General features: G+C 33.7%; 2 protein-coding genes across 6 annotated transcripts; one reads left to right on the forward strand and one right to left on the reverse strand.

Moving 5' to 3' along the window:
- Positions 1 to 1,874: 1,874 nt before the first annotated feature.
- On the forward strand, positions 1,875 to 7,009 carry LOC138934547 (acyl-CoA Delta-9 desaturase-like). 5 transcript variants are annotated; one of them, XM_070298416.1, is made up of 7 exons: positions 1,875 to 1,993; positions 4,126 to 4,293; positions 4,986 to 5,185; positions 5,892 to 6,022; positions 6,182 to 6,387; positions 6,491 to 6,670; positions 6,755 to 7,009. In XM_070298416.1, exons 3-7 carry the CDS (start codon positions 5,017 to 5,019, stop codon positions 6,993 to 6,995), a joined length of 927 nt encoding a protein of 308 aa, XP_070154517.1. In that variant the 5' UTR covers positions 1,875 to 1,993; positions 4,126 to 4,293; positions 4,986 to 5,016; the 3' UTR covers positions 6,996 to 7,009. The 5 variants fall into 5 exon arrangements, with proteins under 5 accessions (XP_070154517.1, XP_070154516.1, XP_070154518.1 ...); XM_070298415.1 differs by having other exon boundaries at positions 4,126 to 4,216; XM_070298417.1 differs by lacking the exon at positions 4,126 to 4,293.
- Positions 7,010 to 18,018: 11,009 nt separating this feature from the next.
- On the reverse strand, positions 18,019 to 49,724 carry LOC138934858 (histone-lysine N-methyltransferase PRDM16). The gene is made up of 2 exons (XM_070298989.1): positions 48,761 to 49,724; positions 18,019 to 20,210 (listed from the first exon to the last, which is right to left on the reverse strand). The coding sequence occupies exon 2, from the start codon at positions 20,158 to 20,160 to the stop codon at positions 18,805 to 18,807; it is 1,356 nt and encodes a 451-aa protein (XP_070155090.1). The 5' UTR covers positions 20,161 to 20,210; positions 48,761 to 49,724; the 3' UTR covers positions 18,019 to 18,804.
- Positions 49,725 to 72,089: the final 22,365 nt, after the last annotated feature.

The raw sequence follows: 72,089 nt of genomic DNA on the forward strand, positions 1-72,089 counted from the left end.
GACCATGTAAGAAAGTCCTATACTATTTTGCAATTTTTGCAATAAGTGAAGAGAAATTAATTTTAAAACAACTGCCAATTCGCGCCAATAAAAGCGTGTGGCGAGAAGAGACATTTTAGGTCCAGTTACACCAATGTTATTTTGTCTTTAAACGAGATTTAAAATTTATTTTGGCTTTTGGCAATAATCAGTAATATTGGTATTTAGATTTTAAACAATAATTTAATCATTAATTAAGTTATATTCCAAAACATTTTTCTCCATATCTATAATGCATACCAATTCACTAATCAACTTTTATCCTTTATTTTAACAATCGTGTACCATATGTGAGTAGCATGAGTACTGATGTTAAGAACCTTGATAATTAATTTTTCAAAATAGAAAATGCAGTATAAAATGGATTATTCGTTCAATTTAAATTAACATGTTACACGTGGTATCAAAGTTTATCGGATATGCACATTTTGAATATTTAAATAAATTAAAATAGATACGGTCCGAAATTGAAAATGCAATATAAAATGGATTATTTATTCAATTTGAATTAGCATGTTACACGTGGTATCAAAGTTTATCGGATATGCATATTTTAAATATTTAAATAAATTCACATAGATACGAAATAAAAAATGCAATATAAGATGGATTATTTATTCAATTTAAATTAGCATAGTATTACACGTGGTATCAAAGTTTATCGGATATGCACATTTTGAATATTTAAATAAGTCAAAGTAGATACGATGATGCTAGAGTATATTTCAATATTGCAACACGCATTTCTGTTGTGTTTCAAAGAAATATATTTAATAAATATAAGGAATGACAGGCAATAAGAACTAGCGCGGTATGGAAAGCACAAAGGAATATAATATTAGAATACGAACTAAAAACCGTGAACGTTTCGGTCTCTTTTTTGGACCTTCATCAGCGCGTTACTAAACATTAGATTGAAAAAAAAGAAAAAAAAATATATATATATATATAAATAAAATAAAAAAATTTGCTTTGGAAGGTTTGAAATAATATCTATTATTATATTATTATTATTACATATTTAGTATAATATAAAGTATAAGAAATCACACAAATAAGTTTATCTAAAGTATTATTTATTGTTAATTTGAATTTATTTTTATAACATGTTTATTTAATTATTAATTATTAATTATTATTTGAGTTTATTATTTGTTTGAATTTATTCTTATCACATGTTTTGTACTATATGATTTAAAAAGTAAAAAATTAAAATAACAACTGTTATATCTTTATTATATAATTGTTATATACCATCTGTCTATTATTGCTATATAATATATGTTAAAATAGTTGTATTCATGTAGTATAATATATATATATGATTTAAAATTGTTAATATTATATTATTTTATTGATACATTAAGAATATAACTGTAATAAAATTAATATATAACATAAAAATAGTTTTCTGCCGCTAATTCGTTTGTTTATCGCTATGCGACACATTATCTCGCATTTGAGTTTTAGTCATGAGAATTATATAAAGCTTGCAAAGATAAATTGGCAGGAGATATAAAATGTAATTATTTCGATCAGTTCTATTTCTGATGTAATCCCAACATAGGGAATTCAGATATTGGACTGATTGTTTAGAAATCGGGCAGATAAATGTCCGAAAAAGTCAAGATCATTTGTTTATTGTTTATTTAAAATACAGTTTTAATATTCATATAAACAAAATTATTTATTTTGCAAATTACAAGTATACAGTGTATTTTAATTGAATGTATAATTGTATTGACTACTACCACCCATTTTTCTTAGAAGTAAAATTGTTATATATTGAGTAGATGTCACACAGTTCATCTATTTGATTTAATAGATAATATAGCATGTTTTGTTTTGTGGTATAGATTGTCATCATATTAGCCAGTTTTATAAAGTTCTGTTTTTAATAGAATCGTCTCGCTGCTGTTAGTTTCATAAAAAAATTATTTGAAAAGTGAACGTGGTAAGTATAAATTTTTCTTGCTTCTTTCACATATTTTTGCTTCCTTATAGAGAAAGTTTTATTTTCGTGACATAATTTTTTTTCCAATTTTTTATCCCAATGTGTTTAGAAGTTTCAAAACGACGAAAAAAATCATATTTTCAAAAAATATCTGTATGTATACAGTATACATGTATCTATTGTATATACATATATGTATGGAGTGTACATTGTACAATCTCTAACTTCCACAATTTTTGAGACATCGGGCTAAATTTTCTAAAATCAATAGAGTATTATTAAAAAAAAGATGGTTGGTATTGAATTTGGTGAGGATCGGTGAAACGATTTATTTTTTATAAAATTTTAAAAAATTTTTGAAAAATGACCGTAACTTTCGCAAATTTTGAGATATCTTCTTCTATGAGAAAGCTAAAATTCAAAAACCCGCTTGTTTAAGCTTCGTGAGCAAAATAAAATGATGAGGAAACAATGTGCAAGTTTCTATGTCATTTTTAAATTTTTTAATAAATTATCTTAAAGATTATTTCTGTTTAATTGAATCATGTGCATAATATAATGCGCACAATTAAAGCATATGTGAAATAAAGTTTATATTTTTATCGGTCTCCTTTTTAAAATATTCTAAACATTTGTGCTGCACACATTTTTATTCTGTTAAATTTTTTATAAATGCATTTCTATATGGAATTCAACTCATCGGAAATCATTTTTGTCTCTTAATAATAATTCTATACTTTATGTCTTTTAATAATTATTGTTATGTAATAATGATACATTTGCATAGTCATTTGTTGTTTTAGAGAAAGAATTATTTTTTCTTCAGCAATTTTCTAAATAATGATGTTGAACTTTTGAATAACACAGATCTGCATACTTTTATATTTTTTTTGCGGTCTGAAAAAATTGTAATAGTTTTTTGTGCGCTGAATCCAAATCCGCAAGGCAAAACGGCTTATTAACGCCAGTTCTTCGAGAAAAATGGAATTAAAATCCCTCAAAAATGCGTTTTATACCATTTTTGAAAATTCGTAGCGGACGAACCCGATGTGCAAGAGGTAAGGCTCAAATGAAAGCATGAACATTGTACTTTAATATAAAAATATCTTTTATCGCAATTATCATCGAACCTCAGGCACGCTTTGTTTCTAGGTGTAGTTGCACTGTGTTAAGTAGAACAATTGCCCCATTCAGTCCGATTGCAAAACCATTACAAACAGTAAAAATTTTAATCATAGATTCAATACATGAGAATAAAAGTGCTTAATTGCATTAAAAACGTTTTCTTTTCATTTGTTAAAAAAATTATTGTTTAGAAAAGGATTCCACACCAAATATGTACACGCAAATAAAAACATACATACACACGCACGCATGCACATACACATACAAATATATTCATATGCAATAGTTAGTATGCATGTATATGCATATGTGTACGGTCAGTTGTCATTAGGATTTATGGCCTTCCAGTAGCTATAGGACCCAATAGAGGACTTTAATCCCATTTGTACTTCTGTTCAGGAAGTCAATATCTATCAAATCCCAGAATTTCGAACGATTTCACCAAAGCTAAAATCCTATTATGGTATGGGGTTCTTTCCTAAATAATAATTTTTATAACAAATGAAAAAAAAACGCTTTTAGTGCTATTAAGCACTTTTAATCTCGTGTATTGAGTCTATGATTAAAGTTTGTAACAGTTTTGTTAAATGGGCTTGCATGAGGCAATCGTTCTACTCGACACAGTGCGACTACATCTAGAAATAAAACGCGCCTGAGGTTCGATGGTACCTGCAGTAAAAGATTCTATATTTTTATGTTAAAATACAATGTTTAAGTTTTCATTTGAGTTTTGTCTAAAATCTTTTGTACATCGGGTTCGTCTGTTACGAATTTTCGAAAACGGTAAGAAATGCGTTTTTTTATGGATTTCAATCCCGTTTTTCTCGAAAATCTGTGATACGCCATTTTGCCTTGCGAATTTGGTTTCAACGCACAAAAAACTGTTGGAAACTACTCGTTTTCTTCAGATCGCAGAAAAAATCTAAAATTATGCAGACTTGTATAATCGATCGATGCACAACGGCTCGTCATGAAAAACAAAGAAACGAAAAAACGTCGATTTCTAGGAAAGTTGAGATCATCCAGAAAAGCATTGTTATAAAGTCTTCCTCGACGGACTGTCGTTCGCACTCGATCCCGAGTCTCGCAGATGACAGTGTATGTTCGCAAACGATTCATCGTAAAATCATCGCTAAACCAACGCATCGCACTCTAAGAGATTTTCGTCGCTTGCGGTAAATCTTATCTTAAGAACAAGGAATCGCGCCTCCGACAGCGATTCCTTGTTCTCGCCAACGGAGTCTCTCTCTGACGCTTGCGGAATCGCACTCTTTATTCTGTCGTTCGCTGGCTGGTGCCCATCTAATTAATTGTGAATTAGAGACTTGTAAATAGATTTTGACTGTGATTCTTTAACCAGACTTAAGTTTTTGTGTATATTCCTCGCGACTCCTCAACTTTCGTCCACGTTGTGCATGATTGCTGCAATTTATATTTATATTTTTATATAATTAATTAATCATAATATTAATAATTAAATATCTTTTTTCATTTAATATGTGTTACAAATTGTATCGCGATATATTGAGAAATTGATAATTTGAATATCTTAAATTAAAAATCTCTTGCAAGATTCTGTAAGTGGATAGCTTATATAGAGTGAATCATACAATCATAGAAATAACTTCTTTCTTGTATTTTTTTTATCTCGTGTGTTGTATGTACGTACATACGTGCTTCTCAAGATAGGAAAAAATTCTGATACATATATATTTTAATATAAAATATAAAATTTCTCAAAGATATTTATTTTTGCGAAGGACAGGCATTACATAATCTTAAAACAGAAATAGATAAAGTAATGGCTGCACAATAATTAATGACAATAAAATTACTATTATATATATTAAATACAAATTTTTTACAGTGTGACATCTAATATATTGGAAAATTTTGCAATGAAATTTGAAAAGATTATAAATGACGGAGTACCGGCGAAAGCGCCACATAAGGTCAATTATGAATGGAAAATTGTTTGGAGATCTGTCATTTTTTTATCTTATATTCATCTTGCCTCTCTTTACGGATTAGCTTTTTGTTACATTAGTCTTTGGAGCTTTATCTGGTGTACGTATTTTATTTATTTATGCCGTTCTATATACATATAAGTTCTTAAATTACACTAGTTATATCAATACAATAATAAAGTATATCAAATTAACTAATAAAGGCTCTTATGAATATATCATACGAAGGAAATAAAAGGCAATCAAGAGCCAGTGCGGTAATTTGTGCGCATATGTTTTATTACAATCAAATTACATCGATATTTTTTTTTTTTTTACTACGTGATAACTTCAAGACAGAAAGGGACTGTCCGATAAAATATACTGTTTTGTTTCTGTTTCAAACATCCGTGTGTAACATTTGTCTTCTGTACAATATGGGTGACTCACCCAAGTTCGGTATAATTATATTGCCAGTTACTTTTTAATGTAGTATATTGTATCGGAGACAGTCTTTTTCTGTTTCGAAATTATATTATATAACATTTACCATCTGACAGCATAAGTGACTCATTCTCGTTCTGCGTATTATTACTGTCATATTTTTGATATAATATATTCCATATACTTTGTAATTGCGCTGAGGATGATCCAAAAAAAGGGACCAAAACGTACGCTTTTTATGATTTTGTCTATCACATAATCAAAATATCAATGTAATTTAATTGTAATAAAACATATGCGCATAAATTACCGCGCTCTTGATTGCTTTTTATTTCCTTCGTAGAATAAAGTATGTATTATCAAAAATCATTTGCAATTTACAGATTTCAGCTTTCTTACGATTTCGGGTATAGGCATCACTGCTGGCGCTCATAGATTATGGAGTCATCGAACTTATAAAGCAAAATCTCCAATGAGACTTATTCTTATTATTTTTCATACTACTGCTTTACAAGTAAGCTTGATTTTAATTTTTTTCCTTCTTATTTAAGTATCGTATGGAACTCACACTTTTATGAACTATTGATTAGAGCTTTACATTTTCTTTTTCGTAACGAGAATTGTTAATTGTTAACGTTAATTGTTTATTAATATAATAAGTTATATTTTTCAGGATAGCATGTACCAATGGGTCAGAGATCATAGAATGCATCATAAATTTACCGATACTGACGCAGACCCGTATAACGCGCGTAGAGGTTTTTTTTATTCGCATGTCGGCTGGCTTATGCTCCGCAAACATCCGGACGTCATCAGGAAAGGTGCCACGATTGACATGAGCGATCTCGAGCGAGATCCTCTCGTGGTCTTTCAAAAAAAGTATGATAGGCACAGTCTGTTCTTACGGGAGCAAATTGGATACATATTATTTTGTTCGCTTGATTTTATTGATATCGTCTCTTTTATTCACATCCTTTTTTAGGTGGTACCCATATTTGGCGGTTTTATCTTTTATCGTGCTAATCATAGTACCTTGGTGGGGATGGGGTGAGAATTTGTGGTATGCATGGCATTATGCTCTTATCAAATATTGCGTACACTTAAATATTACTTGGTCGGTGAATTCTGCGGCTCATATATGGGGTGTAAAACCATTTGATAAGTACGTACTTGCACTGTATGCAACTTATTATATGCAAACGTGTACTTTGTGTCCTTGCTTAGAAATGTTTATTTTATCGTATAGATCAATCACCCCCACCGACAATGCTGGTGTCTCTTTCATAACGTTAGGCGAAGGCTGGCACAACTATCATCACGTCTTTCCTTGGGATTATAAAGCAGCAGAGTTTGGAAATTATAGGCTCAATGTTACCACAGCTTTTATCGACCTCTGCGCTTATCTAGGTTTAGCTTATGATTTAAAAACTGCATCTGCCGATATAGTGAAAAAACGTGTTTTTCAAAACAGCGAAATGAGTTACTAACTAATCTAATTTATACAAACTGTATAATCAATAATAGATATGTAGATATTCACTAGATATCTATTCGATATCTTGTTCGTTGATACGTGTCGTCGCTCGCTTCTCGGGTTTTCGAATAAACGTTCTTTAAAACTTACGCTCACGTGAGTAATTTCTTTAACTCATATTCCTCCAGCGAGTCCACGAATTCGCGCTACACATTGCTTATCGCTCAAGTCTGAGCGTCTCTATCAGTTTCGGGCGATATGGTCGAGGTCGATTCCTGAACACTAGCCAAGTACATAGAAGCAGTTCAGTTTGTGAGAATTTGTAATTTGAAATAGTATTTGTCATAAAGTCAATGTATTGGTCAATGATAAAATTATAGTCTAAAACCTAAAACCAATAATATTGATTATTGCCAAAAGTCAAAAAGTTTTAAGTCTCCCTTAAAGCCAAAATAACATCGACAACTGGGTGTAAAATGTCTTTTCTCGCCACGCGCATATACTCGCGCGAACTTGGCAGATGTTTCGAATTTAATTTCTCTTTAATTATTGCAAAAATCGCAGAATAGTAAAGATTTTTCCTATACTTAGATATTATTCTTTAAAAGTTTATAATAAAAATTGAAAGTGTGTTGTCCAATACATACATACATTTTGGATAAATTATTATTAAACTCAAGACTTATTAAATTCAGTCGATTGATTGGAAAAGAACAACACTCTGATTAGAATCGGGTGACAAACCAAAAAATCAATCATTGTCAGATTCCTTGAGTATGATTTTGATCTAGACAATACAAATGAGCACATACACACATATACACACACATACACACACAATCTGCAGGTTACTTGGCACTGTTTACTGATATCTGGGTCAAAGTCACGTCCTCGACATGACTAAGAAGGCACTGAGCCCGAAGGCGCACTAATTTGCCCGTGCCTTCGGATCTGATCGCCTCCAGGCCAAGTTTGGTCCGGAGACCGCAGATGAGTGAGGTTTTATTTATGGATAATGCACGTCGTCTTCGAAACAAATGATTCTTTCGTCAACAAAGATAATCAAATTATCACAGGATATTATAAATATAAATCAACGATCCACATTTCTTACATAATATGTACAAAAACTTTGAATTATAAAAAATAATATTTATATATGTGTATATGATTAAAATTCTAATATATTACTTGTCATAGTTTATTTAATATTATATAATATGCAAGCAGCTAATGTCTGATATTATTTATCTGTTTGGAATACTTCAAGTCAGTTATGTTTAAACGCAAGTTGGTATCAAAATTGTAATTCTCTTATTCTATCTAATTGATATTTAATTGATCATTATGAATTAAAACTGCGATCTAATAACAGATGGAAAATAGCTAATTATGATTTACTTAATGAAAGGGCTATTAATTCCAGAATCCTGGATGTCTCTAGCTCAATTTACTATCATGAAAAATTAAATGTCTTAAATTTATCTCGTCATTTTCGAAATTTGTCTTCAAGTCACGTCGCCAACAAGTCCACCGGTAGTCCAGGTATTCCGGTTCTCATATACCTATGACCCTGATCAGCCCACCGTTTCCCACATTAATTGCGATTCTTCTTTTTGTGGACGTGGCGAAAAAAGTACTTAATCTTCTGGAAACAGGATTGTTTTTGGTTGAATCCATCATTGACCATCTCGACATACATGTAGTCTCGCATGCAGAAACAAAAAGATGATTTGTGTAAAGCAGTTGGACGCTTGATGAGGGAAAACACTTTACATCGTTATGCTAAATTCTGATTTCCTTGGCTTTTGCTGGGTAATCGAGTATAATATGCGTCAAGTATAACGTTGAAAAAATGTCGTAATTAATAAAAATTAAAAGAGCAAATATACTGTTGGAAAATTTGGCTTAAATTTAATATATATCGCATGTTCCAAACGACCCGCACAAATTTTTGTGTTAATTTAACATAATATAAATATATTAAATAATAACATTAATACTATGTTAATATTTTAACACAAAATAAATACAAACTTCATTGTAATTCAGTTTGAAATAAATTTTGTGCAGAATTAACATACTTTTAATGATAAAATGAACTTAGAAAAATGTTATTGGCGGTCTGTAGTCACTCTCACAGCTATTATAGAATAAAATCAACATTTTTTTTTGAAAATTTTAATAGATAAATCCTATCACTAATAATACCTAATATATCTATAATGTAAAATTAAAAATATATACGCATTGTGTTATTTTTATATTTTTTTCCAGTTGTTTTAATAATTTAATATTTGAGTTCAATTAACACAACAGCAATATATTAAATTAGTACATATGCGTGTTAAATATTTAACACAAAAATTTTAACAGGCATATTAAAAAAAACACACACACACAAATCTTGCAACAGTTTATTGTTGAAGAAAAAAATTGTGTGCAGATTCTTATGTTAAGATCCAATAAATAATGCATTATTGATTCTTTTAGGAGAAAGAAATACGTATGTAAAAAAATGTATCCAGAAATATATTGTAAAAAATAAATTTATTATACAACATTTATTAGCTGTGATATCCATTCTCTTCATATCCAAATTTATCTTCAAATTGTTCTCTACTTAATGACGCGACTATCTGAGATTCGAGCATCGAAAGCTTTAATTGCGGTTAAGATTTGATAGAGTAAATTCAACAAAAGGAGTCACACATGTTATGAAATCATTACATATATACGTATATTTTTTGCATCAAATATTACATATTGACATTATATACAGTCATCATCGTGCTACAAAGGCGTGACTACGTAGCTATAAATGTCATATGGAGAATAGGAGTGACGAACAATTATAGGATTGTTCACGGACATCATCTTTACTCAATCATCCCGTTCGATGAGCCAACCGATGTTCTCGCATGGGAAGGATCAAACAATTCAATGGATTATTTCGAAAAGCGATCAGCAATACGGATATAGCTCGAATTGTGCACATAATTTGAACTTCTTTGTCAAAATAAGGAGATTTGATCAATTATTATTCAGATATAATATCATATTTTTTCCCTCCCTATAAGGACATTATATTGAACTCTTAAGACGTTAATTAAAATGCAAATAATTGAAATGTTTATAATTGAGTTCATTTTTACGGACTTCGAAACTAAATCGAGTTTTTCACAAAACGAGGAATCTTTTTTAGACATATTGAAAGATGTATTTATTAAAAAAATAACGCGTTCCTTTTCTTTTCTTTGTAACAATACTACAATCATTCATTCATTCATTCAAATTTTTGAAATGCTTAACGCTTTTCCTCTATTCGATTTTTAATACTTAATTATAAACATAAGAAGAATGTCTGGGATCGAACTGAGCTCGTGAAAATCGGTATGTAACGTTATGCATGTATGTATGTATATGTATATGTATGTGTATAGAAAATTGTATGTATTCCTTAAGCACTAGTTGTTCTAAAGCTAACGAGCACTTTACAGCATCCTCGGCATCGTTTTTCCTTGGGCTAATTAGTAAATACGTATAACACGGTAACCTCGGTCAAATCACAAAATCGTGGTATTACGATTTATATATATTTGTATATATTATTATATTTGTATATATATAATTTGTATATATATATAATATATATATATATATATATGCGCTTTTGTATTTATATCTGATATAAAATTATAAGAATTTATCCTAATACGCATATCGCGTGTACGCGCGTTGACTATATATAATTACAGGAGAGAATGGGGGTACGAACACTTGAAGTTGGATCGACAGTTCCATTAGAATTCGACATAGCGACGAGAATCGAGATCGCTGTGTAAGGTTTAAAGTGTGATTATGACATACACAGATCAGACTCTCGAATCACACGCAACTAAAGTAAAAATCTAAATCGGGTAAACTTAGGATAAACGATATAAGATGTTACAGCTCTCCGAGATGGCATGCAATTATGAGATTAGCTGACTTTGGTCCACGTGAAATTTGCTCTTTCACTCTCTCTCTCTCTCTCTTTATTTTACATACACTGTCGGAAAATTTAGCTTAAATTTAACATATAGCATATATTTCAAACAATTCATACAAATTTTGGTGTTAACTTAACATACTATAAATATATTAAATGGTGACACTAATATTGTGTTAATATTTCAACACAAAATAAATGCAATCTTTCTAATAATTTGACATAAATTTTGTGTAAAATCAACATATTTTTAATAAAATTAACTTGAAAAAAAAAACAATTTTCCAAGTTCAACAAACCAATAACGGTATGTAACCGCTCTCACTCCTATTGTAGAATAAAATTAACATTTTTTTTTCTAAATTTTAACAGATAAATCCTGTCATTAATTATACAAAACATCTATTGTGTAAAATTAGAAATATGTGCATATTTGTGTAAAATTGTGTTATTTTTACATTTTTTTTCAGTTGTTTTAATAATTTAACATTTGAGTTCAATTAACGTAACAGCAATATGTTAAATTAATACATGAAATAATACATGAATGTGTTAAATATTTATCACAAAAACTTTAATCGACATATTTTTTAATAAGAAGATACAAAATTTTCCAACAATGTAAAATTTGCTTAAAGATGTGATTTTTCAAATAACTATTTCGCTGTCGAAATAATATATGGAAACATTCGAACAGAAAAGAATGATTTTCTAATGAAACTCTGTGACTCTGCAAGTAATGTCGACGGTACAAGAAATTTCAAAGCACTCGAAAACACTTGGGTTACTCCTGCTCGACTTTTTTCGCCTAACTGAAATTGAGCCTCGCACGAATTTTAACAACTGTACGTTCATTCATGTATACGAGAAACGTTATAGGCACATATCCTATATCCTTGTTCGTCTATCGTCTCGTTGTTAAAAAATATACGCATTAATATATGATCCGCGATCGAAAGGTAACATAAGATAATCGCGTGCGCTGAGCAGAGCATTGTGGGAAAGATTTTATGCGAATGATTTTTTACGAGAATTTATTTGTAAAACGTTCGAAATCGAAAAGTAATCAGGACTTTGTTATTGAAGTATACATCCTGATATCTAAATGTCAGAGTAATTCATTTAATAAATCAACAATGATATTTTCCAAACATAAATGTATAGATATATTTTCAATAAATGTGTACTATGATTAATTGTCAAAAAATGAGGGAGTTAATCGAGTTTCGAAAATTAAATCTTCATTAAGACGATGACGATGTATTCGCATCATCGTCAATTAGACGCGCGTGTATAATTTAAAAGGAAATTGGGATTGGAAGAGCGTATCTCTCTGCGCGTGATGCTGCGAGGAAAATGACTTTCAGGCCTCGAGATTCTGATCGATAGGATCTTACATTTCTCTCTCTTTCTTTCTCCTTTTCCTCTCCGTCTCTTTCTTTCTCCCAAGTTAAGCCTATCGATGTACCTCCTTCCCTCTCTTCCGTCTTCGCGCTCGATTGTCAAGACTCTCGCTCGGGCTCTCATGGCTCCTTTATTGCGTTTCACTTTCGCGATGAGTTTACCCGTTCGATCGGGGCGTGGCAAAAGTGTAACGCAAGAGAGGTCTGAGGCCATCCGGGGCTGTGAACGCGCGCGCGCGTGTGAAAGAGAAAAACAGAATCCGCCAAGGCTTCATCCGCGAGATCTGCATCGTGCGAGCTTAGTCATCGCGCAAGGTCGTGTTACGAAACGCCAATAATGAGAGTAAAATGAGAAATTCGACGATGAGGCTCGAGCGGAGAAAATTTTTGAGAGAGACAGCATATATACGTATAATGGAAAAATTTGTTTCCTTGTTAAAAAATATGCCGGTTAAAATTTTTGTGTTAAATATTTAATAACTATTCGTATGTTAATTTAACATATTGCTCATATGTTAATTGAACTCAAACGTTAAATTATTAAAACAATTGAAAAATGTGTAAATATAACATGTAGGTATCTTTAACTTTACACAACAGATACGTTCCGTATTATTAGTGACAGGATTTATCTGTTAAAATATACAGAAAAAAAATGTTGATTTTATTCTACAATAGGAGTAAGAGTGACTGTAGATCGTCAATAATATTTTATCATTAAAAATATGTTAATTTTACACAAAATTTATTTCAAATTACTACAAAGTTGAAATATTAACACAATATTAATGTCACCGTTTAACATATTTATATTATTTTAAATTAACACAAAAATTTGTGTGTGGACTGTTTGGGATATGTTAAATTTAAGCCAAATTTTCCAACTATGCAGAGAAATACAAGACGCGAAGCTAATTATTATTTTATTTTTAGAAAAATGTGAAAAAATTAAATACGTGAAATTTCTCTATGTAACCGTGTGTTTCTTTCGTTATAAAAAAAATATAGTAATCACTAACATATTACAAATTATCGCAGCGATTTTCTTTTTTAAGTTTCTCAACCTCTACCAACAGTGAGGCAAGATAATTCGTTTGTGCTCTTATCTCGAAGGCATTTGCGTTGCATGTACGCATTATCACTTAGAGCAATAATTTTGATTCACCGTTTAAATTTTTTTCTGCGCGATGATTCAGGTAACTATCCGAGGTATCTATTAGATTTTGCTTCGGGGAAGTGCTCCGTTAAAATGTTTCGAATTTACGAGTCATTGTCAGCTCTATCGCAAGGCAGGGATCTATCTTTCCGTGCGGTTTGCATTCTGGATATTGTGTGTGGAAAACGTCAAACTTTCCACCAAAAATATTCTTTACCCAATTCTTCACTCAATTTCTTTGTTTTTGAATCGTGTTTTGATTTGTATATTTGCCTGTCAAGTTACTTCTTTGTTAATCGAGTCTTTCATAAGTTCAGTAAACCCAATATCTTTTAAGGAAACATAAACTTCATGTTTGTGTTTATGCTTGTTACATTATAATTGAAAAAAATACAATATTCGTAGAGTGAAAAGTCTAATACTGCAGTCGTAACTACAATCATTTAAACCAACTGTTACAAGCGTATCAAATTAGGAATAAGCATATTTACATTGTCTTTTCCGTATTATGTGAAGAAAATATATGAAAGAAAAATTATATTGTCAATAGATTGAACTATGTAAATCAAATCAAAAAGAGGTGAAATTGCGGATGTTAACACACGAGAATTAATAAGAAACATCACGCAACGTTAACCCTAAGGCGTCGGAATATCCATCCTACACAAGCCACGAGTCTTCTAATTTAATACTATAATTTAGCGGAACTTGTTCATATGCCTGTATCAATTTTTTACAATAAGATTCACGCATACGCGATGACTTATATGTATATATATGGTAGGGTGTCCCAGTCTAACAAGGGAACCTCGCAAACCCCAAAACCCAAAAAAGATTTTGGTGAAACTTGACACACATATGGGGGGTAAATAGACGAATTTAGAAATTTCCAGTTGCAGCCCAAAAACGAATCTAAGGGTTGAAATCACCCCTCATATGTAGAACGGTTTCTTGCTTTTCTCGAGGTATAATCTCGAAAATTATTCGAGATATTAGAAAATGTTTTATACAAAAGTTTAATGGTAAAAACACCTCTATTTAATCACATTAATAAAATTTTGAAAAATAATTCTTTTCAAAGATTTTTGCCCTTGTTAGTCTTTGATTTTCTACTGCGAAAACGGCTCATTTGCGGATACGGATTTATTGACAAGATTGACTTATTTTGGTGTCTTTTATAAACACCTGAAGTTTATCAATCTAATTATGGGACACCTTGTATATAAAGTCCTGAAGAGAATATAAAATATCTGCATACACGAGACATCTTGCCTACATACTACTCTCTCTACGATACTATGGACATGTAAGAATATATTCTCAAACATATGAGATCCTAACGTACGTGAGATCCCGGGATTTGCACTCGCACGAGACCCTTGCACATGCAAAGCTCTCGCGCACGCGAGATAGATAATCATTCCCTTACTCTTCTTAACACTTTTTAACTCTTCTTACGTGCCCTTGACCCTTGCGTTACGCTCTCGCTACTACGAGTCGAGTTGTTCGGGTTAATCTTAGGGGTCAATAGATCCCTTCAAGGGAATTTGCACCTGCGATGCCAGAAAGGTATATTTTGTTAGAAAGTGCCGATAAATTTGCGCCTGACTTACGGAGCGGAAGACGATTGCATCGTTTCGCGTTAAGGTACGGTCTTCAACAATCGTCCGCAGGAAACGAGTAGGGTGAGGGGGTAGGGGGGATATATCATCATCATCCGCGGACGGGAATTGCCCGTTCACCAGGCACTCCGCTCGTTTATATTCGCCTTTTCTTCTTGCCGATCATTGCCGACAGGAAGCACGCGGCTTTTCCACGCTGCAGATTCCGTGTTGGGTTTCAATCGAGAGACACCTTTCTTCGCCTCGCGAACGGGGTTCGATGGGAACCACGGTGAGATTTCGCACCGTTCGTCGGAGTGATATTACCTATTCGTTGTACTTTTTGCTCAGATATCATTTCCGGACACGTTGCCTAGAAACAGAGCTTCGAGAACGTCCATCAAACAGAGCAGATCTTTATATACTGTATATATTCCGCTAAATAAACGCGGGCAAAAAAGAATGCGATTCACAAGAGAACTGCCATCGGATATTACGAGCCCGATATATATATATATATATATATATATATATTCTCTCCCGTGACTTTCTTCCAGGAGTAATATGCAATGAGAAAAATCACGTTGTATATACAAATAAGGCGAAAACTAATATCGATAAATCTCACATTTTTATTTTAACTTCCGCGCGACCGGATTAATTCCAAAGACCGCGTGATCCCGCGATACGACATACTGATTACGATCTCAAGTATCATAAAGTTTGTTAAGCCTGCGATTTAGATTACGTGGACAATTTTACGCGCGCGCGCATCATTATTTAACAATAATTAATTCCCTTCCCTCTCTAGGTATGCCTTGGCGGGATAATTACATATCGTGAGAAATGTAATTATCGCGACTTCTTGTTTTGTTGCGATTTTATTTCGAGAGATAGAGAGAAGCAGCTCTCTTTCGTTTTTCCAGAACAATGACTTTTTGCGAAAAATTTCAATCAAAAAATATATACATATCGCTGTGATCATATCGCATTTTTGTATTTAACAAATTTTAACTATATTAAATAAATGTAAGCGTTTATCTGGATATTTTATTTTGTGATTCTTTTTTTTTATAAAACCTTATTATTCTCGAAAAAAGTTGCTCATCTGGGTTTCATTTCGCGACGATACATCTGCGATACATCATCCCTTTCTCGATGGGAAACTTAATGTTCCGACATGCGCAAAATGCGACCAACTTTTCGTGCTCTTTCATACGATTTCGTTCTCCTATCTCGCGACCGATCGATCGGCAAGATCCCTGCCCATTTGATTTTTAAAGATTATTTTATTGTCCATCTTTTCGGCAAAATTATCAAACTTGACGATTCGTGATCCGTGAATTACATTTCGAATTGCTCGAGTGAAATCTATTTACTTTCAGGATTATAAAATTAAATATTCCTTTACAGTCTGAACTTTTAGCATTAATTTCTATTATCAATATTAAACCGTATTGGCATTCTACAATATACTTATATAAAAAATCTGTTTTCCCAAATTATTTTTATCGTTATTGTAAAACCTTTTATACCTATTGTATATCTATTAACTTGAAAAAGCCATTAACATCATTTATTGTATTCACTGTCGTAAGATTTGACTTAAATTTGACATATATCGCATGTCCCAAACGATCCACACAAATTTTTGTGTTAACTTAATATAATGTGAATATATTAATTGGTAATGCCAATAGTATGTTAATATTTCAACACAAAATGAATGCAAGCTTCATAGTAATTTGAAATAAATTTTGTGTAACAACAATATATTTTTAATAATAAAATTAACATAGAAAAATATTATTTACAGTAGTCACTATCACTCCTATTGTAAAATAGAATCAACATTCTTTTCCGTAAATTTTAACAGATAATTCCTGTCATTAATAACACGGAACATTATCTATTATGTAAAATTAAAAATATGTGCACATTGTAGTATTTTTATATTTTTTTCAGTTGTTTTAATAATTTAACATTTGAGTTCAATTAACCCAACAACAATATATTAAATTAACACCTGAATGTGTTATATAGCTAATACAAAAGTATTTACCGGTATATTTTTTAACAAGAAAATATCAATTTTCCAACAATGTATAGATCTGCACGCGTTAACTTATTCACTCGAAAATGGACTTGCAAAGCTACAGAATTTCGTCGCGCGAGAGGAATGCATCGTGAAAGGTGAGAAAGGATATCGAAAGGATTGCAAGCGGCCTTAATTACAACGCCGGCGCTTTTTTTCCCGCGCTATCCTTTCTTCTTTGCAAATTAGTCATACATTATGCCGTCGTAATTGAACGGGCGTGGTTTGACGTGGATTAAGAACAATGTTGTTTTTTTCCCTTCGGGATTCTCTTACCATTTGCGAATAATACTGACCGTAAGCTGATGTAATTTACATTTTTGCCCGATATTAATGCAAGAAAGATAATATCATGGCGATTTGTATAAAATAGTAATTAGTTCGTGATTCTCAATAAATAAATAGAGAAAGAGAAAGAGAGAGAGAGAAAGAAATTGCGACCTGCAAATGTAAACAAATTGTATCTTAGACATGTCATTCCGTTGGAGCGATTCTATAATTGGGCAGAGGAAAATAAAATGCTCCTTATAATTAATATTGAGCTTGAGAAGTGTAAGGAAAAAAATATGAATATGTAAAGTAAAAATTCGAGCGAGATGCTAATTTATAATAATTCCTAATATCGAGCGTAATTTCTTGCTTGAAAAACATATATAAAATTTTATGCAACATACAAGCATTCATATCGCTAGAATGCATATAACGAATTCAAGACGTAAACGTAATAGACGTAATTTGTACAATCAAAACAAAAAATTTTATAAATTTATAAATCTATAAAAATATATTCATACTTTTCCTTCTAATTGAAAGTCTATTAGATATTTCCTTTATCTTTTTCATTTTTACAAACTGCTCTGCTAAAGATTACCGTCAACTTCATCTACCTCTCTATGACATTCTGGCTCGCTCAAGCACGCGTTTATGTCTAAAATTACTTATAGTACGATATTATTTAGCGTAATTTTAATTATTCATTTAACTAACTTTATTATTAAAATTCTTTATATCGATCCAGTTGGACTGCATTTTTTAGGATCGAGGACTATATGTCCTATAAGTTAGGCACATGTTTCTTTAAGGCACCACAATTCTTCTAATTCTTCTCTTAGCAAACTCTAAATTTACATTTAAATCGTTTAGTTGTGATATTCGGCGAAGAAAGTGCACATTTATATTTTAAAATTTATTATCAAAATTTGCTATAAAAAACTGATTCGGCTAATGACATTCACCATTTTGAACAAAAGATTCATCGCCGATTTTTCAAATAGGATTTACCTTCATTCTTGTTTGTCTTCAAATTTCATCTTCATATTTTTCGGTTCGTGAGAATGTTTATGAAAATTTATTTCGTGTACTGTAGTTTTGGATTAATCTAGAGTCACCGTAAGGGCGTAGCGGTTCTTAGTAGAATCGAATCTCGCGCGATTGAAAGTGAAATTGCAACCTCTCCAAGACTTTCGCTCTTATTCCGACGGCTCGAATTCACTCTTGTTCTTGAGTTGCAACTGCGAATCGATGAGAGACATTTTTTAAGTGAACTAGTCGCATTTGATAATCGGATTATCAAGACTCAGGTGTTGTTGCCGGGCGAGAGTGGCGGCGAGTTCGCGTCCCTTTGTTCCTCCTGGACGCTCTCTGGCCTGCTGGCCGTGCTGCTGGACCTCGAGCTGAGATTGTCCCGATCGCTAAAGTACGATGAGTCGCCTCGCTTTTCCTCCAGTTGGAGTTGCTGCTTGTCGTTCCTGAAGTCGTCAGTAGCGTGGCCCAACAGACCGGGGAAGTACGGTATGGCCTGTCGTTGCGAGGTGATCTTCCCCATGAAACTGCGGATCTCCTCGAAATAGGAATCGTCAGTCCTGGGAAGCTGACCGTGGTACCTCGATCTGACCTCATCCAGTATCGTAGGGCCATCCGCGTCATGCTTCTTCAAATGCCGGTCCAGATTGGTCTGCTGACCGAAGCATCTCTCGCAGAGCGGACACTTGAAGGGTTTCTCCTTGTTGTGGATGTTCCTGACGTGACGTTGGAGGTTACTCGAGATGCTGAAACTCCTCTCGCAGTACTTGCACTTGTACGGCTGTTCGCCGGTGTGCGTTCTCAGGTGTCTCGTTAAATTCGCCGATCTCGGAAAGACTTTGCCGCAGAATTTGCACGAGTATCTGTCCTTAGGCTTGAGACCGGCTTGCATGCTGATCGAGTAGGGTGACAAACTGGAGCTCTGTTGTTGTGGCTGCTGCTGTTGCTGTTGGTGCTGTTGTTGCTGCTGTGTGGTATGATTTTGCTGTTGATGCTGTTGCTGATGTTGACCGCCTGCTGGACTGATGGCTCTTGCCGTCAATTGCGAGGAGGAAGGTGAGGAGGTGGACGACGAGAATCTGTTGGGCGGCAGAGGTACCATCGTAGGTAACGCTCTGACCTGGATCTTTGGCAGATCGGGCACTGACGAGCCATGATGATGCGATCTGTACATTGCTTCCAGGACCAACGGGTGTACCGCATGATGCTGGGGAAAGAGCACCGTGTGATAGGGCAGATTACCGCCCGGACTGTTCTGGTTTAACACTTCGATCTCGTTCTGATTCTCGTCCCTAAGGCGCTCCTTCTTGTGATCGACGCGGAGATCGAGCGGCTCGCAGTCAAGATCATCCTGGTGATGCGACTGGGGTGGTCTGGCCGCGGGACTCATATGCGGCTGTTGCTGATTTGTAGGGCTCAACAGGCCACGACCGTGACCATGACTTAGGTCGTACGGCAGCTCCTCGACATCCGGCACACGGACGCTCAGGGGATAAATGCTGGCTTGCTTTGGGCTTATGTGGCCCGGCATCTTTCTTGGACTCGAGTCCTTCTCCCGCATGGCTGGAGGATACTTCGGGTCGTGCAGCAACGTCGGGGGCAGGGTGATGCTACCGAGGTATCCGTTCATCACACTGTCTCTGTCACTCGGTCTTGCTCCTACTCTTCGCTTGAGATGATCTGAAATATCGCACGTTTGTGATTAGCGTTAATAAAATTTCATGAAAATTATATTTTTAATCTGAAATTAATTTACAGGTAATGCATCATATCTTTCTGATATTAATATACATATATACAGAATGTATTCCGTACATTGGTGATACAACCGGGAAAATAATGATTTTACATGAAAAAATAAATCGCAAATGTATAATAAGATTTGTTCATATAAGGTTTTTTTTACAAAGAGAAAAACTGATATTGAAATATAAAAAATAAATACATATTTACATCTTTTTAAATTTAAATGACTTTTAATGTTTTTGAGCTTCTTGACATAAATACATTAATACGTAAATATCAAAATACAAGAAGGGGGGGAGGGGGGGTCGCATCAAAATTTAAAATAATTTAAGTTACATCGAAAAATGTTGTGTATAAAATATCTGGAGTCTATTTTTTAGTGAAGAAAATGTATCTTTTTATACATATGTAAATAATTACTATTACTATTCAAGATAAATACGACAATGTATAATAAGAGATTGTTAGACATTCAAAAAATGCTTAAAAATGTCATCCATTTTTTTATCTTAATTTTGTTGAAAACAAAGTCTCGCATAAAAAAAATTTTTTTTTACAATTTTACTTATATTTTCATATGGAATTATTATCACCAAGTATACGGGATATTCTGTATACATGTCAGTAAAGTATTAAAATGTAATACATATTTAATAATAATTTCAATAATACAATTACATTCCTCTTATTATTCGTGAATTTAGCACTAATCACATATATATTGCAATTATATTACTAATCATACTTTCGATACCTAAACTTGTATGACTTTGTCATATCAGAGGGAAAGTTAGGATTCTCTAATCTACCAAATGATGGATCTTTGATACGACTAATTATTATATGTAAATATATGTGTGTATGTAACAAAGTATATAAACTATAAAATTTATATACATATATTATTTATATGTCTGATTTAAAAGCATAATAATATTATACGTTAAAATAAAATAAGTTTGACCAATTCAAACTCCTTAATTGAGCGATGATAAAATTCAGGATTGACAAGACAACGGCAAAAAAAAAAAAAAAAAAGAAATGAAAAATATATTGAGTAACGCAGACATAGACGGTGTTAAATAAATTTTAAGGTCACGCCCGATTACGACATCTAAAACGTCAGTCAAAAGTTATTGAATATACCAATCTGTGGCATCGTCAGATAGACACAACCGATTATTAGAGATACATATCGCGCGTAACATCGACCGGTTGACAAGCGAGTCTCGCCGTTTGTGCTTCATAAATCAAAAACCTATCGTGCGTGCTCTCTTGGATTTCTTTCTTCGTTCGGCGATAGATCAGATTATAGCGAGCCGAGAGAGAAGAATAGAGGAGCATTATAGGACTGCTAGAAAACGACGCGATTTGAAAACATTAGTGAAAGGATCTCTCTGTCTCTCTCTGTCTCTCTCTCTTTTTCCTTTTTCTATCGACATCGACATCATCGTTACTTGATCGCGAAAGAAGCGGTGAAAGATAGTGAAAAAGAGAGGGGAACATAACGGGATTCGATAAATCAAGGCATCAATCGCGTTTGTGATAAATGTGTCTTCGGCCCGAGGCTATACGGCAAGGATTTTAGAAGCCGAAGAAATCGATCTCCCGGGCAAATCAAACTGCTCGCATTTTTACCACTTGACGTCAGACATATCGGGGCTTGAAAAAAAAAAAAGATATAGATGGAACACCTGCGAACAGATACGCAAGATGTGTCTATCAGATTTTTGCGATCGCACGTATTATGGATCATTGAATCGAGTATCGTTTTCGTTTGCTCTTTCTCTCTCTCTCTCTCTCTCTCTCTTGCATTCTATCTCTCCCTTTCTAAATGCTTCTCCATTTCGTTCCGGCGCGTGCTTCGAGCTCTGTAGCGCCCGCTAATTGACAGAATTTTATTAATGAATCACTATCATACGCGCAATTAATTTTATCTGAGATTTTCTCGTCAGCGAACAAAGTTCTCCACAAATTCTTCCGCGATATGTAACGAAATAACGGTATCCGTGTAACAATCCAATCAATATATCTGTAAGAAAGGGACATTGGATAATTGTCCGATTTATTTTGATGTACACATTCTACTTTTGTCACATGGTTAATACGCTTTAAAGAGGAAATAAAATCTGGAATAGAGCAAAAAAGGGAATATTTAAAGAGACGAAGAAAAAAATACACAACGTTCAAATGTATGATGATGAATTATTGATTTTTATATTAATACGCTACATTTATATATATATCAATGAAATGTAGATAAAATATAGACAGATATAACAGAAATAATGTATAAAATTGAACATCTAATTTTTTTTTTTTTTCGTTGGTTTTAGGAACACAATAAGTGTCTGTATTTTTAGTTCTGCTTGTTTCTGTCATATATTTAATTGCTGCAAAATACAAATACAATAGAAATAGTATGTAAGATTTAAAACATCTGATTACATATAGATTTTAAAAATATAATATGTATTTTTAACTCTTGTTTCTTCTATTATTCGCCCATCTACAAGTATTAACATATTCCAGTTCGAAATATTTAATTTACGGAAAAATGAAAAAAAAAAAAACAGATAATTTTTCGCTGATTATGCGTTTCGAAGATCGCTATTATAATTCGGCTTACAATGACGCAGATGCGTTGAGATCACCGCTCTTCTTGCGAGCGTTGATGTCTCCATCTACGTATGGCAGGAAGGCGAGTATATTTTATCTTCAATCGCCACGTGCCATCGAGCTAAATGTAGAAACGCGAGAAGCGCTTTTATTGCAAATCGCGGACATATCTCGCTGTGATTACGTATTGTTCTTTTTTTTTTCTTTTTTTTTTTGAGAGAGAGAGAGAGAGAGAGTATGCGTGCACTTTAATAGGAATATAAAGCATAATATAAAGTCGCGAGTTATCAAAAATGTGGAATTTAATACAACAAAAAATATGATGTAATATTAATGTACAATATATTAATTTATTAATAAATTTTAAATGTTAAAATCATTATAATGTTTAAAGAAAAGAGAAGAGAGAGAGAAAGAATTACATGTTATATATAAATTATTTTCTAAATGTTCTTTAATATAAATTATTATAAATAAATAATAAAAACTTTTCAATATAAATTATTTAAAATATATAAATAATAACATAATATATATAAAATTAAGCATGGTATGTGCTATAAATATGATATAATTCTATTAAAAAATGGAAGCTACAATATATACAAAAAGAAAAGTAACTTCATTGCGAGAGATTTATAGCGTGAGTGAAAAGTATAATTCTCGATTCACGCTCATATAAATTAATTGTTACGTATACATATATGGTGATTTGAAAAATCTCTTAAGAGATGATGTAGTAGATGCAAGCGATTGACGCAACAATTTAATAATCCCTATTATCGGACTGTAAACACGTCTGGATCTCGTAGATCACGATGATCGTTTATCGATCGACGGCATCGCTGTGTGTACCGTTTCGCGCTCGATCCAGTTTACGAACCAGAAACTAATCTACTCCTCACCGCGATTTGTGTCCACTCCGGCGAAAGAGAAACTCCGCTACGTGCGTTGTCAGAGCGGGTAGGTAAAGCGGAAAAAGAGCGGCGACGCGTAAAAGGAGCGGACGCTCGTGCAAAACAAGACTACGCTTCGTCCAACTAAATAATAGTGAAAAGCGTTAATTATGGACGTGTTGCGACGACGACGAGGATGTCTTTTAACACGCGATTTAACCAGCGAACGAAGTCGAAAGTGCGCGCGCGTGTATTACCTGACGCGGATCGTCGATTTTTTCGCACTACAGAAAATGCGCCGCGTTTTCGCGCGTCCCGAAGAAAGTGATAGTAGTAGAGCGTGTGTCGTCCGGCATGAGATCCGGTCGATTAAGCTCGATTTACATGTACTTTCCCTCGTGCGTTCGCTCATGTAATAATACTTTACCGTACCGGAGAGAAACTTTCGCGAGCGGACGCATCCTCGGGCGACGCCCCGTCAAATTCGGGAAGGCGGAAATTAAGGTGATGCGCAATGAAATACGCTGGGGTCTCTCCTTTTCGTTTTAAACTTTATGACGAATAAGTTAAATTTCAACAGGATGTCTGCTCAAATCTTGTAAAAAAAAAAATTCCTTAATCTCCCAGATATTTTTGTTCAAAATTACGGGTAAGGAGAATATTTTCAAGATTTTTTAGTGCAACCTTTTTAAAATAAATTTCTTTTTTAATGTCTTTGACTCATATAAATGAAGGAAACACATGAAGCCATTTAAAGTTTCAAGTGCTAGATTTGCAAATATATTAAAAAACAAAAAAACTGAATGGCTTTTGTAAACATTTATCACTTGCATTTTTATTTTTATATTACTAAAAATTACAATAAAGAATATATACTGTATATTCAATACTTTATTAAGACATTGAATATATAAACAGAGATAAATATATATTTATAATATATTTAAAACACATAATTTTTTCACAACTTGGCTCATTGACGGATCGCCGACTGTTTGCAATATAAGAATAAAATTATCAAGGAGAGAATTTTTCAAAAAATTTTCCGAGTTCCAGTAAAATATTATAAGAATTATCTGATTTTTTCCAGATGCAAAAAGAATCTTTGAGAATTCCAGGTTTTCCATGTTTTTTCAGAGAGTAGACATTCTGATCAATATTACTTTTCAATATACTATCGATTGCTATAATCAATGTATCGAATCAACGTTGAAAGAGCTCATAAATCTCGTTTTCCCTTTTCTAAGAAAATCTTCGTCTGTCAGAACCTAAATACTAAATGCTACCTTTGACAGAGAGAAAATATATAATGCAATCGCGCGCGCGCGCGCGCGCGAGAAAATAATCAAAAAATAAAATATTAGATGATCGATTCTTATCTAATGCAAACGCTTCTCGATCACCTTTTAATTAGGTTCGTTTTAAAAATCTACATTCTCTTTCTTTCTCTCAAATGTAGTTTCACTGAGAGTGAGTAATGTCCACGGGAAACGGCGGCCAGTTACGGGAGGAGAAAAATAAGAAAAGAAAGAAAGAGAAAGAGAGAAAAAGGGAGCGTGCGGTCGGCGAAAAGATTGACGTCTGTTACGTGAATCAAGCTGGTGGAGACTGACGTTTCTCGAGATCTCCCGAGATGTTGGCAGCCGCGCGCGCGATCCAGTTTTCGGTTTCTAGAAAGTCGGGATGAGCCCGGGCGTGGTTTGTATGTATCTCTCTCTTCCCGCTCCCGGTCCGTCTCCCTGTCCCTGTTCCTTCCCTCGCTACATCGTCCTTACTGGTATGATTTCTCTGCCGACATTCACCTACGTGTACGATAAGTGCTTCTTCAGGGCCGCATGTACCTCGATTTTATATAGAGTATAATATCTCTATCGGTTCATTCGCCATTATTATATGGTGGAGAGTAGAACTACCTGTCTCAAGTATAAATCTAAATTCATCTAAAATTAAATGAATTTATATTTATATATACGTGTATTTATGTGTACATATATTTTTAATTTTTATTAAATTATATTTATATGTTTCTCTCATTAACTCTGTTATTTTTTAAAAAGAAATTTTCTTTTAAATTTCATCGAATAAAGAGCTCTTACGTACTAGTAAAAAAAATTTTAGAGAGAAGCAAAGAGGGCAAAAGAAAAGTAACAGCAAAATTTTAAATGAAACGATGATTCGATTCTTATACGATCTTAAAACTCTAATTAATTTGAATATTTTTTACTCGAAACATTGACATATTTGAAGTATTATATAAACGCGCGTGTTTATTTTATTATTGTATTAATAAATGTCTAGAAATTAATGTAAATCGTTATAAATATTTATTTAAATAAATAAATAAATTACGCTTAAAATATGATAATCTTTTGATTGAAATAAAATTATTACGAGCGCTTCTGTGATTGTCGATATATTCGTTATTATAAAAAAAAATGCTTCCAATAAAAGATATTAAGATTAATGAAATGTTTAAGAAAGTGCACGTAAGAAATTTTAATCGCTGTTTTATTTAAAATCTTGTAACTTTGCTATCCTTCTTTTTTATTCCTTCTTTTACTCCTTACAATAAAAGTCAAATTTTGCTTACTACATCTCGTTGTCAGATCATTTCTTTGTGGATCGCAAGCGCGATGATTATTTTCACTTTAATTAATCCCCGCGTGTAACGGGATAAACGTCGGTCATGTAACGCATATTTATCCACTTGTTATCCAAACGAGACACGTCCCTGGATCGCTTGTCGTGCACGAAAAAGATTTTAATCGACCGTTTTTTCTCGCGTATGACGTAATTCCTCTTTCTTCGATCGTGCGAAGAAAGCGAGGAAAAGAGTCGAGCCGAGCTCAAAAGAAGAAAGCGCCTATTTTCTTCTCGATTACATATATTGTGTACATGGTAGGCATTTTTTAATACTTGAATTATTCTCTAATAATAATCCCAAATTACTACGAGTATTGCGCGACCTAAATTTCACCATTGTTACTGGTACCACTAATATTTTCTTTCCTTTCGAAGACATAATGTCCATACCGTCTCATCATGATGATATTAAGAGTCACCAGTAATAATAAACTCGGCAAAAATTTAAAATAATTTTATTTTATTTTTTTATATATTTAATTATAGCGGAAAGTTTGGTAAAACCGGGTAGGCGGGTCAAACTGGATACCCCTGTTTTTTTCGTAATAAGTGTTGCTATCTTGTATTATTAATTGTAGATTCACGCCATCATTATTTTAAAACAAACCGTGCCCCTGTGTACACAATATTTCTTTTTTAATAGAAATTCAAAGTTTTTAGCTCAAAAAAGATCGATATCGAGGCAAGAATCGAGTCGTTATGGATTTTTTCTAAACAGAGCATCTGCTTCGGCAAATGCAGCATTGCATTCTGTACATATTAGAGAGTATATCATATCAGTTTTGATCGGCACTTTGTATGTCGGCATATACAATCGCCTTATTTGTTATTTTCCTTGTGTTGGGGCAAAACCGGTTACTCACACATCTCATGTAATGAAAAGAGCAAGAACTGTTATCCTGACTTTGTCTCCCTACAAAAAGTTGGAAACGAAAACTATCACTCGGAAAAAGAAACCACTAAAAAAAAAAAAAAAAAGAAAAGCTTTTTGAAACCCCTAAAGTTAAAAAGTTAAATAAGGAAATCCTGCAGCAATGTCGAACAAGAGGATAACTTTATATTTGTGATTTTTGTCAATAGAATATATCTTTATATTGTATTTTGATTAAGATAAATCTAGATTTCACGTAATTACACGATGTTTGACTTCTCCACAAAATCTTACTATTCTTAGTAAGAAAAATTTTTTTTTTCAACAAGTAGCCTTATTTTCTCACAGTTCAAAGTTCACTAAGGACTATTAAAGATCGGCAAAATTTTTTTTACTCTCAGATTTTTCGTAAGAAAACAAATCCACGAAACTACCCGGTTTTATATATAGTGTTCTTTTTAAAGTAATAAAATTTTCCTTTTTTTTATTTCCTCTTCTCTCCTCTCGTCTCATCTTGGCCCTCGCGCGAAACGCCTTTCACAAGAACATCTTACGTCGTGCGCGTATATGCATCGGATTCTCTTTAAATTTAAATTTTAATTTTAATTCTCAATTCAAATTATTTTTTTTCTTCCTGAGAGGAAGTATATTGCCCAAATGTGCATCGTCGTTGTTTCAATCGGCCATTTTTTTTCTCGACCCTGATGATTTCTTTCTCCCGTCCCTTTCATTGGCATTCTAAAAACGGCGTGTGAGGAATTGAAGGAAGAAAGAAAGAAAATAAAAAAGCATATCGATCCGCGCGTATCCCCCCCCTTTTCGCTCTCTGGATCCGCGTATGTGAATCCTGATCGTTCCCATCGATAAGCCGGCCAAGAAATGCCGACATTTAATTACGACACGCGCGCGCGCCGTTTTAAGGTACCGCCCTGTCGGAGAGATAAAGTGCGTCGCACGTCGCTAAATTGATATATTGCGCGGCGCGAGAATATTACTTTCGAGTGTGCGAGAGACAATTGAAAGGGAAAAAAAAAAAAAAAAAAAAAAAAAAAATTTGTGATTAAGCGTATATAAATATATGCATGCACGTATTTTGACAGCCTTCGTAAATGAATATAAATATTTTAAACTATAGACATTTTTTTTTAATTGCATATTTTTTTGTTCCTCTTATTAAATTTAGGAATGTATATGTGTGTGTGTGTGTATTTTTTTTTTTTATTTCTTTACGATTTTAGATGAATGTAGTAACATTTTTTCATATTTTTTCTTTAGAACTTTTCTAATTGATTATAATAGTAAAATATATTTTTATAATGGTAAAATATATTTTTTGCGTTTTTATAAAATTTTTTATGGAGAAATTTAGAAAAAATCTTTTTTATATAAGTCTCTTTGTACAATATATATGTACATAATGCAATTTTAACCGCATGTTCTTCCTCTCGTAGGAAACCACAGAAGAGTACAAAAGTGCATCATCTCTCGCACTCGCTGCTGATACTTCTACCACTATATGTTACCAGACATCTCTCTTGTCCAATTATTACTATATTACTATATTACTGGAAGCGCGCAGCTGTCTTTATAAACTTGTGAAATACAGCGTGTAATGGGAAAAATTGACTAGCTCTAAAGAAATATATATTCATTATCTTGAAAGCAAGTAAATAGTTTCGCCTACTTCATCTCTCGCGTCTATCTCATTATCATTATCGTGTTACAGCAACACACGAGCGCACATAGATAGAAAAGAGCAACCGCAAGTTTTGCCCGTTTGGTGGACCTCACGGAACGAATTTAATTATGGTCTAAATGATAGCTATAATGATGATATATTAATCTGAAAAAAATTTCAAGTTAAGCATAGGAACGGTTTCGGAAATATGAAGAGTCAAAGTTATTAAAATGGACAAGCGAATCGAACGGTTTGTGATAGATGAGAAAAAAATATGTATTTCATAAAGTGACTTTAAAATGACTTTAATGACTTTTTTTTTAAATGTTAATTTAATAAAATAAGTATAAATATAAATTATAAATATTAGGTATATGTATAAGTATACGTTCTGCAAAATATTCGAGGACGATGTTTACCCAGAGTACATGTCATAATTGGTAAATTACTAATTTTAAGTCAAAATTCAAGATGGCGGAAGCGTTATGGCGGTTTTGGTTGTTAACATTCGAATGAAATCAATCGAAACCGCATAAATTAATAAAAAATATGAATAAGATATGCAAATAATTCATTCCAAAGATTCACAAATAATCATATATGTGAAACGAAAGATCAGATTCCATTATATTGTAATGTAAATATTTCAATAATATGTAAGCCATGTCACGATACTAATCTATGAAAAGGTTTTCTTCTTTTCTTCTTCTTTTTTTACTTTTTTGTTTTTCTTTTTTCTTTTTTTTACTTTTCTGTTTTTTTTTTAAATTATTTTTTAACGTTTTAACAGAACTTATTTTATTAAATCAACATTTTAAAAAAAGTCATTAAAGTCATTTTAAAGCCATTTTACGAAATGTTTTTTTTTCATCTATCACAAACCGTTCAACTCACTTGTCCATTTTAACAACTTTGACTGTTCATATCTCCGAAACCGTTCCTATGCTCAACTTGAAATTTTTTTCAGATTAATATATCATCATTAGCTATCATTTAGACCACAATTCAATTCACTCCGTAAGGTCCATCAAACGGGCGAAAAAATAGTCGTTTTTGCGGTTGCTCTTTGGCTTAAATTTAACGATATATCGCATGTCCCAAACAATCCTCACAAGTTTTTGTGTTAATTTAACGTAGTATGGATATATTAAATTGTGGTACTAATAATGTTAATATTTCAATACAGAATGTATATCAAATGAAAACTTCATAGTAATTTGAAATTTGAATATTTTATGTAAAATCAATATATTTTTAATGATGAAATTAACTTGGAAAAATGTTATTGATGATCTGTAGTCATTTTCACTCCTATTGTAGAATAAAAACAACATTTTTTTTTTGTAAATTTTAACAGATAAATCCTGTCATTAATAATATAAAATATATCTAAAACATATCTGTGTAAAATTAAAAATAGGTGTACATTATGTTATTTTTACACATTTTTTTAGTCGTTTTAATAATTTAACATTTGAGTTCAATTAACGCAACAGCAATATGTTAACATATAAATGTGTTAAATATTTAACACAAAAATTTTAACCGGCATATTTTTTAACAAGAAAACATAAATTTTTCAACTGTATCTTATCACGCTTGTAAAGAGACGATGTAGCGCGATCACGTAACGCATGTCTTCTTCGTAGAAGAAAGAAAAATCGTTATTACGCGAAGCACTTGAGTTTATCGGGCTCATTAGTCGCTATGATTCATCGGAACGCGTATGCGATGGGCCGTTCGGTGAAAGGATGTATACAATGGATACAAAGGATATTCGCACATATGCGGAATCATTTTACCGCCGGTTAAAGCCGGGAGCACATAGATCTGCGTAGTATAATATCTTTCGAGCGAACAATCGTGTGAAAATTTCGATTTAGATTTGTAGCGGGGATATAAACTTAAATCAATAGAGAAAAAATTTCAACAGTTTATTAAAATGAATATCCAACAGTTTAAAAAAATGAATATCCAATATTTGAAAATATCTACTTGATAAAGTGGAATAATTGCTTAAATAGCAGCATGCTCTTTAAAAAAAGTCATATATATACACTACTCAAGAAAAAATAGGCAACACTTTTCATACCGTAAAAATTGGGCTATTTTTAAACCGCTGAACGAAAAATCGATCACTCGATGAAAAATTATCGTAGATAAAAGATTAAAAAAACATTTTGAAGCTTGAAATTTCAACTTTAACACCCTATCGGTGATTTAAAAAAATTTTTTTATTTTTCTTGTTGTGTGCTTTAAAAGAGAAAAGCCATTGTTTTGTTTCTTAAAATTATATATTCTTCGCACTTTGAAGCTCGATAAAAAAATTTCTTCTCAAAAAAACTCAACTCAAGTTCCATAAACTACAACATTTTGCCTACAAAATGCTTTTTTTAAATTTTCCTACTTTTTTTTTTACCAAATTACACAATTTTGAAACTGAACCTGTATTTTTAGATGCCGATACTTGACAAAAAAATTGAAAAAGCATTTTAAAGCTTGAAAAAAATTTTCTATTTTCTCATTTCTAGAAAATGACCAGGTTTAGATTCAAAATCGTGTAACTCGGTCAAATGGTATGAAAATTTTTAAAAAAACATTTTGTAGGCAAAATGTAGTTTATGAAACTTGAGTTGAATTATTCGAGAGAAATTTTTTTATCAAACTGCAGAGTGTCAAAAATATATAATTTTAAAATACAAAACAATGGGTTCTTTTTTAAAACACAGAATAAGGAAGATAAACAAATTTTTTAAATCACCGATAGGGTATTAAAGTTGAAAATTCAAGCTTCAAAATGCTTTTTTTAATTTTCTTGTCTACGATGATTTTTCGAATTTCAGCGGTTTGAAAATAGCTCAATTTTTAGGGTATGAAAAGTATTTCCTATTTTATTTTATTTTATTTTTTTTGGAGTAATGTGTATTTTAAATATATTGTTTAATATGTTATCATATAAAAATGCGTATCTTCTCACCTTCCCTATTTTTTTTTTTAAATCTTACGATCATATATCATATACAAATCGCGTTGGTACGATTGGTATGATAAGTAACATTATAGTTATACGATTTTCGAAATCTCGCAATTTCTACTATATAATACTATATAATACTATATACTATATAATTTTCAGAATTATATAAATAAAAAATTAAATATATATATATATATATATGAAAAAAATATGTTATATTAAAATTAATCTAAATACTAAAACCGCAGCTTTAATTATTTTCATTTTCAACCCGATTAACGCGCGTTTAACAGGTGACAATAATCCGCGAAGGGAATGCGCGCGGTGAAAGGTCCTGGCTTTCAAAAGACGCCACGCATATCAAGAGAAATTGTGGAACGTTTAAACTTTTAAATGTTGCTCTCAGTTCGGCCGACATCGTTCATTATTCATGGATTTCGCGCCGCTACGAGGCGCGGCACAACGCACGCGGGAATTAATTCGCCGACGACGTATTGTGTCGGAAGGTATACGCGGATTGCTACACGCGCGTACGCGTGCACCGACGATTATTATTTATGATTTCGCGGATCGTATAAAAATGCGCCCGAATGCGTGTGTCGTCCGGGACGTGTGCACGGTAGTTCACGTGCGCGGCGCCCACGCGCGCTTGTCTCTCGCCTCGTTTCTTTATGTCATTGTAGCTGGTAGCCTTGCCAATAACGCGTGCAATTCGCATTGTATGGTTGCGTCCGCTCGTAAATATGCCTCTCCAGGTGCTCGCTTCCTAGAAAAACCCGGGATTTCTTTCTCGGAAAGAAAAATCAGGGAATTCTCATGGAATTTCGTCGGAACTCGGGGAATTTTTTAAAAAATTGTCTTTTTCATAATTTTGTTCTTATATCGCGCACTAAAGATAAAATTTTTTTAAATCAAATAAATAAAAAAAGATACATTTTGTTAATTTTGAATTTTTTATTTAACATAAATTATATACTTTGTTTCCAGAAATGTTTTGTTATATTAAATAAATTATTAGTTGCTTGTAATAAAAATTATAATTTTAAAATATATTATTTAAAATTTCAATATAAAGAGAATATTTACATTTGAAGATAAAAAATTGTGTATTAAAATAAAGAAAACCTATGGTCTCTTGAAACAAAATCTGAAACAAATCAAAAATTAAAAGATGTTTTTTTAAAGGAAATAATTTAGTATAATAAAGATAAACAATTTTTAATATTTTAGCGTATTCGATATGCACATTCTTAATTACAATCTTAAATGATAAAAAAATTAAAAATGTTGCGCAAATGAAAAAAACGCTTATCTTACGAAAGGCATACAATTCTTTTCAGTGGATTTTCTCAAATCTAACATTTGAAACTCAAATAGCTCTTTATATATTTTTCCTTTGTGTAAATGCAAACGCACTCACAATAAAATAAAAATAGTTTTAAAAAATTGCATTTAAAAATTCTCTAATTTTACCTGAAATTTTGAACAGAAATACTTGTAAGATTAGAAATATTCTTAGGAAATATTTTAAATTTGAGTAGACATCCTGTTCTTTTTTTATGACGACTCATTTTCTCTCTTTCGAAGGATTTTGTGTTTTATGTCTCGAGTCGAGATTTGACGTTTTACACGCAATCAATTTTCCGCACCATATAATTATTTCTCTCGCAGATAAAGCGACAAGATAGATAGATATTTGCACGATAACATGATTATATAAGGGGTATCGTATTATTATAGTTTGAATAGAACCGCGCTTTTGAAAACGTGCGTACAGATCTAAACAAGTTGTTCAGACATCTCTTTCTGTAGATCAATATTTATTATTTTTAGCACGTGTTTTCCTTGACAGCAGAAAATTGAGCTAATGAATAAGAAATCCAATATATAAATATATCTTTGTGTCAAATCGACAAACATATTAATTCACTAGTGTATATCCTTAAGCGTACTCTTCTTTGCGCTTTAATAGAGAAGAGACAGTTTAAGAGGCAGTTTAAGAGATCGGTCTTGTATCCATTATTTTTTATTCGCACTCTCACGAAGTCTCGACGCGAGAGATTTGTGAATGTTCGCGGCGTCGGAATGAATTATGTGCGTGTCACGCATGTGTACGTGTACGTGTCAGGGGATTCTTTTTCCTACGAAAGTTAAATTAATGGCTCTTTAATCTACCAGCGACGTTTCGCGTAAATCGAAAGATGATAGACGGCGCGTGACGACCGCAGTCAATCTATGTAAATCGGTTCTAATCGACGGCCTGGCTTCTTGGAAACCGGCAGGCCTGGGACGGGACCTATTTGGAAGAGTAACCTGCCTTTTACGCGCCAAGTATCTCGCGCTATATTTATCAGACGCACTATTCACGTATATACTTTTCTGCTTTCTTTCTTCGTCTCTTATCTCGAGATAGAAAATAAAAATTCATTGCATGCAACACGGTTAATTATATAAAGACAAGCTTCCTTAATTGAATGGTCAACCGGCGAAGGTAAATGATAAGATGATATTGCAATTAAAAAAAAAGAAAAAGAAAAAAAGACGCTTCAAATTTCATGATTCATCACGTTTCATAAAGACCTCGCAGAACGATCATTAATCTTCGAGATCTGTCGTCTCATTTACTCGGAAGCACGCATGCGAAGCACATCAACGACCTTATCGGTTACTATATTTTTCTCTTTTTCGTGCTGAAACTGATTAAGGCTCATCCGGCTGCCGCTACTTTTACAATCGATGGCCTTAATAGGTATCATGAAAGGAAACAGAATATTGTCATTGGCGAACGCAATCCTGCTTTCAAGAGAACAGCGTATCATCTTCCGATCATACTTGGATTACTTTTTTTTACACTAACATAAAGGTATTAAGCATAATAAAAAATTGAGTTATTAAAGACCATGCTAAAAAATTATGTCTGCTGTAAGTTATTAAAATTAATTTTTTACCACCTAAAACAAATTAAATAATACATAAGATTTTTAATGATAATGTATTTTAATAATAACGTATTCAGAAATTATTTTTTAAATAGATTCTCATAAAAAGTTAGCAATATCTGGATGTATCGGTTTTCAAAACATATATATTTATTAAACTAATATAAAAAATATAAATATGTAAAATAAAAATATATTTATACATATATAAAATTATACAATATATGTATAAGAAAATTATTATTTTTATATTTTTATTTTTACATTTTATTTTTATATTTTATTTTATTTATATAATCTTATGTACCTTAATTGACGGTAAGGGATGACTTTTTCAAGAAGACAACTGTGACAGTAAAACCGTTTATACAATCGCGAGGAGCGCATCGAAAGTCGGGGAGGAGGAATTTATCATCACCTTGCAAAAAAAAAAAAAAGTGTCCAGGCTGTTTCGTAATACAACTTCGTCGCTATTATATCGCGAGATTGGCCGTTTCGAGATTGAGCAACGACGAGCGATGGTTTGTTCGAGCGAAGCCAACTTCCATTTCGCGAATTTCTTACGCGTTTTTCCGGCCGACTGAGCCCCGATATTATGAAGGAAGAAATCGGCATTTCGGACTTGCCGACTATTTTAATGACGCGATTACGATATCGTGCGCGCCGGTACAATTGATTAAGGATTACCCTTTTATAATACAACATATCCGCGGAATTTTAGACGCGCGCGCGCGCGCGCGCTGACATATCCGGCGGCTTACAATTTTCTCTACCGATTACAATGATTTAGTTATGAATTTCCTCCATGAAGGCAAAGTGTAAAGCGAGCCGATGCGGAATCTCGACCTATGCTCCAATCGTAAAGCAAACAATTTCCTCAAATTCCGCGTTACTCTCATAAGTGAAGTCTATTATACATATAAAAAGAATGATTACTACAGAGTTGGAAAATTTGTTTAAAAAAATATATCGGTTAAAATTTTTGTTAACTTTAACATATTGCTGCTGTGTTAATTAAACTAAATGTTAAATTATTAAAACAACTGAGAAAAGTATAAAAATAACACAACGTGCACATATTTTTAATTTTACACAATAGATATGTTCCGTATTATTAATGACAGAATTTATCTGTTAAAATATACAGAAAAAAAATGTTAATTTAATTTTACAATAGGAATGAGTGTGACTACAGATCGTCAATAATATTTTTCCAAATTAATTTTATTATTAGGAACATGTTAATTTTACAGAGAATTTAAAAAGAAATAGAGAAGGAGAGAGAAAGAGGAATGTAAATTTTTGATAAACTATTTTTAAATGCTACTATAGACTTTTATAAAATGTATTCTTTCTTTCTTTCTTTAATTGTATCGCATAACGAAAATGAAGAAAACATTTACGCACGATTTGCGTTGAATGAGGAAAAATTAATTCGGCCGTAATTTTCAGCCGTATTTTCGAGGTTTTAATAAGTTTCTGCGCACGCGCCTCACTTTTGCTCATTTAATTCGTTGCTCTCGTTTCGCGTCTTGCCTCGATTTTATTGAGATTTCACTTCTCAAATATCGATCTCCAATAGTCGAAGGAATTCGCGAGGCTAATTAATTGGAAAATTAATTTTTACTTTTAACATTTTTTTTCATTCATTTCATTTATTTCATGCATTGGTAATTAACATTTTTCTTTATTTCTGGTAATATTGTGTGATTTTTGTAAGAATAGCGAAATAGAAATTGAGAAAGAATGAGAAATGGTAAAAGTAAATATCTTCTAGGAAGGAATCATAAAAATACAATCGTATTAATTGTGCACGAGAAACTGAATTTCTAAACTTATTAGTTTTATCGTTCGTATATCTGGATAAATTCTAAGTATTATAATACCGAGAAACATGTACATGTATATGCAATAGACATCTGTGTCCGGTCTTGCTTATAATATAGTTTCACATTTAGTAAAAAGTTGCCTATGATAAAAATCGGCTGTGAAAGTATTGATACAATCTGTGGCTGCGGATAACAGGTAGGTGCAACATCAAGATCCATCGCAAATACCCCACGAGCCTTTCTCGCGAATTCAACAACATCTTTCCATCGCTCTTTCGAGCCGCAATAATTCGTCGGGGAACTGCGGATGAGGACGATGAAGGAGGAAAAAGAGGATGGAGGACGACGATCTCGGGAGAATGAGGAGAAACGATGAAGGGTTCTGGCGTAACAGAGATATCAAACAATTGGTTCCGCCATTAGACATGATCATCATCAAGGCACAACAATTTTCTTAGTTCTGTTAACTGCGCTGAATATGATTTCTACCCGCCGGCGGATGTCCGAGTTTGCGAAACTCTGACCGTTAATACTGATGGGTCGATGGGGTTCTTAAAAGTATGATCGGGAAAAATTTCATGATATATTCACAAATTTATGTTTTCTTGTTACACAAGAATAAAATGATACCGTGAGATCTTTTTATTATTACATTTCTAAAATTAAAGACTTAATAATTACGATTTTTTTTTAATAGAATTCCTAAAATGTCCTCCAACTTTGTATTAGTTTTTCATCACTTTCTTGTAATTTTTTTTAATTATTAAAATTCAAAATACGAGATTTTTGTACGTTTTGCGTATGCGATACATATGAAAAGTGCAATTTTTGATAGCGATTATCTCGCGTTCGAGACTGTCAATTGCTTTTAAGTTATACAAACATGCAGATATCATATTTATTAACGTATAATTAAATTTTCAAATTTTTCTTGTATTGCGATTTGCGAGACAACTATCTTAAATTATTAAAACAATTGAAACAACTGTACAAATAGCATAATGTGCACCTATTTTTAATTTTATACAATAGATGTATTGTATTATTAGTGACAGGATTTATCTGTTAAAATTCACAGAAAAAAATGTTGATTTTTATTTTACGATAGGAGTGACTACAGATCGTCAATAATATTTCTCCAAATTAATTTTATCATTAAAAATATGTTGATTTTACACAAAATTTATTTCAAATTATTTTGAAGTACTTTTATTTTGTATTAAAATATCAACGTAATATTAGTACCATTTAACATATCCATATCTTGTTAAATCAATACAAAAAAAGCTTTTCGATATTACTATAAAATTGATAATATTTATAATAAATGTGTATATAGATCGCGCGTGATAAAGTAATATTATATTATTTTAAGAATTCGAACAAAATGTCGACTCGAATTTTGTTTCAAGCTCGAACGATTACTCCGATTCTGAATATAAATAACGTTTCGTCTTTAACGAGCAATTGTGATTTAAAAGGAGTGAAATCGACTGAGAAAACAAGAAGCACGACAGTGTAAAAAATAAACGGGGGAACGCCCGTGAGTGATCAAGAGCGCATCAAGAGCGATGAACTGAACATATGTAATTTAATTGGACGCTCTAGAAAGTTACTTCCTAATTAATCGATTAGTCCGTTATTAGTTTCCGTTAGCGAAACAGTGCGAATCGGGTAGTGCCAAGTAGTTAAACATTTAATTTTGCGTACGTATCGCGCTTTTCGTTATAATTAAAAAAAAAAACGGAAAGATAATATCCATTAATATCCTATAAATTTTAACGATATATATATATATATATATGTATGTACAGATCTATTAATAGGTCTCGGTCTTTCAGTTTATAAAGAGGTCAATTTAAGATCGCACAAATATCATCGAATTGCTGTGCTCTAATTACAAAATTAATAATATAAAGAAATTAATAAAATAAATAAAAAAATGATTAATTAATATGATAAAATTATCGATACATTTCCTATCGACGACAAATGTTCAAAGGCCCAGTAAAAACATCAACCTTTTTTTATATTTTCTAAAGTATGATATCTATATATACGGAAAATGTCTTTGAAATTTTATTGAAAAATTCGTAAAATTAACGGAGTTATAAGAAGTTAGAATAGAATATCACGTTTTAAAATGGGCATGCAAAAATTTTAATGCGTTTTTCTCAAAATATTGCTTTCCAGATCGCTTGTGACGGATGTCTTGAAAATTAATGGACCGAATAATTACAATTTTCTTTTTAGATAAAAGAGAACAATTTTTTGGGGGGATACTAAAGTTAAACAGAAATAAAAAAATTAATAATTAATATTTTTTTGATCTTCAAGAAATAAATTTCAGCAAAATTGAAATCTCTAGTTTTGAGATTACGCTGCTTTGTTATTCTTCAATTTTCTCTAGTGAAATTAGGGGTTCAGTATCTCATAAATATCCTGTAGAATAAAACTAGATTGATTTTGTTCATTTCAGACGAACATTAAAAAATTAAATATTCGAGATTTAAAAATATTGATGTACTGTTTAAACAATAAAAACATATGCAAAGTGTCAAAAAGATCAGTTTTTAATATTCTTCACAAAAAATTCCTAAAAATTATCAATTTTTTATATTGCCAGAGTAGACTGAGTCATTAAGTAAGCGATTAAAATATTTTATTTCTGTTATCTAAAACAGACACGCAACTCCTCTTTTGTACAAAAGTAAAGAAAGCAGACCGTCCTCGGTTCTCGAAATTAAGCGTTTCATCAATATTAAATCGATCGGGGCATGCAACTTTTACGAGTACATATACGTTTTACGAGGAATCTCCTCGTTCAATCAAATCGCGCACAAACCCAAAGGAATTTTATACACACGAGCTCTCTCTCTCATATCGCGCATAAATATATACAGCGATCGGCCACGAAATCAGGAATAGATTTTCATGAATTTTCCTTCGGGGCCGGTTATTGCCCAGCCGTTGTGGCCTGATTCCCTTTCTTTAATCCCCTCTCTCTTCTTCTTCCATCCATCCTTTCTTGCCATCCGTCCTCTTCCGCGATTGTCCCGTTCCTCTTTCACCTCTCTTTCTCCTTTTCATCGTAAAAAAACGCGTCTTTCTCGTCTCCTCTCTCCACCCTCGATCGTCTGCCGATTCTCGTCCGGTCGCGATCATCGTACTCGTCCAACTTCTACGCGGCATCTTCGACTCCGTTTCCTCATGAAATATTCACGCTCGTACAACGAAATCATCGTTTGTTAGTCAACGCCATCTCTCCCGTCTCTCTTTTCGCCCATCTCCTCTCTCGCACGGGGCCCGGCCCGACACTATCTCCCGGCATTGGTCATCCTCATTCTGTGGCCGATTTCTTTCTGTGCCCCGACAATCTCTCGCGATGTTGTCACAACGTTTCTTTCCTCGCAATGTTTTCGCGAATAAAGAAAGTACGTAAGATATTTCGGACGTAGTGTATTTTTTATGATCGAGGATACATCGCAATTTTTTTTTTTTTTTTTTTTTGAAGGAATAATGCGTGATAAAATTTTGATCGCTTTTGATTTATAAGCGAATTAACATTCAAGCACATATTTAAATATCCTACGTGTTTCTTATATTCACAGAAAGATAAGTATAAAAGTTAAATAAAAAATAAATATAAAATTATATCAGATAAAAAGCAAAATATATAAAAATATAAAAGTTATAAAAAAATTATACAAAAAAACATCGCTAGCAAGAGAATACAAGAATAAATAGTAACATAACGATATAATTATTTTTCTTCATTAATTGAGATTTTAATGCGCTAGTGTACCTAAAGTGTAGGTGTAGAACGTTGAGAAAAATCGATAAAATCTGTGAAATTAATAATAATTTGGATAAATATTTAAAAGTTGAGAAATTTACTGAGCGAAAAAAGTTTTTTCTATTTTTGTACATAAATTTTAGCGTCGCACTCGATAAATTAGATGCAAATTATTGTCGAATACATTTGATTTGCATTTACATTCGATGTATGACACCGCCACCGATCGTTTCAGTCGAAAGGTTAAACACGTCGAGATATGTTGGAAATCAAAATTTTATCGCGGAAATCGAAGAAATTAAATAATTTTATCATCTTTTGTACTACGTAAAATCTAAGTATTTTTAAGTATTGACCCAAACCCCCCCCCCCCTCCCCTCCCCTCGCCCCCTCCCTCACTCCTCTCCCGCCGGGACTATTAACGCGTAAAATCGAACTTGCCAAAAGTTTTCGCGAAATATTAAGACCTATCACGATACGCTTAAAGAGAAAGAGGTCTAATCGATGTTTAAATTATAGATGCCTCGGCAACCTTGGAGCGAAATGATACTCGGAGATATCATTTACAAGGTCGTCATCTAATGATGCGCGAAACGAAAATTGGTGAAAGGATGCGTGGGATAATCTGGGTCTCTCTCCCTCTCCCTCTCTCTCTCTCCCTCTGTTGGATGTTCGCAAAGATTTTCTGCAATTTTAATGAGCAGGTAGATCGTTAATAGACCGCATCGATCGTGAGAATATTTTCGTTTTCAGTCTGACAAATCGATGTGCGATATCCACTATCACTCTATGTCCGTTGATAAATGGAATGGATCGTAGTATCTTTAAACGGCAAATAGATATTCTCGCGGCATAATTATAGATCCTTATCACTTTCAGCATGCTAAATTGCACGTGGTCGAGAAACAAATTTTTCTCCTACTTTCGATAATTTTCGATCTAACATCAGTTTTCGTACTTTGATTACCCTCTTTAAATAATTATTTAATTATATTTTCATCCAAATCTTTAAATCGAAAATTGTATGTTTCCTGTCTATTTGAGGTACAGAGAGGAAAGAGAGAGGAGAAAGGAAAGAGAGAGAGAGAGAGAGAGAGAGAAAGAGAGAGAAAGAGAAAAGGGGGAACTCTCTACAATTTCTATATAAATTTAATTTATCGAAATCCTCTCAGATCTATAAATAGGAGCTTAATTTTAACTCGAGAAACTGATTAAAAAAATGATTAATTAGAGTAAAAACAAAATCATATATAGCGCACATATATGTACATACACTGATATCTCCTTCGATTTGTCGGATGACTGACCGTCTTAAGATGCTGGTTTCGATTTCAATTCATGATTATGTCCGCGTGTAACAATGCCAAGACAGGAGGCGGCTTGTCTCGCAATGACGAGCAAGAAGTAACAAGTGTGTGCAAGCATCCAGCGATGATGGAGAGCTGATTAAGCAAATCAGTAACGCATCTGATGCGCACGCGATAAATTCTCATCCTTACTGCATTGTTAAAGAAAAGAAATTTTCAATAGCGTCAGAGCTCGTCTTAATTTTCATATTCTTCTACAAAAACTTACATATGATCCTCTCTTTATTTATTTGTGGATATTTTTTGACAACCGTATACTTTAATCCAATTAAATTTGCGGAATTGCATGTTTTATATATTTATATTTATTGCAATTTTGAATTTTCAATTTCGCTGAATTTTGTGCACTAAATTTTTATTTAAAAAGTTATTGAACTATTAAATATCTTGGATTGCTCGAAAACAATTAACACAGCGCATACGTAGCTACGGAAGTCATAAAGTCAATTCGTTTCACATTAATTTTGGCACGTACATTTCTTATTAAATTAAATAATGCTAAAAATTTATCCAGCTGTACATCTAAGAAAATAATATTCGATTAAGCAACGTAAAGCGGGAAGATGAATCGCGAGGTAAGAGGAATTAACGTTTGTGTATACGCATCCATAGAAAAGATTTCCGGATCTAACGCTATTACTCTTCAATCTATCATAAAATAGGATCGATATAGCGACAATCATATTTATTATTGAAAAAGGAATATTTTAATCTTAAATGGAAAATTCTTAAATCTAGAATAAAATGCTCTTAGCGCTATCCCGTTAATTTTCTCACAAAGATGAAGATGGAAATTTGTAGCGATCTAACATCAAGTTATTCTAAATGCAAGAATATATAAGCTTAGATTTGTATATGTTACTCTTGTCTCAAGATAGTAAGACAATCTTATTTAATTCGAGAGAGAAGAAAAGGAATTATTGATTTAATTTTAAAATTGTTTTATTTTTATACCGCATAAGGTTGTGATACGATTAAATATGTCAAGAATATTTTTTGTCTCGTTATTAGAAATCCTTTCTGAGAGTGCGGAATGTAAAGCGGTGACACGCATATAAACCATACACACACGTATGGAATAATGACATATGTAGGTTCTGCTCAGCCCTTTTTTACGTCACCGTTCACCACCACACCTTACACGATGTTATCGTCGTTCTTACATCACGAATGTAGGCTGTGGCCTCAAATTTAAGTTTCCACAATTATCTCTCCGTGCTAGCAAGGTCCATTGTCCATTCGAAGATCGCAGCCGATGAAGTTTCGTCAAGGCTAACATTGTCGCGTTCATTATGATTAAATAACAAACGATATACACTTCTTATAGTAAAAATGGACGAAGAGTTCATTATACAAAATTGCCCGTTGTACTTTTACATATAAGTTAAAGATGATATTACCTGACTGGATTTACGAACATTTTCGCATTGAATCGCTTTGAATAATTAATGAATATATAATTTTCTTAAAAGAGAAACCTGCCTTGTTCTTTTACTTCGACGCGGATTATAAATAAAGGTGGGAGTTTATATAAGAAAATATATACATGTTCGACATATATAAAACTTGATCATAAGAGTGTTATATTCTTGCTGTTCAAAATCTCTTGTTTCCGACAAAATTCTCCGCGTTTTTAAGGGGAATATTTTTCGCACCAAATTGCCTATCTATAAATTGTCATTTTCGTCGCGAGCGCGATTCGCAAAATTCGCTGAATCGACATTAAACGATGGCAGAGATTTCGATTTTATTCCGAATTATGTTAATTTGATATATTGCTGTTGTGTTAATTTAACTCAAATATTAAATTATTAAAATAATTGAAAAAAATATATATAAAAATAACAATGTGCATACAATATTTTTAATTTTGTGTTAATTTAATATAATATATATATATATATATATATATATATATATATTATATTAAATTAACACAATAATTTGTGTAGACCGTTTGAGACATGCAATAATATGTATTAAACTTAAGTCAAATTTTCCAACACCGTACAAAGTCGTATTCGCGATAATCGTAAATTCCGAGGCTTTTTCCGTCCACGCGGATCCGTATTGTGTCAATCGTGTATGACAGGAGACGGAATCTCTTAAACGGCAATAAGCTAAACACAATGGCATTGCGATACTCGTCGAATTTAATTTAAAGGCAGCGAGTCCATTGTACGCGCGAGAATGTATAAATAGACGCGAAGCCCACGCACGAAGGCAGCTTCATACGCTACCGAAGATCTTGTCGTGAGACAAATTTACATTTACGGTTATAGGTATCCCCGTGAAAAGACTATTAAAACTGTTTCAATTTCCCCCTCTCCCCTCCCCTTTCCACCCCACCCCACCCCTTTCCAAGCGGCGTCTTATGTAAACTCCTTTGGCGGGGTACAATTCGCATCAGAGAGCGAATTCTGTTTGCATGGCTAAAAAAATTGCGCTCATTCAAATAACTTTTTTGCGGATGCGTTGACGGCTATCCTTTATATACATATAATTAAATTAAACTGTTACAATCTTTTAAAATTCAAGCTGCTTCTGTTAATTTTTTATAAAATTGAAGCAAGTGTATCCCCTAAAAATATTACGTATAAACGATATAGTAAGGAAAGCGAAACTTTAAAATTGGAAATTTAATATTTTCCTTAAGAGGAAGTTTTATGTAAACAAAATATTTTATGGAAATCAAATTTAAAAAAGGAAAGTACATTGAAAACAAAATTAAAAAAAAAAAAGAATAAAAATAAGCTTATTTTCTCTCCGTAGTCAGTAGTTCTGTAATTTGCAATACAGAATGAATTCATTTATGTCACACAGAGAAATTACGCTTATTCAAATAATTTATATTTACAAACATACGAACGGCGTTAAAAAATTATACAATAAATAAAACTATTATATAATCTTTGAATAATTAAAATATTTTTGTATAATAATTTATAAATGGGAAGAGTTTATGTGTCAAAAGTACATATATGGTAAACGATATAATGAAGGAAACAAAATTTGGAAATCTAATATTTTTTTTTTCAAAAGAAAGTTTTACGTGAAAAATATTTTGTGGAGATATAATTTTTAAAAGAAAGACCACTCTCTGTGTGAACAAGATTTACAAAGAAGGAATAAAGGGGAAATAAGTTAAGGGGAGATAAAGGACTGCGAACATTTCTCATTGACTTTCTACCTTTCGATTTATGGAATTGTAACAATGCGCCATTTAATCGCGAATCATGGAAGACGCCGGTTGGTAGGAGATCACTGCGACAGAGGTACTTAATGACCGGTACTCCAACGACGGTATTGTCGTTCGGTGTCCGTTTTATTGCCGTTTGCGCCAATCCAGAACCCAGGTGAGGACATTGTTCGAACGTCTGGGAATCTCTCATGATTGTCGCGATCTCTATATTCTCGTAATAGCCGCCGTATTCAAATACCGATCTGCCAACGCTTGTATACATTTGCCCGGTTTGTTGAGCAACGTAAAAAAAAAAAAAAAAAAAAAGAAAAAACAAAGAGAGATAGGAGGTCCTGATGTCGTTCGTGTAATATTGCTTGACACTGCCACATTCTATTCGGTTTTGCAAGCTTTCGATTGAAGAGAAAAGTGTGCCGGGTGTGTTGTCATTTATAGCTTTCTGTTAAATTACATATTTTGCTCTATATATGATTTGATTCGCTTCTTTATGCATAAAATAATATATATGTGATTCTATACTTCGTCCGAAGAAAAAAGAAGCTTATAGGTAAAAATATAATATAATAGTTTTTTTATATTATTGTTATTATTATATTATACATTTTATTATATATTTCATTATATATTTTATTTTGTTTATTATTATATATTATATATATGTTTTAAATATTTTATATATATTATTATTATTATTATTATTATTATTATTATTATTATTATTATTATTATATAAATATTATTATATATATAGCATTTTTTAATTTTTTAAAATGTTAAATTATATTATTACTAATTTTTTTTTATTTTGCTATCCATAATTATATATTTATTTCTGTATTGCAATAAAATCTTAAGATCATAAGTTATTTATTTATTTTTTAAAAATATTACCCGTAAACAAGCAGTTTAATATTAAAGATGGAATAATGCGGCTGATTTTATTCGACAGAGCCAATTTCGAAATACTTGACCCAATCAAAATACCTCAAAATATTATTTATTATTCATAAGTCCTCTTTTTTCGAGTAGTTTCACATATATGTATAGATATACATATATGATGATATAAAAGTGTTGATAAACCAAAGAGGATTTCCAACAATTCGTATATAAATGCGAACGACCAGTTCAATTTTGTCGATAAAATGAAGAAAGAAACTCATGCCAATTTTCGCTTCCTTAAATTTTTGTACTCGCGCGATTTATTGATGTACCACAAAGAAGTTCCGGGACGCGTATCATCTACAATTACTTTCACGCAAGATTCGCGTCCGACGTAATTTGCAATTTATCGCATGCGGACGATCGATGGGTGCGTCGAGACCGATTCTAACAAATTGCCGATAGCGAGACAGAGATGGATCGGGCGAAAACAGCGAGAGAAGGAAATAATGCGACGAGAGAACCTCTCGGTCCCCTCATTTATTTCACGGTGTTGTTGTTAACGACGGCGACAAAAATCATGAAATCCCGACTTACCTGTTATCAATTAACTGTTAAATCGTCGTCGATTTACGGTAGCGTGTCTATTACGTGCACCGTCGATGCAAGCTGTACTCGATGAATAATGCATCGTTGATATCTCATCGTTTATTCGAGCATTCTGTGACCCACATCTCTCTTTATTCTTATGGAGAGCATAATTCCAACAGAGATAAAATTATAGAAATTTGACTGATCAGTTTTAACTCATCGACAAATAATAATTCAATTTTTCTGGTTTTTCAAGTAGTTATAAATCTTTATATGCCATCAATTAATTAATATAATATATTTTAAATCCATTCTTTACACGCTTTATAATCGGCGAAAAAAATTCGAGGAAGAATTCTATTTACAGTTTTACATGCCAGTTATCTCAACGAGTGTATCATGAGTATATTATATACATATACGTATATTTTTGCTTCAAGTGTATACTTTATGTATTGCATGTAAAATTCTAAATAGAATTCTTATCCCGAAATTTGTCGCGAATTACAAACTTGTTAAAATTTTGGAAGAATTCAGTTTAAATTTGGATTTCAGGCGCGTTTATGCAAATGAAACTTAATGTATGAATTTGCGGATAATTCAGTGACACACAGCGTAGTCACTTTTATACTCATATCATGTTAATGCAACATGTAGTATTTTCATTGTTTTAACACAAACATATTTATTATATCAAGGTCCTCTGCTTGTCTCGTGCATCGGGCAGTCTCACGTGTTCTCGAATGGGCGCAGTCGAGGCGTACGCCTGAAGGCACGTAAATTTATGAACGAGGAAACAGCAGAAACGCGGCGGAGCTGCGAACGTAGCTTTTGCAACGTCTGCTTTCCGGCAGAACGAATCGTGATGTAAGGACGAGCGTGGGCGACTTTGCTTTTGCTCGGGAGAGATCGCAAGCGCAGCTTTGAAACTGGTTTAGATATTCGATGTCCGTTTTCCGCGCGAAATGTCAAGACGCGAACTGTCACTGATATCCGTCACACATTCCCCGTGGCAATCGTTTAATTCTGTATTACGTCAGATTTTTTTAAGCTGCGTTCTAATGAAAAAATTCACGCGATCTACAATTTCGCGAATATTTTATATAAAATTAAAACGAAAATTATCAGTTTCTTTTTTCTCAACTAAAAAATTAGCCCAAGTTATTAATACATTATGCCCCCGGGGATCCGAAATAATATATTCGTAGGATAAATAAATTTATCGGTGCCAAGCACTTAGAAATTTCTGTTACCGTAAATTGCGCGTCATTAAGGATAATGCAGCAGATAATGTTTACATTCTACACACTAATCAGCTCTAGTTACTGTGTCGTATTACCATATTTTCTCCGCGCGAGGTGCGCATATACGTCAGATGTAACACGGACGAGCCATCAAGCGCGAGGTAACTTCCGTAATCACAATCTCGACTACGCGCGCGTTCGATTGTCTTTATTCAAATGAAAGTCTCTTTCTCCGTATTCGCTCGCCAATCGCTTATTCGATGTTCCCGTTCGCAGATTATCGCGCCCGCGACACCTCGGGTCTGCATTTCGAATGGGAACTCCGTAATTTTACCGGGAGCGCGAGACGCCGGCGCCAAAAGGAGTACGAATCGAGATTTTGTCGACGATGAGCCGCGTCAACTAGAAAATTACCCGGCAACACTCAATTAATAAAGAAGAGATATTATAATTCCAATAAGATAAAGAGATTAGAATTTTAAAACAATTATGTCAATTATCGTGGCAATTTTTATCCTGCAATTTTACTTATAAAGAGAAAGCCAGAAATATGTATAAGATATTATATCTTTAACTTGCACAATTTTAGTCGTGTAATTTGATGGATCACATAAACTACAATATATTTTTATGTTTTGAATTTTAGGCATGTTATAAATTGTATTTTATTGACGTAAACTCTATCAACAGTTTTTACATTTTTCCAAAAATGTCTGAATTTGTTTTGTAATATTTCTATGTGTTTTATCTCATATTTTCACTATTTTATCAGCTTTATCAACGATTTCATGTCGAATTAATGCTAATTTTTCCCGAAAATTAGATATTCTCCCTTGGATTCGTCGATGAATACCGAACGCGATCCTCATAAATATCCAGAAGCGCCGCTTGGGATATCGTGAGGAAAACGGGAAAAAAAGAGAAAAAGAGTGAATCGTAAGTTGTTTTACCTTTTATACGTCATTTCATGGTGCCGAAGATCGTAGCACTTCTGTTGGTTCGTGACACTTTTCCATTTTTGCGCTGCTCACAACGCGGGTCCGAGATAGAGATAGAGATAAGGAGAAAAAAAAAAGAGAGAGAAAGAGAGAAAGAGTCAGACAACACTGAGGGAGAAGAAGAATGAAAGCAGACGACAGGGATGATGACGGAAGACCACTCGTTTGGCAACAACACACTATCCTCACACTCGAGATCACTCTCCCTTTCCTCCTTCTTCCTCGACCCTTCCACGTGCACGAGTGTTCCAAGTCGGTCCTTCTACGAGGATACGGGATGTTGAAACGTCCGCACGAACATTCCGCCAATTTTCGGATCGTTCCTCAATGATACATTCAATCGGAAGATCCTCGTTTCTGCTACACTTGGCGCGACCACGTGCTCGGATAACGGTGTCCCGATCGTTCCCGTTCAGGCACATACACGAGCGCCTACTGTCTCTTTTTCAGTACCACACACATCACACACCTTGTAGACAACTTGTCGTTTCGCGAGGGAGATAACTCTGTTTTCATTATTTCTGACTAGAAGTCCCTCGATCGGCGCGCTAAACAATGATCGATCAAACGTCACCCGAACAGCTCTCTCGCGCGGCAAGAATCCGAGGGATTCACGGCACCGCTGATCCCGATGCAAACCCGATGCAACCCGATATATCGAGCATCGACAGGACCTGGGGTCCTGACCTGGCAACGTTTCTCGTTCTCTCTTTCTTCGGGAGCGACGGAAGGAGCTAACCACCGTTGCTCACCACCGTCCGGCGATCGTTTGGCGCCCGTGCTCCGTTGTCCAGGTCCTCTCTCGCGAGGCGTGTGATATCCTCTCCCCTCTCACTCGCCTTCTCTTCGCGGGACGAAGCGGAATATCAGCAAGAGCAGCTCTCGCGGAGGAGATTCGTGAGACGCGACGAGAGCGGAGTGGTCCCCGTGGCACGGTGGTGAGTAAGTCGTGTATAAAGCGGGGCGATGCCGCTTGGTACGCACACAGTTATACACAGACACGTGGACACATATACCGTCGATTGGGCGGGGAGACTGAATCTGTAGGCTGACGGGTAGGTTAGTAAGTAGGTAGGTAGGTAGGTAGGTAGATAGGTAGGTAGGTAGGTAGGTGAGCCACATACACAGGGAAAAAATACACCGAGAAGACGTACTCGTGTATATGAATGTATCGGATCATACGGTGTGGCCGCGCGATGCGAAATGGTATGAGTGCTCGCTGCGATTTGTTTGTATACGTGGTAACTGTGGAGGATAGCAAAGGAGAGCTCCCCTGCGCGTTAACCGTGAGAGACGTTGGTAAAGTAAGATAAGTGCTCTCCTCTCTTTCAGCCACAAAGTAGCACCACGCCGGGCACGCGACCTGCCCTCCTCCCTCCTTCTGCAGCTCCCCCCCCCCCCTCCTCTCTTTTGCTCTCTTCTACGCGCTCCTCTTATTGTTAGTGTTCCTTTTCCTACTCCTCGTTGTCGAAGGACGTTTCTCCCTCTAGCCAACGTTTCTTCTTCTCCGCTAGGTTCCTCCGGTGCTCTTCTTGACTGTTCTTCCCACTCTCCATGCGGGAACCCCGAAGAGGAGGTAGATGGTGTTGGTACACCACTCCCACCCGATGGTCACCGACACACCGGAATCCTCCCAGTCAAGTCGACGCGCTCTCGCGGAAGCAAGAAAAAGAGAGAGAGAGAGAGAGAGGGAGAGAGAGAGAGAGAGAGGGGGAGTGATGGAGGGGGAAAAGGGACGGGAGATGAAGAGAATATCGAACAGTCACTATCTCTTCTCTATCGTTACTCGCAGCGTAACCTCCCAAGCAACTAATTCATCTTTGCAACTGTATCGAGACTCTGGCCGCTCCGTCAAGTACATTCGTCCCTTCTTCGGTTCCTCCTTTATCTCTTTCTTCTTCTTCTTCTTCTTCTTCGTTTGCGTGTTTGGAACGATCGGGACAATTTACAAGAGGCTCAAAGAAAAGAGAAGATACATACAAAAACAAGGTTAAATAATAAATAATTCAGTTTTCTCTACAAGAGATTTCACATTTTTAAAATTTAGTATTAAAATATGTTTTAGATAATATAATTTTTGCGACAAAATTCGAGATAAAATATTATTTAGAACTTTAAATGTCGTACGATATACAGAGATCATTTAAAGAAGTAAAAAATACACACTTATTAAACTTTTATCTTGAACTCTGTCGCGATTTGTAGATCACTTAAATATATAAAGAAGCTTCAAAAAAATAATTCATATAAATTTACATTATAATAAAACTTGAATTAATGTCGATGACAACTTTTGTCATAACTTCATATATTCTACAATACATCCATCAATTATATATTTCATCGCTTGAATTTTATTCAAATGATATTGAAGGATGAAATTTAGAGAGACTTTAATTTGCAAAATATTTACTATTAATGCAATTAATGAACGGCGAGCTACTGTTAAATTTTCGTTGAGATAAAATTGGCACCGAATTCATTGAAGAGCCTCTGAAAAGATACTCGAGATTCTCTCTTTCGGTATCGTGTAACAGTTGTGACTTTCGAGTTACATATATACCTTCGGTTACGTGACTCGCTTAGTTATCCATCAATTTCCTCCTGCTCAATCCGATCCGTTTCGATTTCGATATTAACGCAATTGTGTACTCACCAATAGAGTTGGTCAATATACTCATCATCGTCAAAGATCGAAACCGTTTCTCACCGGCGTTCATCATCATGATATCCCTTCTGTTTCGCCGCGCTAATTTACCTCTGCATCTGTATTGTCCCATCCCCACCCATGAGATACTCTGCTCCGGTTTCTCTCCACGATGACGATCCGGTTGTCCTAGGACCGGACCAGCTTGTTGTTACCGTTTTGTGCTTCGTTGGTAGTTTAAATGCCTTTCAACGTTCTCTCTCTCTCTCTCTCTCTCTTTCTCTCTCTCTTTGTCTCTCTCTCTCTCTCTGGTTAGTCTTGTAACTATGTCTTTAGCATGTGGCGACGGAAAAAAAATACTTTTGTGATTGCCAAATTAATTTTTTACTAACTCATATCCCTCTACTTTCTTATGTTAGACTAATATTTGAAATTATTGCGATTTGTAGATATAATAAAGTTGATTAAAGTTTTCAAATATTTGAATCGATATACATATGTATATGCGATTCATTATTGTTTAATATTGGTATAGTGGATATCAAAAGTATATAAAGAAATACCGAAAATTTTAATTTTACGAGATTGATCTTTTCTATCCTTGAGTGAGACAGATGTCGATCGCGCGATTTTCCGCGGATTAATCATCCTTGCGACGGCGTATTTGGCGGAAACTTTACCCAAGTCGCGAGTTTCTGGATCAATCTCTCTAGTTAGCTTCTTAGCTTCAGATTATCCGGCGAGATCTAAGCATGGCGAGTAAATCGAGGAGGTGAGGCGTATACGCCCCGCGAGACCTTAGACCTTAGACCATCATCGGAACTTCGTGGATCTCCTCGCCTTGTTACGTAACCGTCTCAATGATCACCGACGGTCCTGACACAGTTACCCAGTCACGGTCCAGGATTAACAGAAGAATAAAAAAACCGATGATAATAATAATAATAATAAAAAGATAGACGAAGAGCAGGAGAAACACGAATCGCTCTCGCGCGAGAAGAGAGGCCCTTCCCCGGTTTCACGGTTTGATGTTTTTTTTCGTCGTGTTGGACAAAAAGGCGCGCTCGCTGATTCCTCTCTCTCTCTCTCTCTCTCTCTCTCTCTCTCTCTCTCTCTCTCGTCGCGGTTCTTCTCTGATAAATGTGTGTCGTGTTGTATTTCGATTTGGAAATTCTGGCCTTCAGGTTCCGGCACGCGGTCGCCGTTATATCGTTGACGTTAAAAGAACCATCGCAAATGGCGCCTTCGGGCAGCCGTTACAATATCCGATGACGCTCCGGAACAACGGAATTGCCAACAAAGAATCTCTTTACTAAAGAGATTCTGCGTAGTCATAAAATTACGTCTCGTTCTCGTATATATATATATCGAAAAATAAATAAATAATCATTTATCAGAATCTCTCGTGAATCGTCGCACACGCATTGCTGAGATTCTCTTTATCTCTCTCTCCTTTTTTGTATTCAAAATCGCGACCCGACGTTGCTCGACGAGAGATCTCCGAGAGTGCCGGATCAACGATGACAGTTCGTTGTAAGTGTCGGTGTCACTTCAGGGTCGTCGATCGTGATATTTGAGGTCTATGGAGGCGGGTCAGGAATTCGCGACCGACGATCGCGACGGATTCTCTCTTTCCTCCCTCCCTCCCTTCCTTCCCCCTGTTCGCTTCGCGCATTCTATTCTCATACGACGACAAGCGGGGTTGACACGCGTGTATACACGTCCGCCGCGGAACCCGTCATTAGACGCCTACGCGGACGGAGCGTGCCTATATCAGCGGCGAGGACGGCACGACACGATGTCGCTGATAGTGTCATTGTGTCGACAAAGCGGGCCCGCACGCCCGGAATCGCGTCGCCCTGGTAAGATCGTCGTTGACAATGGCGTGCGCGCGCGCGCACTCGCGCACCGGAAGCCTCGTTCACCGTCGCGTCGCCCGGTGAAAGTCGAATCATCCTAAACGCTCCTCTCTCGGAGATTAGAGCCGAGGATTGTCCCGGGGATCCGCCTGGATAGAGATCGCTTTAATTCAGCGCCTCTTGTTACAACTGACACTCGGAGAATATTCTCGAGACGCGATTTTGCGCTACCCATTTTCGATCTCGATTATCTCTTATATTTATAGATCCCAAAAGATTTCGCGTGCATCAGGCTTGATTTATGTATAGAATATAATTGAGCTTCTTTACTTTGTATTTCAAAATAGGCACTGAACGAATAGTTTCCATTTAAAAATTTTTAAATTTCTTTCAAGACGAACTTTCGGCAAAATTACAGATTAAATAGCTTCAAAAGAGAGTGATTAGACTGCTTAAAGTATATCAAAGTAGATGTTAGATTGAAAATTGAGATCGAAAGTAGGAGAAAAATTTTGTTTTCAGTTATTCTGTCATGAAAGTTTTTAATTAATTGTATACAGGCCGTTCCAAACTTAACGAATATTCTTTTAAAAGCAAATTTTATGGCCAATCTGAAAACGAATTTTCTTTAGCATAAATGTCAAAGTATCAGCAATTTTTGAGTTATTAGCGATTGGAAAAAGAGCTTTTCGCAAAATAAACGGAGTTAAAAGGTTAACAGACTATATTTTTTAGTTAATTTAAGGTAGAATTTATTTGAATAGATAAGCTTTAGGTAAAAGCTTGATTGTACACTAAAATATAGGATTACAAAGATTGGAAATATTGCAAAGATTGTGATATATCCATTTTTCGTTAAAACCGTACACTTTTGCTAAAAAATCAAACTCCAAATCTGCTATTGAAAGAATATTTGGTAGTTTCGGGACACTATGTATATTATAATAAAAATGCAAGAAAAAGAGAGACAATTACATGCAATGAAAATTGAATGAAAAATTATAAAAAAATTATGATTCTGCGAGTAAACACAAATATTACTGAAAAATCATTGACATTTAATAAATCTTAAGTTTCATGATGATTTTGCTTCTTGTGCAATTTTTATTAAAAATACACAAGTATTACATATAGCTGTCATGCAATGAAAATTCTAAAAATGAGACTCGTAATGTGAAAACGTAGATGATTCTCTTGTATAATATAGATTTGTGATTTTATTGCATCGCAGCAACTCTTAAAACCTCGATGTGCTAATAGAGATATTGTAACACCTCGACTTCCATCGACTATAGGTTACCCCGACGATCGCAAACTCGTCTTTATTGTCGATCCCCGGATCCTCGTTCGTTGCAATTTTCGCGACGTCCCGTGAGCGCAACTCGTTGGCCGACTTACTTTAAATCTTGCCTTAACGATAAGCCGAGTATAAAGATCTCGCTCGATTGACCCGAAGATTACCGATAGATCCTTCTACTTGCGCAATTTTCGAGACCTAAATTCTACCAATGCTTGGAGAATAATTACGAAAGGGTGTCGGGGAAGAAAGAGTGAAGCTTATTAATGCTTGCAACAAGATACATGTATATAAATCTTAAGCTGAGAATGATCTCGATATTAATCATAGAAACATATATACAATTGTATCCAATTTTATTTGTGTTTCTAATTGAATTTATATTTTTTATAACTTTATATTTTATTTTAATTTGTTTTAATTTTTAGTTTTATGTATTTTTTTTTTTTTTCATTATTTGCGTATGACGCGATACTGTGTATGATTAATTGCTATTCTGGTGAAACGTTTTTTGTTTCGAAATCAAGTTTCCAATAAAAGTGTGCGAAATAGCGTGTCTCTAAACCGGCGAGACTGGCAGCGCAGGATTCGTTCGCATCTATATTCGAGAGCAAGTGAACATTTATTATTATATATACGGCAAGAGACGCGGAAGAGGCAACGCGTTTTTCCTGTTCTCTCATTGGATTGATCATCGCGCACCGTCGCATTTTTCAGTGGGAGGAGCGGCGAGTGCGTACATCAGATGCTTACGCAGCCGCGCATAGCGAAAACGCGTGCCTATACGTAACTGTCAGAGCGACGCGAGCATCCATCGGGCGGCTTCGTTACACATGACGTTACGCGGCATGCAATCACATTTCTTTGTGTACTCTCCTGGTGTCCGGATGATAAATCATGAGGCATGTCCGATTAGATAAGGATCTCGAGACGGATCGTAATGATCCGCGAAATGCCTGCCGTTATGTGTTTTGCCTTTACTATTATCGCAAAAGAACGCACTCCGCATTCTTTGCGAGAGAAAATTTATTAGGCGTTGACATCTCGTCAAAGTGTGTTTATAAATATGACTAATTATGAACACTGATATATTTATGTTTGACGATATTGCATACAAAATAGGTCGCAGAATCGAAAAGCAAGAGTGAAAAATATATGCTAAATATAGAAGAAAAAAATTTTTATTCCGTATAATAATTATGTGCACGCTTAAATTAATTGATATAACAGGGGTTACGGTTATTTTAATTATTATTATCCGCGTGACTGTCTCTTGGAAATAATTTACTACGAGTTTCGCGCGTGTTTCCAAGCTCCCTGCTGTCGACCGTGATGAGAGATCGGTTGAGGTTCTCGACACGAGGCCACGACGACCATTTAATAATCTCGCGAGACACGCATCAACACCCAATGATGCTAATACGGTTCCCTTGGATCTGGCCAACGAGATCCCGACCGGTGAATCATTAAAGAATGCTCACCGCGTTTCGCTGACGGACGTTTATCGCCAGGTGTGCAAGGATGCTTTTGGACTTGGTAGATACAAACCTCGACTTTGAACATTGCACTGTCGACAAATCGTCGATTGCTATCTTTTTCTTTGATGCGTAAAAAGTATATATATTATCACACTCAACACACAAAGAGAGAGAGAGAGAGAGAGAGAGAGACGGAGAGATGACATTCTGTCAATTTACATATAAAACGCATTGCTTTGAACCACCTTCACATAGATATAATGAAGCAGATCTTTTAAAGAAAATTTTCTCTTATCTTTACATATAAGATGACATTGCAATATGTTATCTAAATATCTCTAATTATTTTTTATATTTTAATATAATTAGTTTTTTATAGCGAGATAAAAATAAATTATTTAATAAATTATAAATTTTTGTATATAAATTGTTCTCTACATATCTCGTAATTTATATATTGAAATTTCAATATTTAATTAAATAATGAAATTATCGCCTGTCACTGAGACAATCGTCGAGCAATTGCAAACTATGACACACATCATTTAGATCACTCGGTATCTCCGATGGTCAGCCCGGAGGGGTCCTTGAAAATCTTCAGAATGACGCAATTGAAACCAGCTGGTTGCTTTAAATATAGTCAGCTACTTCATGCACACCTAATCCACCGATCGGTAATTATCTTTTTTTTTTTTCATTCTCTCGTCTCCTGCCTCTCATGGCTATAAGAACGTTGATGGCGAGCTCATTTTTCGCCTTCTTTCTCTCTCTCTCTCTCTCTCTTGATGTTTAAATAGTAAACGACATTATGTTTGATCTTTAAATTGAGCACGCCGTGTGCGTAATAGTTCGTGTGTATTGATTGATCGATGTTAACAACACACGAAATAATCTATTCTTTCTGATATAACAAGAATAATTATGGAAGAATCGTGTTTGTATGGAAAAAAAAAAATAATTATAGCGTTTTAAATAAACGACTGGCAATAATCTTTTTTGTGCTAATGAGCTGTTCAAATATGTATTATTACTTGGAACGATACCTATAATATTTATTTTTTGCACGTGTTCTGTTGTAATAATTTAATAAATTAATGATAACGAATAACATAATATATCTGTTCGATTATGAAATCCGAGAAGGACTACAAACGAGTTATAGCTACTGTCATCTATTCTTCATTTTAATCAAAATAGGGTAATGGCTGGATTTCTCTCCTTCTCGACAATGTCCTCTTTGTTCGGCGTATCTCGATCTTCCACGACGATTACGAATCGACTGTAATTATTGCGATATCTGGCTTGCAGGCAATTCGGTATTTAGGATGACGTCAACTCGATTCTAATGCCAATTTGTCGTTTCAATCGAGCAATCTGTATCAAGCACGGTGTACGTTTTCCCACCCCATTGACTATCTTCTCTTAAAAAAGAATATCTAAAAAATTTCAAATATTTTTGCAATAATAAAAAAAAACATCGTACTTTTTGTATAAGGGAAATACAAATTACTAATTTGATATAAAAATAATTATTGTAAATAATATATAGTATATAAAATAAAACAATAATATATAAGATTCCCATCGCATTCGAAAACTCGTATGCTCACATGTCGAAAGCTATTTAGATATCAAACGCTTATCCGACATTTCACGTATACAAATGCACGAATAATTACTGCCCATAATAATTATCCGCCAAATCGCACATTGTTCTTCCCATCGACAGTATCACGCACACCACCCAACTGGCAGATCGTGGGCATGTTATTGTCTATCGAGATGCGCGTGGCCGTTTAAACTGCGTGCCGTTTTAGCAGGTTGCATTTCCAAGCAAACCAGTATAATCATCTGGCTATTCTTACGTATTTTAGCATATTTCGACACGCCCATCAATTTCGATATTATTCTCTCACTGAGATTAGAGATTAAAATATGAAATAAATAACTGAGAATATATTGTCACCTTCTTTCATTACCTTAGAATCAATATTCATAGATTTATTTCACAGATTTAATAAAATCGCTGTTTACAAATTTCTCTTTCATCGCCACGTTAAACAATTATACGTTTATCAATAATTCAAAATTTTTTGACACACTTTATCAAAAAATAATTGTTTCCTTTTAGCACAATAAAAAAGAAAATAATCATTTATCCTAGCCTTTTTGACATCGAGTATCGGATTTTAGCTATCAAATTGCACCATTATATCATAATTTTGAAAAAGTTGTAATTAAAGTTTGCAAGAAAGGGCTATTGTAATATTTTTTTATCATGCTACTTGTGTTAATTTTGTGAGAGCTAAAGAATAAAAAAGATTCAAATAACTATGTAACTTATGTCTATTATCACGACGATGCACGACGAGCCGTGATAATTAGCCTTGCCCGATTTGCAATTTAATCAAATTGAAATTACGACTGTAAATAGCTTCATTAGGGTAAATCGAAACGACGCGACGTCCTCATCAAATATGTATGTCTGTCGCATCGTGAACAAATTATCGTCATCATGTCCGTAATTATTATACTATATCATATGGATGTATATAGGGCGTGTAGAAAAATTATGTATCCTTTCGTATACTTGATTATAATATTAAAATTAAATAAAAAGATATTACATATTAGAGGAAAATAATGAGATTTTTAAGTTTTCTTAAATAGGTAAGACTTATATTAGAAATAATTTTCTAAGGATTCTTGTGACCTTGTATAATTGGCGATTATTAATTATCGAGATTGTATTATAACATATGCGTAAATAATAATCTTACTTTTTATCCGGAGCTATTTAATCGATGATTATCCCGATTTCGGAATACTCGATTAATCAATTTACAAAGCGCACGCTTATAGGAACGAGAATAAGAGCGAGAGTATGTGTGTGTGTGTATATGAATGTGTTCGCGCGACCAATCTGGCCAGGAGTGCAAGGGGTTAATGCGGCGAGCGGAGAGATCCCTATTTACGAGGATAGAGGCGGTAATTCGCGGCGTTTTGTTCCCGGTGATTATGCGCTTACACGCCCGCCGAAGCGCATCCATGCTGCCTCCGTGTATCCCGCACGTAAGTACATACGTACGAATGCGCGTGCGATCACCGTGCATTACACGGGCCCGCGTCGTGTTGTGTTGCTCCATTCCATTCGCGATATTCCACATTCTTCCCACACACGTGTGTTGTAGGTAACACACCGCGGCGGTAAGGTACACGGTGCGCCCGAGATGCCTGACGCTGATACCGCGGGTCTCTCGCCGTCACTACCGCGCCATTTATGGGATTGGAGGGGACCGAGAGAGCATCGGGGAACCGTTTACGGGGCACACCCCGTCGAGAGAATCCTTGCCGATTCTTCGTGCCTGGGAAATAAGTTCTGGTCGGACCATCAGACGCGGCACATAATCGATAATATTAAATTTTTATCTTGTCCACAGAAGGAAAGATCAATATTCTGGGACGTGATAGTATCAGTCATTTTAAGCAAAAATGTTTATGTAAACGAGTGTCCCATCTCAAATGGTTGTCGAGATAGAGCTGTTTGAATGCAAAATTACTGATAAGGAAGATATATTACGTATTGTTTCAAATTTATTGTTCAAGTGACACATTTTTTTACAATTCATAATAAATTTTTAAAAATTCCACCCTCAATATCAATGGATCTATCAACTTTTGTGATAATAGAAATAGGAATAGAATGTCGAAATCATCATCTTCCAGAATATTGATCTTTCCTCCTTGGACATCCTGTATATGTAACTCAGGATGAATCAAAAAGTAAGGTTTCCTATTTTATTACGATTCTTATTTATCATTTATGCAGTTAAAGTGAATTGTGTTAAAATAGAAGCTAATGACTACTTTATATATTATTTTTTCTCGAGAAGATTGAAGCACTTGTCCCATCTTGGCACAAGTTTGAAGATTCCCTAAAATCTGGCTCTTGATGTTTAAACTATTCTATTCCGCTGCATCATCTGAAAATCGTCTTCCTCTAAGACGTTTCTTCAGTGATCTGAATATGATATGAAATGAATATCGGAAGGAGTCAAATCCGATGCTCCATAACGTTCAATCAAATGATTACAAAAGTTCCTGAGATTGATGTGCAGAGTCTGGCATTATCGTGAGGAAAATTCACAAAATAGAGAGACCTCTCTGGGCTTCTCTCTTTCTTCGAATTGTCTTCTTGATGATGTAGTAGTATAGAATGCTGTTCAAGAATTTAAACATCTTGAGCCGGATTTTTATCGAGAGGGATTCTTCAAACTTGTGTCAGGGTGAAACAAGTGCATCAATCTTCTTGAAGACTATATTGAAATATAGTTATTAGCTTTTATTTTATCATAAAAGTCCTATTTAGATACATAAGTGTAGTAAAAAAAGTCGTAATAAAACCAGGAACTTTACTTTTTGACTCACCCTAGTACTTGGAATGATAATATTGAGTCTCTCGAAGAAGCGCGAAATTGTTTGTGGGCCGTAATTTGATATGTGTATAGCGTGAAGGAAAAATTTCAACGAGTTCTCATAAAGTAAGCGAAATACATAGTACGTAACACACATATACAGAGAACAATTGCAAAAGACTGCCAGCAAACTCTGGGAATGGCACAGAGAGATGAGGCTTATGCAATGTCAAGGCAGGATTTGAATCTACAAATAAGGCTCGTAGGAATTTCGGAAGGGCGGGGAGATCACGTTGGCAAGTGCATAGAGGTTAAAGAGCTACGAGTGTATTTCGAGAAATTCGTGGTCGTCCAAGAGCCGACAGAGTTGCAACAACGTGGAGATTGAAGACGAGGAAGGCGCAGCTTGTATACAGGGTGGACCAGTAACTCTTGCCACCTCGAATATCTTCGAGTTTAGAACAGTTACGAAAAATTTTTTCCTACAAAAGTTTTATAGTTTCAAAGGGGCTATCGAGTGGTGGTAACACTGTTCGTCGGGGTGGCGGCGCTTCGGAGATCTCAAGGTCAGCTCCACTTTTTCAAACGGAACCCCCTAATTTTTGGTGCATATTCTGATAGCTTACCTCGAGAGCATTTCAAAACACTGTAATAAAGTATCTTTTCAATTCAGTATTTTTTATACTTCATAATAATTTGAAATAAATTTTGTGTAAAATCACAACATATTTTTAACGATAAAATTAACTTGGAAAAATATTATTTGCGGTCTGCAGTCATTCTTACTTCTATTGTAGAATAAAATCAACATTTTATTTCTGCAAATTTTAATAGATAAATCCTGTCACTAATGATACATCCATCGTGTAAAATTAAAAATATGTGCACATTGTGTAATATGTTAAATTAACACATGATTGTGTTAAATATTTAGGAAAAAAATTTTAACCGGGATATTTTTTAACAAGAAAACACAACATTTTCCGGCACTGTACAAATCTTTCTTACACACGTGCGTTTCTCAATGAGCGGTAAACGTTCTCATAGTGTTCTACCGGCACATCTCGTCTCTTCTCTCTCCTCTCAACCGTTTTCTCCCGTCGTAAGGGCGTAGGAAAAGGGTTTATCGTCGTTTTACAATGCACGACGGAGCCGCGATATTTAGCCTCGCCCGATTTGCAACTGACTCAAATTGAAATTACGACCGTAAATAGCTTCATTAGGGCAAATCGAGACGACGTTCCCATCAAATATGTATGTCTGTCGCATCGTGAACAAATGATCGTCATCATATCATATAATTATTATGCTAACGTATATCACATGGACGTATATAGGGCGTATAGAAGAATTATGTATCTTTTCGTATACTTGATTACAATATTAAAGTTAAATAGAAAGACATTATATTTTAGAGACAAATGTTGAGAATCGATTTTCAAGTCCCGTTAAGGTAGACAAGTAAGATTTATATTAGAAATAATTTTCTTACGGGACTCTTGTCATAACGTAACGTTGTATAATTAGCGATTATTAATAATCGAAATTGTAGCATACGCGTAAACAGCAATTCTACCTTTATGTCAAAAGCAAGTCGCGCGTAAATTATGGGATAAGATATTTTCCGAGGTGCGAAGTAACAAGCGAGACATTTATATATATGAAAATTATGCGACATTACGAGCGCGCGACGTTCATTAGCGAGATAACATAGCAATTGATTTCCGATAGGAAAATCGAATAGAGAGAGACACTTGCCGCGAAACGTGAAAAAAATCAGTCAAGTGATCTCACGCTCGTAGAGATGCGCGCAACGAAATTCAAAGACTAAGGTAAACTTGCGAGGGAACCCAGGTGTGCCAGTGCGAAAGTGGTGACCCATTATCGCACCTGCGAGGGGGGAAGTCACCGGCGGGAGCTTAAGGTTTGGCTCACCTAAGAATGTTTCGAAAGGCCTTAACAGAATAAACTGGATGTTGTCCGTAAATAAGATTTCCGCGGATATTCGTGACCGTTATTCCTATCCTGAAATAATTTATAATACAGTGATCGAGATAAAGATATCTTATACATTTAAATTTAATTGAAAACTAGAATCGTATTTAGCGTGACAAAAATTATGGAAAATATCTATTTTCTTTTTAATATTTTATTTTTTTGTGCAACTGTATAATATTGAAAAAATGCAATTTTCGAAATTTTCTTGATTATTATCAAGTATAGTAATTTTTCTCACTAAAATCAACTGTATAGAAAGTCTCATTAATTGGATTTAGATTCGAGAATGATCGAGTAATGAAAATGTAATTTATTGAATTTAATAGATTATATATAATATTATGAGAATTGAGTTCAAATGTGTAACTAGATATATAGTTTAAAGCAAGAAATTTCACAGATTTAATAAAATCGCTGTTTATGATATAATTTTTTGCTAACATTAATCGATTATATGTTTATCAATGATTTGTCAATAATAAAAAATTTTCCAACATGTTTTTTCAACAAAAAATAATTATTTTTTGTGTACAATATATTAGATACGGTATGCAATGAATTGATGAAGTTTTGTTGCAAATAAAGAATTGCATATATGTTGTTATAGAACTTTCAACTCTCAAATGGAATTTATCGTGGCAATTATAATTATTAAAATTTTTATGATTACAAAATATGATTTATTATTGAAAAGATGCGAATTAAATCATTGAGGACTTATCAAATAATTTTCAATTATTTACTTAAACTTGAAGATTCAAATAGAAATTTGACTAAATAGAAATTTGAAATTGTCAAAATTAAGAAATTCAAAATGTACATATAAATTTTTACAAAAATGTAAACATTTTTTCAATTTTAATATTTGCCATATCAATTCATTTTTAATTTGTCAATTTTGATATCAGATTCGTGCTCAGTGACTAAAAACCATTAAGTTTCTATAAACATGATTGAGAAAAAATTATTTGATGGATCTTCAATGATCTAATCCACAAGTTTTTTTGCAATAGACCCCATATTTAATCACGAATATCTTACTATAATTGACAAAATAAATTTCTTTTGAGAGTTCCTAAAAATATACTCAACATCGATTGCAACAAAATACATGTATTAATTTCTCTAAATTATATAACATCTTGCAAGTACGCAAGTTGAAAACTAGAATCGTATTTAGCATCGAAAAAATTATGGACAATACTTATTCTCTTTCTAATGTTTTATTATTATTATTTTTCTTTTGTTCGTTTGTTAAACTGCGCAACATGTCGAGAAATGCAATTTTCAAAATTTTCTCAATTATTATCAAATATAGTATAATATGTCTCGTTAAAATCAGCTGCATAGTTAAAAGTCTCATTAATTAACGGGGTACCGTCAGCGTTCGTTAATGCTGCTTTTTACCGCGCATGGATCAACCCAGACGAAATTGTATTGTATATAGACTGTGGCTTTCGACGTCAATATTGCCTCATATCTCATCCCGTCACTTCATCAATGAAGCGCGTCTATCGTTATATCGACATTACCCACGTATATAATCACAATCCCCATCTGACTTATTCACTTTCACTCGTTTCATTCACTCCCCAGCGTCCCGATCAAACGTCTTCGACGAAAGCCGGTGGCAATTCTCCGTCCATCGCCGATCATTTTTCCGCTTCGAAGAATCGATTCAATGATACGCCGTAATGCATTTCTCTTTTCTCGGGGAAAAAAAAAAAAAAAAAAAAAAAAAAAAATTAAGAATAGAGAAAAGGCGGAAAATTAATAGACAGATCATCCTAACGATATCTTTACTTTATGGACTTTCTTTATGGTTTTCACAAATGATAGAACGGTGCTATGTGTCGTCTACATATTACTATATGTATTGTACTAAAATATTCATTACATATTATGTATATAATTTATTTATTTTTAAATTATTTATTTATCAGAATACATTTTGATTAAAATTTTCTCTCTGGGAGCTTTGAGCATTCTAAAAAAATTGTGTATCTTATCGTTAGATTCCTTAAACCACAGGACGAAAGCGCGACAAAAAAACAGAAAGGTGGGAGAAGATGAAAAGGGGGGGGGAAGGGGGAAGGAGGGAAGGGGGAAAATAGTCGGGCGCTCCACTTTTACTCCGCTCTTCGTGAATCTCATCGTCGCACGATCTCAATCTAATCACGCGCGTGCGTGCGTAGCGTGCGTGTGTAAGCCGAGTACAGTCTCTTTCAATAAGAGGGGTGGGGGAGAGGGGGGGGGGGGAGCGCGTATGTTCACCGGCGGTATCGGCGGGTGTATTTCTTTTTCTTTTCCTCTCTTTTTCGACCTCTTCGATTTTACTTTCTAAGAGATCTTTTCTCCCTTTACCCTCCCTCTCTCCTTCCTTTTTCCCTTCCCCCTTCCCTCTCCTCCTCTCTCTCCATTCCTCATGTTGTTGCTCTTCCTGGACAAACGCGATATCGTCGCGCGACGACGACTGTACGTCCTGCGTGTTTTGTACATACCTATACCTGCTCTCGAGAGCGAGGACAGATTGCAAAAATTCCTCTTCCCTCCTCCGTCTCTCTCTCTCTCTCTCTCTCTCTCTCTCTCTCTCTCTCGCCGCCCCTTTTCCCATTTATTCCCGGCATCCTTTCACGAAATTCGTTCTGCTCCTTCCCCCCTCGCCAGCCCGTTACCTTTTTTCGCGATGGAAGAGGCGAATGCCGGACAATCGGCTGATGATAGGCAAGATGGGTTCCAGATTTTTTGCGCCCGTATCCGCGTCTTCTATACAAGTTTTTACCTCCTCGTGTCGCGCGTTTGCAACACGAATGTGGAATTAATTTTAATCTTTTTTTTCTTGTTTATATGTGTATATATATATATATATATTCCTCGCTCCATCTCTTTCTCTTCTTTCGATACTATATTATCTTTAACGGAACGAACAATGTACGAGAGATTCCTACTTGTCTTTCAAGACAAGTAAGTTCGGTTTCACCGTGACGACGCGACAACTTTTCCTCCCGGTGCCGTTTTATGAATATGCCGTTGATCGTTCACGTATATACACAACACGCGTGTGGGAGCCGTGTGCAAGACGCGAGCGAGAACCACGCCAGGGTGGGGTCCCCGCTCTCGCATCGGCGACTTCTTGGCGTTTTCAGTTTCACTTTCTAAGTCGTCGTTTCCTCTCTCTCCCCCTCCCCTTGCCCCCTTCTCGTACGTTCCACGATCCCACCTGGGGCCACCTTGCGGGAGCGATCTCTCAGAGATCTCCGGAGCGTATAGTCCGGTCAACCCCACGCCCATGCTATTCGCTCGATGCAGCCGCTCGCGGATGCAGGGATCTCGAGAGATCCGCGAGGCTCGATCCGCGCGATTGTTCCCGTTAACGCGTCGACGGGATATCGGCGTTGAATTGTTTCGCCGAACTAGATATACCTATGCCATGCCCTCTAATAACGCGCTTCCTCTTTAGCATAGACTTCATTCGATCGGGGATTATTTTCCTTGGAATTCCAACGGTGATCATGCGAGAATAGAAATCGCTTTTATAACTGATCTGTATCTTGTCTAGCTGAGAGAGAGAAAGAGAGAGAAAGAGAGAGAGAGAGAGAGAGAGAGAGAGAGAGAGAGAACTCAGGGTTACGTCAAATTATTTATATGAAGAAAATTCTATCTTCTATCTTTCGTTACGGAGATAATTTATTTTTTATGTACCGTTTATGTGAAATACAATATTATAAAAGTCTGATAATAAATTACAAGCGGCGTAATGTAATCATAAAATATTCAATTAGACGATCTATATTCGCGACAAAACTCAAGACACAAATATTCTAATGTATTTTGTAATTTTACGACTTTCAAGATGTGTGTTCTGTATATATTACACGATACGTATAATTATATTGTACAATAAATGGACCTCCTGAAGTCCTGAATTTTATGTCGCGGATTATCTGAAACGGGTTCGAGAGATGTGTGTATCGCGGAATATTCTGTCAACAATATGACTTGATCCACAACAGCTGTTTAAATAAAATGCTGTTTTCGTGTACCAGTTTTCGATCGTCCTTACACGTATATGTGGGTGCGAAATGTGAAATCGTAACCGGAAGCATTCGAGGGAGGGTCCCTCGTGCTCGGACTTATTCTCTGCATGCGACATTCGATCGTTTTCACGAAGAGATTTATTCCCGAATCCGTCGAATTGATTGAATCGGGGCGACACGCGACGATAACAATCGGAACTGGATTAATTTTAAGAATTATATACATTTAATTTTTAAATTATTCATTTTTAACACAATTTTTCAAATATATTAATTAGTCGTTGATCTTGAAAAGTTCATATTTTGAGAATATATTAAAGAAACTTAAACATTTAATCAGAATTTTTAAAAATCTAAAAAAGAATACTTTTCTTAAAATCATTAAAACTAAAATAATTAAAATGGAACTATTTTATTAAATAATATTTGTGAGATTGATCGTATTGATCCTATGTAAGAGGGAGATTTCTATTTGACAGCGGATGCTGACTCTTTCGCTGGAATCTATGGGAGAAATTCTAAAGTTATTTTTTTTTTTTCGATATATACGCAAAATTTTAATTACAAACAAAACACGTTACAGGGAGAAGTTATAAATATATTATGAAAAAATATATACAATTTAAAAAGAAAAATTTAAATATTTTCAAGCAAAATATATTTTAAGCGAATGAATTTTTCCAGCGAATAAAAGCAGAATTTAAGCGAACTCTATTTAGTTAATCGCATAAGTTTATACTCCAGGCGTAGAAAGTTTCTAATTTGTTATCTTTTCTTTTAAACTTTATTTCGATTATTTTTATTAGCCATCATGAGAAAAGAAATAATAAATCAAATGTTATGCGTTTAATTGTGTATATTAGTGGATTGGTGCATTGACTTGTTTCTTTTCTCCAGCGTTTGCATTTTGCAAATATTTCATCAATTTCTATGTAAAACCGTGTAAAAGAAAAGAAAACTTTGATGCGCGGAATTAACGGCGATGCGAGAAAGTCGTCGTCGCGTATTTGGCAACGGTGATAAATTAAAGTTCGGCAGCAAAAAAGGCGGTATTAATGGTTGCTGTCGTTATTATCGGCGCTTCCTCGACGACAAAAATGCAACGTCCGATACGGCGCGGATACGGCTCAACGTCGTGTCTTGTAATTATAATTAATCGTACGTACTTTCATCTTGTTGGTGCGAGCGCGCGATGATACGCACGAAAAATCTTAACGAGCTACCGGCCAATGTGTTTTAGTTAACTGTTTGCCCGAGAAATTTAATTATCACTCGACAACACGTGTGAAATAATGCGCCAGCAGTAAGAATTACATAGCGTCGTGCGTTGCCGAAGGACGCGTCTTTTAACGAAAAACAAAATGACTATCCAATGAGTGTGAACGATTAGAAAACGAATAATTGCTTATAAGAAATAGGTACAAGAAGTGGTACAAATCTCTTTGACAAAAATTAAAAAATATTCTCAAAAATTTTAAATTTAAATACCATATATCGCGAAAAAGTATCTGTGCGCGGAAAAAAAAGTAATAAATTAAAAAAAAAAAAAAATTAATTTAAAAAGATTATACATATTAATACTTGCAAAGAGGAATTAGTTATTTCAATCAAGCGAGAAATAAATTTGAATTAGTAAAATATAAAATAAAAGCAAAGTATGCTTCTATTGGCAAATAAAAAAGAGAATTTGTTTTCATTTCTATTATACTAAATTAATTCTTTTAAAAAACAGTTCTTTTATTTTTTGTTTCAAAAATGCAGGTTTTCTTTATTTTAATAAATGATTTTTTATCTTCATGTAAATATCTTTTTTTATATATTAAGATTTTAAATAAAATATTTTAAAAATTATAATTTTTATTATGATTAATACGTTATTATGCAACTAATAATTTATTTAATATAATAAAACATTTTTGGTAACGATGTATATAATTTATTTAAGTAAAAAAAAAAAATCAAAATTAACGAAATGTATTTATTTGATTGAAAAGAATTCTGTTAAGTGCGCGATTCGTCGAGGAACGCAGTTAACTTTTGCATATCGCAATTTATTCTTTACGAAATATATTTTTTCTCTCTCTCTTTCTCTCTCTCCCTTTCATGCAGGAAATGCCATTTCTGCAAAACGATCTTGCGGATCGTTTGATTTTCTGCTATTCGATTAAAATTGCACGGAATGCAGAGACTTTATGTTGGAAAACAAGATACGAACTCGATGGGTGAGCGCGCGGCGAGCGGACAGTTTATTGGCAATTAAATATGACGCCGATCGCGAACACGCGACGCGTACAAGTCCTTTAAAATTCACCGCCGCATTACATATTATACGCAGAGGTATAGAAGCGAAACAGATCTAAAAGCGTGAAAGCCGCAAATCCGCTTTACCGTTATCATACGTCGCGTCCGAGACCGAGAAAAATTATATTTTCGTCATAAAATAGCTTTTGATATCTCTTGCTTGTAATTATAATCCTGCAAATGTGTCGAAAAAAATATGTTTCCATTTAGAATTTCCCCGAAAAAGAATAAAAAAACCTGCTGTCAAATAGAAATCTACCTCTTATAGTGTCAATATGATCGATTTTATATTATTTTATTTTATAATAATGTATGATTGATTTTTAAATATTATTTATAATAATATATAAGGATATATATATATATATTAATATTTTTAAATATTATAAAATATTATTTTACAAAATTAATAATATTTTAATTCTCGTAATTTTAGGAAAAATATCTGTTTTTTTAGGTTTTCGACAATTTTAATCATTATATCTGATATAGATAGTGTTGCTTTTTATGAGCATTTTGTAAATACATTTCTGAAATCATCTGCTTCCTCTCTTTTCCGTCACGGGTTAATCAATAGTTTCCTCAATCTTATAATGAACGAGCCGTATGAAACGAAGAATAAAGAGAAGAGAGAGAAAGATAGAAGTCCTCCGTAATGACGCTCCTTTCGTAACCGACCATTTCACGGAAGCGTGAAAACCAGATGATTTATAACGGCGATTTATATACAAATTCACTATGCTATAAATATTGTTTACATCTCGTACGTGCGATCTTTTTGCATTAGAGACATTCGATCCAGAATAAACTTAACATACAATATTGTTTCTTAAATCCCGAGAACCCCAACAAAAAATTTGATATAATTTTATATCAATTGTATGAGCGATTTATTGCAAATTTCGATTGCGATTTCAATTTCTGAATTACACATACAATTACACACATGTACTAAAACTTAAATTTTTTTCGATAAAATAAATACATTTTGTTAATCTTGATTTTTTTTACTCAAATGAATATATACTTTGTTTCCAAAAATATTTTGTTATATTATATTAAACAAATTATTATCTGCATGTAATAAAAATTATAATTATTTAAATAAAATATTTAAAATTTTAATGTAAAAAAAATATTTATTCGACGATAAAAAATTATTTATTAAAATAAAGAGAACCTGTGTGTTTTTTAAACAAACAGCCCAAAAATTAAAAAAATGTTTTTTTAAAAACATCTGCTTGATTGAAATAACTCTGTCTAACTTGATTGAAATAATTCCTCTTTACAAGTATTTAAATAAATAACTTTTTTAAATAAAAAAAATTTCTTTGAACTTAATACATTTTTTCATTATATCCAAATATATATGCATATATATTGGTTAAATTTTGATAAAGACGGATATGTGTAGATATTTTACACGATTGTGGATTTGTTTTGCACTGTCGATAGCCTGACTAAGAAGGCACGATCGACACGGGGGATTGGAGGTCATATCTTCCACAGTTGCGAAAATCACGAGGAGCTCCAATCCGTCTGCCGAATTCCCGGCGAAGCGTGAGAACTCCTCTCTCTTCCTCGCGTTCCTCTCGACGTTTTTATCGGTTCACCTTCGATCCGCCTGCATCCTTCTGGCAAATAGTTTCTCGAAACTCGGCCTCATTAGAGACCTTTTTTCATTTCCGCTGCGATCTCCTAAGAGAGATTTGTCTTATGCTTAAGACTCTTTTTGTGGAAGAGAAAAAGAAAATTGAGAAAATTATATTGTGTGAAGGACATTTATAATATATGATTATAAATGTGTAATATACAATATATAATTTTATTATAATAAGTTGTTGTAAAAAATTTAATTATTATAATTTAACATTATAGTTTAATTATAATATATATAATTATAATTAAAAAAAGTCTTCATTAAACAAATATTTCCAAGATTCCAAAAGGGGTTCCAAAGACAAAGTAATAAAATATATTAGTGTAAATTAATGAATTTATACTTGGTGAATTAATTTAATATATTAGTTTGTCTAATTAAATTTGATCTTAAAATATTGAATGAATTTTTCATTGCTTTCGCAATTTTGAAAAAAAAGAGGGATAATAAAACATTTTTAATTTAAAAAATATCACACATCAGCTTGTTAAAAATTCTGATGAAAATGTTATTCCCTGCTATATCTTTACAACATACATGTTATCAAACTTTTTAATTAAGGTTTTAAGATAAATTTATAAATTTTAATGGAATAATTAACAAGAAAGTATTAAATATAAAACTTATATAATAAACAAATTTAATGATAATTTCATGATAAGATATTAATATATGAAGAAAATATATGAACAATTTTTACGGAAAAATAAAATTGAAAGAGCAAAGAAAAATTAAATATACGAAAAATGATGAAATACGCGAAATGATTATATAAATTAATATTACATTAAAAATAATTTTTATTTTTATTAGATTCAGTTAGCAAGAAGCAGTAGCCGTGGTCAACTGTAGAAGTGACGACCTTGAAATAACGGGTTGTCGTATCTAGACAGGTTGAAGATGCAGGAAGAAGCGGAGGCAAGAAGCGATTGGTTAAGATTGATTGGAGCGTGCAAGGTAAGTCGATCCTAAAGCACGCATTACAACACGTCACGAATGGTCTTAAAGAAATTTTAAATTTATGTTCACAGATCGCAGACAGATAATGAGAGGATATACTAAAGCAACTAAAATTGATTATACTACGTTGTGTCGCGGCTCTTATTATTTTCATGTTTGCATTGTAATCAGTAAATTCAAAAAGTAAACTTACAATCTCTTAAGGATAAAAAAATACGATATCGGATAATATGATAATATACTAAAAATCAAATTATTTTTAATCAAATAAATTTTCAAAAACATTTTGTTAATTTTAATTTTTTTTTTTTTTTTTTACTTAAGTAAATATATATTATACTTTGTAAGAATTATAATTTTTAAAATACATTATTCAAAATTTTAATATAGAAAAATATTTTTACTTAAAGATAAAAATTATTCATTAAAACAAAAATCTGTGTTTTTTAAACAAGCAATCAAAAATTAAAGAATGTTTTTTTTTTAAAGAGTAAAGTAATTTAATACAATAAAGATAAAAAAAAAACAAATTTTTTTTTCCCCGCAAACAAAAGGATATTTTACTTTTATTTTATATTTTACTAATTAATATATAGTATATTTGCTGCTTGATTCAAATAACTAACTCT

Source organism: Polyergus mexicanus, unplaced genomic scaffold (genome assembly GCF_030449975.1).
Source record: "Polyergus mexicanus isolate NDT 795.1 unplaced genomic scaffold, iyPolMexi1.0 SCAF_7, whole genome shotgun sequence".
Lineage (NCBI taxonomy): Eukaryota > Metazoa > Arthropoda > Insecta > Hymenoptera > Formicidae > Polyergus > Polyergus mexicanus.

Excerpts from the sequence above, each read along its gene's own strand:
- LOC138934547 (XM_070298415.1), top strand. Across the intron at positions 5,186-5,891 it reads TCTTTGGAGCTTTATCTGGT|ATTTCAGCTTTCTTACGATT; the intron begins GTACGTATTTTA and ends TGCAATTTACAG. Across the intron at positions 6,023-6,181 it reads TTCATACTACTGCTTTACAA|GATAGCATGTACCAATGGGT; the intron begins GTAAGCTTGATT and ends TATATTTTTCAG.
- LOC138934858 (XM_070298989.1), bottom strand. The coding sequence starts at position 20,160 with ATGAACGGATACCTCGGTAGCATCACCCTGCCCCCGACGTTGCTGCAC.